Consider the following 72,089-nt stretch of genomic DNA (forward strand, 5'->3'; position numbering starts at 1 on the left):
TCTACTCACCAGATCGGATTACTCACTGAAATCATGTTTGCCAAGACCTGTCGCGGTTAAGGGGGAATAACCTCTACTCCAAACTAGAAAAATGTGTATTCGATAGGAAATCCTTGCCCTTTCTGGGCTATATAGTTTCCGATCATGGACCCCAGATGGATCCGGAAAAGGTGAAATCCGTGCTAGAGTGGCCACGACCTAAAGGTCTCTGTGCCATACAAAGATTTCTAGGCTTCACAAATTTCTATCGCCAGTTAATCCCAAACTTTTCTTCGCTTACTGCCCCTATCTCTGCTCTCATCAGTAAGGGCGTGAACGCTAAAGTCTGGACTCTTGAAGCAGAGTCGGCATTTACTAATCTTGAGGGCCTTCACTTCTGCCTCCATTCTTCACCATCCTGATGTTTCTCGGCAGTTCTCGTTGGAGGTCGGCGCTTCTTCCATTGGATCTGGAGCACTTCTCTTTCACAGAAACTCCAAAGGTCAGACGGTCTACTGTGGCTTCTTCTCTAAACTCTTCTTAGCAACAGAAAGGAACTACTCCATTGGGAACCGTGAGCTACTCGCCATCAAGTTAGCCTTAGAAGAGTGGAGGCATTTGCTAGAGGGGTCTGCTCATCCAATTATTATCTACACTGATCACAAGAATCTCACTTACATACAGTTTGCAGCCAGACATAGACAGAAAAGGGCCCCCGTGCAAGAACAGTATGTGGGCCACTTACTCTCCATTAGCTCATGTCTTTCCAGCAATTCATCAGTAATTCTGAGCTACTGTCAATAGTTCAGTCCATACATGTGATCTAATAGACAGTAAAAAGCAGCTTTTAAGGTTGCAGGGGGCCCCTCTACCTACTGGGCCCCTGTGCAGCTGCACAGGTTGCACGAATGGTATGTCCGCCCCTGGTCTGCACAACGCCTGAACCCTCGTGAAGCCAGATGGTCACGTTTCTTTGCCAGATTCAAATTCCTACTCCATTTCTGTCCTGCTGATAAAAATCTGCACTGTCTCGTTCGTTTGAGACAGATGACGCTGAAGAGGATCCTCAGCATATTATTGACCCTTCCAGTATTATTTCTGTTAATCCTCTGCAGATTAAATACATTCCTCCTGAGAAAACTTTTGTTTGTATTATTGACAGGAAGAAAATTCTCATCTGGGGTCATAATTCCAAGGTGGCTGGTCATTCAGGTATTCTAAAGACTCGGGACTTTATCTCTCGCCACTACTGGTGGCCCACATTGCCTAAAGATGTTGGGGACTATGTCTCCTCATGTACCAACTGTGCCCAAAACAAAGTTACTTGCTCAACATATTGGCATGGATTTTTATTAAAGATCTTCCCCCTTGTACCACTGTCTGGGTCGTGGTGGATCCTTTCCCCAAGATGGCACATTTTGTTCCCCTGTCTGGCCTTCCCTCAGCTCCTCGCCTGGCAAATTTATTTGTTTTGCATGCTTTTCGTTTGCATGGATTGCCCCTCCATATCGTTTCTGATCATGGCGTGCAATTCACGTCTAAGTTCTAGGGAGCCCTGTATAAGCTTCTAGATGTGAAATTGGACTTTTCATATGTGTCACGGCACGGGGTGTGGACCCACTGGGCCGTACCGCGTAGCGGGCTAGCAGCTGGCCAACAAGGTACAAAACAATGTCTATTGTTCAGAAAAGGTACCTGAGGCAATGTAGACAGTAGCGGAAGCTAGATTTGACTTTCACAGCGGGTGGCACCGTGGATGCAGCGGAAGACACAACTTGACTTTATCAGCAGGTACGATAGCACGGGATACAGGGTACAGGCGGCAGGAACGGGTAACACTAGGAACTAGGAAACACTGGGAGGCCATTTGCAAGACAAACTTAGGTAAACAACAATGCTCAGGCGAGGAACAAGTGGGCAGAGCCCCTTATTATAGTCCAGCAGCCATTTGGGCTAATTATTGATGGGTGACAGCTGGACGCGTACTGGCCCTTTAAAGTCGTGCACGTGTAGGCGCGTGCGCCCTGCGGGAAACAGTCCGAGGACCCGGAAGTGAGTGCCGGTGTCTCCCTGGAGGGAGCTGACGCCGCGAAGATAGATGTCCATGGCCGGGGCCGTCAGAGGGTAAGTCTGAACGACGGCCCCCGGCCATAGACGTTACAATATGCATACCACCTCTAATCAAACGGCCAAGTTGAAAGGATTAACTAAGTGCTTGAAAATTATCTTCACCATTTTGTATCTGCTCAACATGACAACTGAGTGCATATGCTTCCATGGGCCGAATTCTCTTACAATAATCACACGAGTGAGTCTACTTCTACATCTCCATTATTCATTATTTACAGCCAACATCCACATGTCCCTCTTCCTGTACCGGATACATCTCAAGTGCCTTTCAGGAGTTTTCTTCAGTTCTGGCAGCAAATCAAGTCTACGATCCTGCAGGTGGTCAATCACATGTAGAAGTATGCTGATAAGAAGAGAAGGCCTCCTCCCCAGTTTCTTCCTGGAGTTAAGGTCTGGTTATCTTCAAAAAATAGTCATCTGAAAATTCCCTCCTACAAATTTAGTCCTAGATTTCTTGGTCCTTTTGAAGTCCTGCAACAGATCAATCCTGTGTCATACAATCTACGTCTACCTCCTACTCTCAAGGTTCCCAATTCCTTCCATGTGTCCCTCCTGAAGCCTGTGGTCCTCAACCGGTAGAGTAAGTCTCCTGGCTATGCAATTGCTCCCAGAAGTTCTTCATATGTCTTCGAGGTCAATGAGATTCTGGACTACAAGAAAGTAGGAGGGAAGACCTTTTATCTAGTTGATTGGAAGGGTTTTGGTAATGAGGAGAGGTCTTGGGAGCCTGAAGAAAATGTTGAAGCCCCAGCTCTCATCAAGAAGTTCCTTCTACGCTCTGGACCTAAGAAGAGGGGGCGTAAGGGGGGGGGGGGTACTGTAATGGCTGCGGTCGCTGACCGCCGGCATTCAACGCTTACTGGCAGCCGCAGGACTCTGCATCCCCGCCGGCGTCTCCTTCCCCAGGGACGCCGGCACGTTCTGCTTTCTCCTCCAGCCTGCATCCGTAGTCTGTGTGTGCGCTCATCCCTGGTCTTAAAGGGCCAGCACGCTCACCAGGAATTACGATCTAACTATTGCTGGTTCAAGTCCTCTAGGGCAGTGTTCCCCAACCACCGGGCCGTGGACCAATACCGGGCCGCGGATCATTTGGTACCGGGCTGTGGTATCTGGTATCCGCACGGAATTGTGGTGCAGTTTTTCGGCCGGAATGTCCGCTGCTGAAAACTTCTGAGCGTTTAGCCGGCCTGCTGGGATGACGTTTGATCCAAGAAGACCACTGCAGCCTGTCGTTGGCTGCAGCGGCGGTCACATTGGATAAAATGTCATCCTAGGAGGCCAGCCCTCTAACGTCATCCAGGCCGGCCTCCTGGGAAGAGGTTTCAATGTGACCGTCGCTGAAAATATAAAAGTTATGGCTCTCAGAATTTGTAAAGTAGTAAAACATGAAATATTTTCTTGCTTTTTTCTAAAACCTGGCTATGTCTTATAGTCAGGTGCATCTTATAGTCTGAAAAATATGTTATATAGATATATATAGACTGTTTCGGCTCTGTAACAATTAGTCTTCTTCTCCCTCCGTCAGCCTGGATCACTGTGAGGGGAGGGTGAAGAAGGCTAAGGGTATGTTCACACGACCTATTTTCAACCATTTTTCAGGGTGTAAACGCAGAATGCCTCCAATCATCTGCCCATTGATGTCAACGGGAAAAACTGCGTTCTGTTCCGATGGGCCATTTTTTTACTCGGCCGATTTGAAAAATGGCCACGTAAAAAAACGGCCGCAAAAAGAAGTGCAGATCAGTTCTTGGGACGTTTTTTGGAGCCGTTTTTATAGACTTTATTAAAAAAAAGCTCCAAAAACGGCTGTAAAAAACACAGCGAAAAACACTGCCAAAAATGCGAGTGGCTTAAAAAACATCTGAAAATCAGGAGCTGTTTTCCCTTGAAAACAGCTCTGTATTTTCAGACGTTTTTGACTCAGCGTGTGAACATACCCTCAGAGTTCAGAGCTGCTTGAAAAGCTCTTTAGCATACAAACTTTTCTATGATCACTATCATTGAACAATCATGGTGATCATCAGCTCATCATCTACCCAGACATCGAGCTTATTGGCTCAGCGATCTCTGGGCAGAAGCCAGAGACCGAGGGAGAAGGAGGGGGAGGTGCCAGGGTGAGAGCCGGGAGACAGAAAAGTACAGCGGTCTCCTTGGATGAAACGTCATCCCAGCAGGCCAGCTAAATGCTCAGCAGTTTTCTGCAGCGGACATTCCAGGGCGGATACCGCTTCTGTATGTGCAGCGCTGTACTTCTAAGCCCCTGGTGGATACTTGGTGGATTGATCAAACCAAGGGTGCAGGGGTGCTGGGGAGTGCCAGCAGACAAGGAAGTACACACATTAAACCCAGTTCCACGCTGACATGTATATATGTGATAACTACACGGGGCATCAGCAGTTAGAATGTATATAGCTGTATGGCTGATCACCCTGGATCACCCTGGACTATAAAAAGGGCTCTGCCCTTTCATTCATAGCCGGAGCGTTGTTGTGGTTACCCATGTTATTCTTAGCAAATAGTCCCTTAGTGTTATCCTGTTCCCGTGCACTGCTACCTGTATCCTATATCCCGTGCAATATCTGTTAGTCGTGTTGTGCCACCGGTCACGCCTACTGATATACACCACGTCTGGTTTTAACAAGTTCATCTGTGCCGAGCCTCCATTAATGTCTGGACTATTAAAGGTACTCTTGTACTAGGACTGTTATTTGGCCAGCTGCTACTCTGCTACGGTGGTGTGGCCTAGTGAGTCCACATACCCACGGATCATGACAGCTAGTAGCGCCCATCTCCAAAGAACAATTAATGGTATCCCAAAGGGAGAATACCTACGCCTGAGAAGGAATAGTTTAACCTTTGGCCCCGTTCACACTTTGACGCGGAAAATTTAGTTTTTTTACGCGGAAACTGCGTCGGAAAACGCGCCAAAAAACGTCCCAAAATGCCTCGGGGGAAAAAGAAGCGACATGCCCTATCTTCGGGCGTTTATGTCTCTGACCTCTCATTGACATCAATGGGAGGCAGAGAAAACGTATTTCGCTGCGTTTTTGCCCGTGGGGCTCAATGGGCGCGAGCGAAAAACACAGCGAAAAAACGCGGCAAACGGCGTGCAGGCAGATCAAAATCTGCCTCAAAATTCCAAACGGAATTTTGAGCCAGAATTTTCTGCCTGCAAAAAACTTTGAGAGTTTTAAAGCTGGTGCAAAAAAACTAAAACAGTGCCTGCTAGACCGCAACTACACAGGGCGTATAATAAAAAGGGCGTACAACCATGCGTTACGTACAGATCGAACAAAACTCTTGTTAGTAAAATTAAAAACACGGGATAGGGCCCCATGCACACGACCGTAAAAAACCTCAAAGACCGCAAAAATGGGCCCATTCACTTTCATTGAACGCGGACACCTTTCCGTAGCGCTACGGGTGGGTGTCCGTGCCATAGAAATGTTCCGAAAATTATGGAACATGTCCGTTCTTTTGCATTTTGCAGGCCGTGGTCCCATACTTTGTATGGGAGCACGGCCCGAAAATGCGGGTGGCAGTCGGCGGCCGGCCGTGTCCACAATCGCGGGCCGTGATTGTGCATGGGGCCTAACTATGTGTTATCAACTCAATTTATTACCACCTATCATGCCCAACGGAATGAGATGAATCAAATCATAAATCGCCATTGGGGTATTCTACTAACAGATAAAGACCTAAAAAAGCATCTGAATGAGAGAGTGTCATCCAGTTACAGAAAAGGTACTACTATTGGCAGTCATATTGTAAGGCGGGATTCACACGACCGGGTCCAGCCCGAGCCCGAGTATCGGCCGGTAAATCAGTGACATCAGCGACAACTCCTGAAGGGGAATCCCCATGTGTTCGGGGATTCCGCTTCAGGAGTTTCCCCTGATGTCACTGCCCAGATATGGACAGAGACATCAAGCGCTCTGTCCAGGAGCGGAATCCCCGAACACACGAGGTTTCCGCTCCTTCAGGGGGCTAAAATGGAGCTAGCACATAGCAGAGCGGGGAGATACCTCCCTGCTCTGCTATAGTAGCGTCGCTACAGTAGTAGCAGCCGCAGCAGCAGCAGCTGCTAGCGGCGCCATGGAAGGTGTCGCCGGGCCAGGGCGCTTTTAAAACAAGCAGGGTAAGGGAGCCAGCGCAGTGCTCCCTCCACCTGCTGTACACCCCGGCCCTGCCACACAGTGTACAGCGTAGCCATTCGTCCGAATGGCATCAACTCCTCCTCCTCACATGCACTCTGCTCTGTGAGGAGGAGATAGAGCGCAAGCGACGGAAAACCCGGCCATCACTCGGGACACATCCCGGTGATGGCCGAGTATTACCCGGCCCCATAGACTTCTATGGGAGCCGGGCAGCCGGGTACCCAGCCGAAAATAGAGCATGTCCAATTTTTTGACGGCCGGTTTTCACGGCCGTCAAAAAAATCGGTCGTGAATAGCCCCATTAGGGGTCTATTATTCCTAATGCAGCCGGGTGCCGGCCGATTTATGAACGGCCGGGAAACCCTGTCGTGTGAATGAGGCCTAAGGAGTCACTTCTCTGGAGATGACAATAAGAGGAGGAACAATTATGTAGGGTTTTTTCCATGTGGTCTTTGCACCACCTGCAAAGTATTGATAAAGAAGAAATCTTTTGAGGAGAGCTCGGGAAATATTTTTCATATAAAAGAACATATCATCTGCACTACAACACGAGTTGTCTACTTGTTACAATGTTTATGTGGAATGTATTACATTGGCAAGACGAGCCGGGAACTGAGAGTCAGAATACGAGAACATATGAACAACATTCAAAATTATGACAAAATGTTAATGGAATCAAAACGAAGTGGTAAAATATTCCGACCATCCCCTGTTGCCAACCACTTTAAAGTGAAACATAACTCTAATCTGAAAGATCACAAGGTTTGGGCGATTTGCCATCTGAGTCTGGGCATACGAAGAGGAGATCTGGGCAATGCACTTCTGAGGACAGAAAGTAACTGGATTTTTCAAATGAATAGCCTGAATCCAAGGGGTTTAAATGAAACTTTCAACTTTGGATGCTTTTTGTAATACCCCCAAGTAATTCAACATTAATACAGAATAACATTATACTTAAAGAGACTCTGTCACCACATTAGAAGTGCCCTATCTCCTACATAAGGAGATGGGCGCTGCAATGTAGGTGACAGTAATGCTTTTTATTTAAAAAAACGATCTTTTTTCACAAAGTTAGGAGCGATTTAAGTTTATGCTAATGAGCTTTCTTAATGCCCAAGTGGGCGTACTTTTACTTTCGACCAAGTGGGCGTTGTACAGAGGAGTGTATGACGCTGACCAATCAGCATCATGCACTCCTCTCCATTCATTTACACTGCACTAGCGATATAGTTATATCACTATGTGCAGCTACATACACAAGCCCTAACATTACTACAGTGTCCTGATAATGAATACACATGAGCATCCAGCCTGGACGTCATGTGTACTCAGAATCCTGACACTTCTGACTCTTTTTTGTGAGATTCCAGCAACGGATACGAAATCTCGCGAGATCACAGAGCTAAACGAGATTTGGTTTCACTTGCCGGAATCTCACAAAAAAAGATTCAGAAGTGTCAGGATTCTGAGTACACATCACGTCCAGGCTGGATGGTCATGTGTATTCATTATCAGGACACTGTAGTAATGTTAGGGCTTGTGTATGAGGCTGCACATAGTGATATAACTATATCGCTAGTGCAGTGTAAATGAATGGAGAGGAGTGCATGATGCCCACTTGGTCGAAAGTAAAAATACGCCCACTTGGGCATTAAGAAAGCTCATTAGCATAAACCAAAATCGCTCCTAACGTTGTAAAAATAGATCGTTTTTTTAAATAAAAAGCATTACTGTCACCTACATTACAGCGCCCATCTCCTTATGTAGGAGATAGGGCACTTATAATGTGGTGACAGAGTCTCTTTAAGACAAAAAAGACCCCTTAAATACTAGAACCCTATTTATACGAATCACTTATCACATTCTCCTTTGGCCTATGCGACTCTATATCTGATGCTACTGTGGCTCATATACATATAAAAATGCTCTCATACATGTCTTTTAAAAAAGATCAAAAAGATTGAAAATCATTAAAAAGTATCTATTAAAGTACAATAAAATTATACAAAAATCAACAAACAGGATAATTTACCTGATTGACTATAAGTATTTGATAAGAAAATAACTAGTGAATATTAATATTTCATAGGATATGTAACGATATTCTATGTCCGCAAACAACTCATGTTCAGCTTGCATTAGAACTAAGAGTTAAATATATGCCCTTACTCAGACTGTAAATAATAATATAGGCACTTTATGAATGAATATTCATAATAAAAACTAATATGGAATATATTATGAAAATTCACTGAAGTGATAAATGAGTAAAATGTATAATTTTTATTTCATAGCTATCTAAAAACAGGGGTACAATCACCACTGTGAAAAGCCCAACCGTGTAATTAAAAACGTATTAAACAGAATACTCCCAGTCCTAGTTCGTTTGCGAACCCTTAATGACTGGGTATGTAAACAGAGATATCAAAATATGGAATCAGCGTATAACATTGGTAAAGCAGTGGTTTGGACCCTCGTTCACACAGGAGCCTGCGTTAACCACACCAGATTCTCCCAATGTACAGATGCACAACAATGCCACTGCCCCCTACGCAAAATTCCCTCACTTCACCCGACCCTACGCGTTTCTATACTTACACCATTCTAAAAGATAACCCCACAGCAGTGTTCAAGAAGGAGCTTTTAGGTATACTGCGGGATGCAAAGAGCAGGTCTTTGATCAGTGCTAGCGAATTCAACTTTCTATTTCCTCAATTTCCTATTATGGCATGCTTTTATAGCCTGCCAAAAATCCACAAGGGCTATCCTCCCCTACGTGGTAGACCCATTGTATCAGGTATTAATAATCTAACCCAGAATGTGAGTACATATATAGACCAGGTGCTGCGTCCGTTTGTGCTAGGTCTCACATCATATGTACGTGATACCATGGATGTTTTAAAACAAATTGAGGGTATCACTTTGGAACAAAATACATTTCTGGCGAGTTTGGATGTGGAGGCTTTGTATTCCTCCATTCCACATAGACTTGGCTGTGAAGCAGTGGAATACTTTCTAAAATCTAGGGGCACTCAATATGTGGCTCATAACCAGCTTGTTTTGCAATTATTACACTTTGTGTTAGAAAGGAATGTTTTTATCTTTGAAGACCGTATTTTTCATCAGCAACGTGGTACAGCAATGGGGAGTCCCACTGCTCCACGTATGCAAACTTGTTTCTTGGTTGGTGGGAAGAGACAGTGGTCTTTGGGGATAAATTTGTCAAGTGGACTTCATCAATAGGTATCTGGATTAGATATATTGATGACGTGTTGTTGCTCTGGAATTCCACAGTGGAGGAATTCAATAATTTTGTGGCAGCCCTTAATACAAACGATTTAGGGCTCAGGTTCACATGTGAAATCAGTGATCAGGAATTATCTTTTTTAGATCTTAAGATAATTAAAACTAAGGAAGGCACAATACGTACTAAAGTACACCGAAAGGATGATACTTCTCATCAGAAAGCCCAGCTAGTAAAAGTAGTAAACACGCCCCGATGTACGCACATAACACACGCCCAGTTGTACTTTTACTTTTCAACATGCCCAGTTGTACTTTAGAAAGCCTCATTTGCATAAATACAAAAATGGTCATAACTTGGCCAAAAATGCTCGTTTTTTAAAAATAAAAACGTTACTGTAATCTACATTGCAGCGCCTCTCTGCTGCAATAGCAGATAGGGGTTGCAAAATTTGGTGACAGAGCCTCTTTAAGGGGTTAAATTTAGTGTTATACCAGCTTGCCCCTTTCTCCTTTATAAAAAAAATACTTTTGACATGTTATAGTGATCAGGGGGGGTCCAGGTGCTAAAACCCCCACCGATTGCCAAAACAAAGCAGCAGAAGCGCTTGGGTAAGCGCTGAGCCGCTTTGTTTCTGATCGGCTTTTCTCGGGAAGCCAAGCAAGCGGTGTACGGGCTCATAGACTTTCTATTGAGCCCGTACACCACTCCGAGGACACCTGATCAGAAATGAAGTGGCACAGCACTCACCTGCTGCTTCGTTTTAGGGAACTGTGGGGGTCTTAATCCTTGGATGACCCCCGATCAGAACTTCTGACATGTCACTATGACATATCAAAAGTTTGTAAAAAGTTTAGTTACACTTTAAGGTCAATTCCATCCGTCTAATACACAGGGATGTCAGTGCAACACGTGTATGGGGTTCCTCATGTAGCAGCATATCAATTATGTTGCAGATTTTCACCTCCAATGTATGCAAAATCTGCATGTAGCACAGCTAAATTTTGACGTACCCTAATGGAACCCAAGATTAAAGTGTGCCTACCCCCCCTCCGATTAACCCCTTCGCTTTGCACCCGTCCTATCATTAAATAATGTTCCCAGCCTAGGGCCATGTGTATACAGTCAGGATTTGCAACAGTCAAGACCATTGTGGATGTTCAATGAAGTCGGTTTTCTGCAGTGGATTTGCATAAGGATTAGCTTCATTGAAGATTAAGGCTGAGTTCCCACAGTGCAGATTTTGCATGTATTTTTTTTAAAACCAAAGCCAGGAACAGAACCTAAACAGAAGAAATATATAAAGGAAGACCTTATAGGTCTGCTCTCCTGGATCCAATTATGGTTTTGGCTTAAAAAAAAACTTCATGCAAAATCTGCAGCAAATCTGCACTGTGTGAACCCAGTTTTTTAGAGCTAATCCGCAGATTTTCAGCATGGAATTTGCATAGATAATGAACGTGCTGCGGATTATAGTCATTAGGCTGAGTTCACACGTGGCGGATACACGGCATAATAGCACGCAGCGCATCTGCCGCAGGGAATTCCGGGCTGAAAATGCGCACCTAAACGGTTTCATCCCAGGAGACCGCTGTAGCCTGTGATTGGCTGCAGGGGCGGTCACATGAGATGAAACATCATCCCAGGAGGATGAAACACACTCCTAGGTAAGTTTATTTTAGTTCTGTTTTTTGTGGCGGGATCGATGTGAATCCGCAGCAAAAAACGTAACTGTTATTTGATACGGGATTTACATCCCCATTGAATTCAATAAGGAAATCCCACAACATATGAGCAGCGTTTACATAAAGAGAATTGACATGCTGCGAATTGTATTTCCGCACCACAGGTCACTTTCTGAGCGGTATTTCCGCTCAGTATTTCCTCAGTGTGTGGATGAGATTTGTTCAATCTCATCCACTTTGCTGCTACTGTATTTGCTGCAGATTTTCCGCAACTAATTCAATTGTGGAAAATCTGCAGTATTTACGCAACGTGTGAACTGGCCCTTATTCTGCAGATTTTTTTTTCAGGAACATGTGAATGGGGTCATTAAAAACCACATTCAGAGGCATTGCCGGCAGAATTGCAGCAGATTTTGTCGGGATTTAGACACAGAATCAATGCAGACAGAATCCACAACAGGCTCCTAAGAGACTGGACTCCAGTTGGAGAACCACAGCCCTAATATCGTCATGTAGGATGGACCCGGCACCTCGCACACAACAACCTCTGCAGCCCTTCCGGCTATCAGCTACGCCCCTGCTTTTCGATGACTTGACAACTTCTGTCACTCCGCAATAGTGAGGCGGTAATATACGATGGAGCAGGTGCGCAGCGCAGCGTATAGCCAATGAGAACGTTCTACAAGGCTCGCTGTCTACAGAGACACATACTCGTCACGTCACAGGCTCCGCCCATACACCAGGGTCTCGGCCCCGCCTACATGTGAACCGTGCGCATGCGTCGTGGGGCCCGCGCGCCTGGCAGTGAGCGAAGTCATGATGGCGGCGGACAGGCCGTGCTGATGAGACAGCGAAACCGTCATCTAGAGGAGCGCATATCCGGGCATCTACGTACCGCCCGACTCTAAGACCACACCGTTAGGGAGCGGCCTTCGCTGCAGTACAAACAGGGAGACAGAGATCGGAAGCCTAGCATCCAGGAGACACCGCCTCGCCTCTGCTGAGCTCTACTAGGCCGGAACACAGTATACAGCGCGACCGGGAGGGTCATACAGCGCAGCCACCATGCAGATTACTATGAAAACACTGCAGCAACAGACCTTCAAGATAGATATCGACAGTGAAGAGACGGTAAGGCTGCGGGTCTGGAGAAAGCACACGGCGCACTCCCTTATCTCTATGGAGGCCTCGGCACGTTCAGTGTTAAGCTTTTCACAACTGGTAGTGGCGCTAACTGGCTTGCCGACCGGCCCCCGGGGCCTTTTTTAGTGCGGTGGAAATGACAGGGTTAATGGCGAGGTGGGGGTTGGGAGGAGGATTGCGCGTTCTCGGCTCCTGTTTGCTTTTTGGATGGTAAGCATGTGACTAGGGGGCGTGGACGTGACTGCGACCACGTGGTCAGCGCGGCAGTATATATGCGTGATGTGGCGCGCGTAGCTATAGAGGATATTGGTATTATGGAAAAGTGGTTGAACTACAGGACCCAGCATGCACTGCTAGCTGTTCCGTCTACATCAATACTCGTATAGAGCAAAGTTATTGATTCCGCTGTGTTCTGGCCTGGGAGAAAGTGGCATTGCTGACTATAAGAACCAATCAGAGTTCAGCTTTCATTTTCCAACATGCACTAGACAGATGGAAGCTGATCCCTGTCTTTCTGTTTTCTCCGAGTCCCATAAGGCTCTGATTAGTTGTGTCGGATTTGCCTATGGCAAGTTTTACATGCATGTAGTGGAGGATCCGCGGCAGAAATCCTAGGCTGACACTTGGGTTTCTGCCACGGATCTGCAGCGAGATTCCGTAGTAACCAGTATAGCTAAAAATCTGATCCTCTCTGTTCAAATGGAGTACCATAGAGAGCAGCATGTTCCTGCAGGGACAAACATGGAAACGGCTGCCACGATCAAAGGAAATGGACTTGAGACTATCGGCATGACTTCCAGATTGACCCCAGAAAGCCAAGCCACTGCATAGTTTGACATTGTTTTAATTTATTTCACAAGTCAGGAAATATTATAAATTATACTAATTTATATCATTTCCATGTGCTGGGCACTAGAGGGAGCAGTTCCCAAAATTGCAGCATTGGCATGTGGTAAAGCAACCTCATTGCTATATGCTGCAAACTTGGGGTAGACACACTCGCTCTAGTGTCCTCACACAATTAACCCCTCCCTTATTCTGGCTAGTGCCAGGAGAAGGAGGGGGTTGAATCTGCAAACCTCCTACACTGTGTGCCGCCATTTTCAGAGCGAATGCACAGTGTAGGAGGATTCGATACAGGGCTCAGCAGAGAGTATAACACGAACATAATACACACATCACATACACAAACATAACTTACCTGCTCCTGCCGCATCCGCTCCTATGCCTTGCGCCTTCGCTTCCTTGAACATATGGCCGGAAGCTGCAAACTTACTGTCCACATGAAAATGGCGCCAGATTTCGCTCTGCCAAAGACCTTCCATTTGGTCTGTGTGGGAGCGGCACATGCGCCGTTCCCACGCGGACGGCGTACGCTGCAGTGAATGGAACGGCTCCCGTTCGTATTCTCTATGGGGTTGTATGTGCCGCATTCCATCTCTGTATGTGTCGTCAATCGACACATACAGACAGGAAAAAAAAATGGCAGCCCCCATAGTGAAGTAAAAAGTAGAACACGAGAATATAAATAAATACAATTTATATTATATTAAAAGCAATATGATAAAAAAAAAAATTCATGACACCTTCCATTTAAAGGGGGTTTTCTGGTCATGTGGTGGTTTTTCATGCTGATGACCTGTCCATAGGATAGGTCATCAGCACATGATCGGTGGGGGTGCGACACCCAGGCTTCACACCGATCAGCTGTTTGAGCTGGCACCGGAAGCTAGGCGCAGGGTCAGTGCTCCACACGCTTTTTGTAGCATGACGGCTGCAGTCCATAGGAATAACATTGTGTTGCAAGTACCTGCAGATTACATTTAAAAATATTTGGGAACAGACTTTGGGTATAAAAAAAATAAGGTGCCGCAATGTTTCAATGACAGTTACTAAAGTTGTCTTGTGTAAGTCTTGCAACAGGTTTGGGTGACGTCCCTGTCTAAGGCCTGGGCTACATTGTGACTAGTTTCTGGGACTGCATTGGGTTGGCCAGACTGGCGACATGAGAGGGTTATTTAGTTGGCCAGTTGATCTGACAAGCCTCATGTCGCCAGTCTGGCTATTTACGTCACTGCAGCATAGACTTCATGCTGCGACAACGTAAATGATCTATGATCTGCGTACAGAAGAATGCTGGGATATCACAGATTGCTATCCACGCTAACTCCAGACAAGAAAACCACAAAGAAAAAAATGGAGTTAAAATTTAGAAAAATGGCAAGTCTTTCAAATAAAAATTCTGGCTTCTCCCTCAAGCCATCTGCACCATCAGGGACTATCTTCTGTGATGTGGACACGTTTTACATGGACCTATGTAATAATGCGCCCATATCACAGAATCTGTGGTAATCATTTGTGTGGATTCCAGATCAGTCACTGGTTTTAATCTCTCTAGCTATGCCCCTATCTGCACGGGTGCGTATCCCACATACCACCTAATGGCAGCAAGGGTGCTAGAAAAAAATGGTGAGTTACAGATGATATCGGTGGGGCAAAGCACACGTATTTGGTATGGTTATACACGGGAGAGAGCAAAGACTATTTGTGACATAAGGAAATATGCCATTTTTTTTCTCCCATTTTTATACATAAAACTTTGCGGTAATCGTGTCAATAACACAATATCTGATATGTCAGTACATTAAAGTTTAAAAACAAAGTATTGTTAAATTTTAAAAAAAATACACATTCACCTTTTTTACAATAAACATTAAAATAAGTCTCAATACATAAAATATACACATTCAGTAATGGTGCGGCCGTAATAACCTGCACAACAATTTTTTTGCATCATTTGTGATGTGTACGCTGTAAAAAAATGAAATAAACACGGCTTTCATTCACTTATTAATGTGAGGCGCGAGGTGCGATGAATTTACCCTCCATGTTCCTCACATTAATAGTAATTAACCCCATCATGTACCTCACACATTAACCCATTATGACTGAGAAACATGATGGGATTAATTACTATTAATGTGAGGCTCATTCAAAATTCATCACACGTCGCGCCTCACATCAGAAAACGGAAGAACTTTTTTTTTTTTTATTACTGTTGGCAAAGTATCAAAATTGGTATCGAAATCGCAATACTAAACGAAGTATCGGTATCGAAGTCCAAATTCTGGTATCGTGACATCCTTAGTTTCACGCTAAATAACCCATTAGATTAATTCTTCAGGTTATTACGGTCGTGTACATACCTAATATGTGTAGGTTTTTTTTGTTTTTATTTAGTGTAGGGGCAATAAAATGTATTTTATGCAAAATAATGACCTTTTTTTTTTGGAACTTTTTTTATTTTGTTTTGCTTTTTAATCCCATTAAGGGATAACCTTTACTTTATAACTTTATTTTTTACTTATAATGTATTAGCATACTCCTGTACGTTAATACATTACACTGTCACTATGACACAGGCTGCTGATCGGGCAGCACATAGTGTGCCCGAACAGCAGGCAAACGGAACAGACAGCCCTGGGGTCCTTTGTAGGTTCCCAGGGCTGACTGCAGAGGGATTCCCCGGTGTTTGATCGCCACGCCGGGGATGCGGTCAAAGAGGGGCATTCCCTTTGATCATGCCGTGGTCACGGACCGCACCAATCAAAGGGTTAAACAGCTGGGGTCCGAATGTAAAAAATAACGACGCAAGGTCCGTACGGAACCCGGAAAATGACGCAGCCTTCGTTCTCATGCACACATCCTGGTCACGTGTGCATGAGAGGCTTTATAGGATCAGTAAGACTCTGTATCTAGGGATGTTTTCCTGCACCTCCATACATACGGAGTCCGCTCGAACATGCTAACGTTTCTACATATTCGTTTGTGTAGCGTCCAACAGGAAAAATTATGAAGTTGGAGGTATGATTTACATGGGGATTTGGATGCGGAATTGCTGCCAATTACACCCTTTGTATTTCCACGTCATGTAAAAATACTCCACTTGTGATACCACGCTTGCGGCTCTGTAGGAAACTGAGCCATAATAATGCTGTGTACATACAGAGGGTTGTACATAAGTATTCGCCTTTTGTAAATATATAGGGAAATGGCATTCACACAAATTCACATTTATTGTTTTAAAGCCTTTATCCAGAAGATCAATTCCTGAATATCATACAAGATGGATGCTGGCAAGATGTCTGACAGGAAAATTGAGTTCTCTGCCGCCACTTTATTTGATCATTCTTAACCCATTAAAGAGACTCTGTCACCACATTATAAGTGCCCTATCTCCTACACAAGGAGATCGGCGCTATAATGTAGGTGACAGCAGTGCTTTTTATTTAGAAAAACTATTTTTACGACGTTAGGAGCGATTTTAGCTTTATGCTAATTAGTTTCTTCATGCCCAAGTGGGCGTGTTTTACTTAGACCGAGTGCGCGTTGTACAGAGGAGTGTATGACGCTGACCAATCAGCATCATGCACTTCTCTCCATTCATTTAGACAGCGCATAGTGACACTGGGTTGTTCACTATGTGCTCTCTTATACTGACATATTAACGTTACTGAAGTGTTTAGACAGTGAATAGACATTCCTGCCAGCCAGGACGGGATAGCTATTCACAATCCTGACACTTCACTAACGTTTGTTTGGTATTTACAGCAGAGCAAAGCGTAATCTCGCGAGATCTCGCTGTAAATGACAGGTTACAGGGAGATTACGCTTTGCTCTGCTATAAGTACCAAACAAACGTTAACGAAGTATCGGGATTGTGAATAGACATCCCGTCCTGGCTGGAAGGAATGTCTATTCACTGTCTAAACACTTCAGTATTGTTAATGTGTTAGTATAAGACAGCGCATAAGAATCTAACAGGATCCCTATGCCCTGAGTAAATGAATGGAGAGTAGTGCATGATGCTGATTGGTCACTGATTGGTCAGCGTCATACATTCTGTACAACACCCACTTGGTCTAAAGTAAAAACACGCCCACGTGGGCATTAAGAAAGCTCATTAGCATAAAGCTAAAATTGCTCCTAACGTGGTGAAAATAGATCGTTTTTCTAAATAAAAAGCATTACTGTCACCTACATTACAGCGCCGATCTCCTTATGTAGGAGACAGGGCACTTATAATGTGGTGACAGAAGCTCTTCAAGGACACGGCCAGAACGTTTTTTCATTTTCGCTTTTTCCTATCCACCTTCCAAAAGCCATAATTTTTTAGTCTACATAGAGGCTTGGTTTTTGTGGGACAAGTTGTAGTTTTACATGGCACCGTTTATTGTACAGCATAATGTACTGGGAAACTGAAAAAAAATATGTATTTGTGGTGTGAAATGGGCAAAAAACACATACAATTTTTTGGGGGGATTTGTTTTCATGGCATCAATCAGGCGGTACATGTTCACCTTTATTCTACCGGTTGATGCAATTACGGCGATACCAATTTTTTTTCTCTCTTTATACTATATATATATATAAATTATTTGCTAAATAAAAAATGTTGTGTAGCCGTATTCTGAGAGCTGTAACTTTTACATTTTTCCATCAATTGAGCAATGTGAGGACTTAATTTTTATGGGGCGATCTTCAAAGAAGTACAAATATGACAGACCTGGGTGCCTTCGTTAGGCCCCCAGACTGCCATGATAACCAACGGCACTCTACGGTCTAGGGTTGTCACGATACCAGAATTTGGACTTCGTTACCGATCTTCGATACCAAAACGTAGGTTCTCCCATTTTCTGATGTGAGGCACGTAGTGATGAATTTTGAACCTCCATGTGCCTCACATTAATAGTAATAACCCCATCATGTACCTCAGTCATAATGGACAACATTGGGTTAGTGTGTGAGGTACATGATGGGGTTAATCACTATGTGAGGCACATGGAGGTTCAAAATTCTTAATACCACGTGCCTCACATTAATAAGTGAAAGAAAGCAGTTTTATAACAGCGTAAACCTAAATGACGCTATAAATGTTTTATTGCGGTCGCGACGATACCGAATGTGTATTGTATTGACTTATTCTAATGTTTGTTGTAAAAAAATGTTTTCTTTAACATTACTTTTATTTTTATTTTTTTAAAACTTTAATGTACTGGCATATATCTATATGTCAGTACATTAGCCTGTGTACTGATAGTACACAGGCAGTTGTTAGGACATAACTAAGTATTCCCTAACGGGAAATATGGCCAGACAGCCCTGGGTCCATTGAAGGACCCCAGTGCTGTCTGCCCATATATGGTATGTCCCTCGATCACGTCACAGCAATGTGATCTATAGGGCATCCCCCTTCTCATTCACCCTTTGAATGCTGCCTGCAGTCAGCTTTGATCGCAGCATTCAGTGGAATAGTGGTCGGAGATGAGCTGTCTCTGATCTCCACCGTTAGAGCTGGGCTATACAGCCATTGCCCGCTTCTGACAAGTGAGCGCGCGGTCAGCATGAAGTGATGCGGTCGGCGCTGCACTAATGAGCGGCTGTGCGGGCACTGAACACGGAACATGGTTGTTTTGTAGTGCACCCGCCATGTTCTGTCTTCAGTGCCGGCACTCATTTGTGCAGTGCTGGTCGCATCGCCTCCTGCTGACCCCGTGCACTTGTCAGGACTCAGGAGCGAGGAAATGGCTGTATCACATAGCCGCAGCCCCGCTCTAACAACATTCATGTGTTACTATAATGAGCTGTGAGGCCGCACAGCTTAGTATCAAAATACATGAAATAACAGTATTGAATAGTTTGAGGGTGCACAGTATCGAAACCGTATCAAAGTTTCGATGCAATGTGCAACCCTACTGCCGTCGCCCATTAGAATCAGCAGGGCGGCACCATGTCGGAGGGGGCCACCCTGCTGATTCTAACTATTAAAATGTAGGTGTCACAGTAGACCCCCGCACTTAAGGGGTTAAACGGGTGGAATTAAAGTGATCTTGGATTCCGCCCGTTGCAGTGAGGTGTCGGCTGTATTACACAGCCGTCGCCCGCTAAATATGGAGCGAGTTCAGCCTGCTCCATACTTCCTGTTAACGACTGTCACATACAGGTACGTGGCGTATCGTTAAGGGGTTTAATGGCGTAATGACAAATCCTGGGAACAAAGTAGCCACTAAGGCGAATGTATCAAAAAATGATGGCAGTTTTCTGGTGTAAAAATAAGTGCCAATTTTGGTGCACACCATAGTGGCTTTAAAATGTGAGATGTTTTTTTTTGGTGGTGTTACAAAGGGCACAGAGAGGGTCCCCTAAATAGATATGGGGCAACCAAAAGCTGCTATGAGGTGAGTTTGTCGGATACGTTTTACTCGGTCTAGATAAGACTGTCATGAGGAAATATATGTAAATCCCCATATACATTAACATGAGGGAAGAGCTACGGCCCTTCGTGGATGATACAAGGTCACCTTTTGCTGTTTGAAGGAAGAGATTACCAGAGATCAGAGTACACACTGTGGCATAAATAATCCCCACCCTTCCTGCAAACCATGGGCCCTGGCGTCCTCAAAATAACGTATGAGAAGATGGAACACGTTGTTAAGACTAGAAAGAATACACCACAGTCTGTAAATATAACCTCCAGCACACACAGGTCCACTCGATCAGGGGGTGTTGACTGGCTTTGAACACTTCGTATATGTTTTAAGTTATGGAAGTAAAAACCGTTATGGCAGACATCTGTTGTATAGCGACAGTCCATACGTGCATTGGGTGCCATTAGATCTACATCCTCCTGTATTGTCTGAGAGATCTATGGCCTATCTTTTGCCGTACAGTCCTCTATTCCCCTCCTCTTTGCTCCAGCAAGGGGTGATGTGTAGAGTGTTACTTTGTCTGGAATTAAAGCATATAAAATAAATGATTTGCTTGTTATGATCTTTATACCATGCTGCTTTATAGTGAAGAATAGGAAAATTGTATTGTACCATTCTGTTATACGGGTGAACTTAAAGAGGTTCTGTCACCAGATTCTCAAATCCCTATCTCCTATTGCATGTGATCGGCGCTGCAATGTAGAGAACAGTAAAGTTTTTGTTTTTTTAAAAAAACGTTCACTTTTGGCCAAGTTACGAGCTATTTTATATATATGCAAATGAGCTTTGAAATGGACAACTGGGCGTTTTTATTTCGTTATGTCCAACTGGGCGTGTATTGTGTTTTTAACTGGGCGTGTTTACGTGTATGATGCTGACCAATCAGTGACCAGTCAGCGTCATACACTCATCTCCATTCATTTACAAGCAGCACAGCGTTCTTACTAGAACGATGTGCAGCCAGATACACAAGTGTCCTGATAATAAATACACATGACCTCCAGCCTGGACGTCATGTGTATTCAGAATCCTGACACTTCTGAATCTTTTCTGTGAGATTCCAGCAAGCCACGCGTAATCTCGCGTGATTACGAGGTAAATGAGATTTCGTTTCCCTTGCTGGAAATCTCACAGAAAAGATTCAGAAGTGTCAGGATTCTGAAATACACATGACGTCCAGGCTGGAGGTCATGTGTATTCATTATCAGGACACTTGTGTATGTGGCTGCACATCGTTCTAGTAAGAACACTATGTGCTGTGTAAATGAATGGAGATGAGTGCATGATGCTGATTGGTCACTGATTGGTCAGCATCGTACATGTAAACACGCCCAGTTGGACATACGGAAAAAAACACGCCCAGTTGTCCATTTCAAACCTCATTTGCATATATATAAAATAGCTCATAACTTGGCCAAAAACAAAAAAGTTACTGTTATCTACATTGCAGCGCCGATCACATGCAATAGGAGATAGGGATTTGAGAATCTGATGACAGAGCCTCTTTAAAGGATATGTACACATCTGGTAGGTTTTTTTTATTTTTTATTCTCATTAATAAATGAATGGGTTTTGTGTTTTTAAGCAACATTAAAATTGACTTTTATTACATTATCTTTTTTTTTCTTTCTGTATAGTTTATGTATCCTGTATACGTACAATGTGTATTCTCTCTCAGCCGGGTCCGCCAGTTCAGCTGAACTGACAGCTCGGCTGAGAGTGGGTCTGACACTCCGGATCCAGCTAATATCGATCACATTTAGGTTCTGAACTTAAATTAATAAAAAAAAAAATATATATATATATATATTTCCTTCTGAATGTGTACATAGCCTTTAATGGTATTGTGTAAATATGTTCTAACAATCTCCTCCTTTTAATAGGTTAAAGCTTTGAAAGAGAAGATTGAACAAGAGAAGGGAAAGGATGCATTTCCAGTTGCTGGCCAAAAATTAATTTATGCAGGTAAGTTTAAGCATTGCAGAGGCTCCCATGGCTTTCATTTATGATGGCTATGCTGGGTCCAATTGCGAAAGGATGCCGATGAATCCTGACTGACCCTAATGAGTTATAATGTAGTCCATGACGTTTCCACAAGGGTTGTGGTATTTTTGATTCCAAGAAAATGGCGGCTGACTATGCTATTCTTGCTGTTAAACATACCGGGAGCAGTGGCAGACTGACAAATGCTAATGTGAGCGGTGACTTATATACACTATATGGCCAAAAGTAACTAGTGGACACTAATAATTATGGAATTCAGATGTTTCAGCTCAGTGACTAGTTTAGTGGCTTAAACCTGAAACACTGTCATGGACGCCACCTTTGAGACAAGTCCGTGTGACCTTTCTCATCGCTAGATCTGGTCAACTGTAAGGGCTATTATTGTGAAGTGGAAGCTTCTAGGAGTAACAGCTCAGCCATGAAGCCGTAGAACACGTAAACTTACAGCGAGCCGGGACGCCGAGTACTGAAGTAGCTCAAGTGGCCTATACAGAGCCCTGACCTCCACCCCGTCGAACGCAGATTGCGAGTTTGACTGTCTCGTTCCAACATCAGGGCCTGAGCTCACAAATGCGCTTTTGGCTGAATGGGCATACATTCCCACAGACATGCTCTACAAATCTTTGTGGAAAGTCTTCCCAGAAGAGTGCAGTCTGTCTATAGCCGTAATAGGGGAACCAACACCGTTTTAACACACACAGCATATATAAGTGATGGTCAGGTGTCCACATACTTTTGGCCAGGTAGTATACTTTCATGGAACCTACTGGCAACCGCTGCTCCACTGTAAGTAAATATGTGATGTCAGATGACCATGTTGGCCAAAAGCTGCTGGCCGCATTTCCGACTTCATCCGCTGTGATTATAGTCCATTGACATTACTTAAAAAAATTGCAGCGGAATAATGATTTTATTTAATATGGCAAGTTGACATTTAATAACTTGTCTGCTTCTTCATTCTAGGTAAAATCCTTAATGATGACACAGCTCTTAAAGAATACAAAATTGACGAGAAAAACTTTGTAGTGGTTATGGTGACAAAAGTAAGTTTATATCTGCACCTTGTTAACCCTTTCTTGACCAAGGGTCACTGATTCCCCTGTGTCCAGGTCAAATTTTCCACTTTTGATCTGCACTTCTTTAAACAATAATATCTTTGGAACCGCTTTGAATGAGAACTATTTTTACTTTATTTTTTTTTTTGTTTTACAAGACTTATGAGGCTTTCATTTTCTAGATGACATCTGACAATGAATTCAGTGTTTTAAATTTTATTATAAGCAGACAAATCACCAAAAATTCAAGAAAACACTTTTTTCAAATAAATAAATATATATGTGTGTGTGTATGTATATATATATATATATATATGTGTGTGTGTCCAAATACAATGTCAGCCGCACAGCCTTGTAAATCGTAGGTGGGTGCCGACCTGCCCAGGTCAGGGCTAACAGACCTGCTGTAGTAGAATCCAAAAATCAGGCAGCACTCCAAGGTAGAAAAAGGTGCTTTATATACACACGACGTTTCAACTCAACACAGGAGCCTTTCTCAAGTGATTTACAGCCTAGCAGGCGTAGTCTCGCGAGATTACGCTCTAAACTGTCATTTACAGCGAGATCTCGCTGTGCTGTGCTGTAAATCAGAGCAGTGGTCAGGATTGTGAATAGACCTCACGTCCTGGTTGGAGGTAATGTATATGCATTGTCATGACACTGCAGTAATGTTATAGTGTATGTATGTGGCTGCACATAGTGATATAGCTATGTCGCTAGTGCTGAGTAAATGAATGGAGAGAAGTGTATGATGCTGATTGGTCAGCGTCATACACTCCTCTGTACAACGCCCACTTGGTCATATAGTAAAACTTACCCAGTTGTCCATTGAGAAATGCATTAGCATAAAGCTAATATAGGTCATAACTCCGTTAAAAATGATAGTTTTTCTAAATAAAAAACACTGCTGTAATCTACATTACAGCGCCGATCACATCATGTACAATATAGGCCACTTATGTGGTGACAGAGCCTCTTTAAGGACATACCCTAGTTTTTGGGCTTTAAGGCTCAGAGCCCATTTTTTTAAATCTGACCTTTCAGTTTATGTGGTAATAACTTCGGAATGCTTAAACCTATCCAAGCGATTCTGAGATTTTCTCGTGAGACATTGGGCTTTATGTTAGTGGTAAAATTTGGACGATATATTCAGTGTTTATTTGTGAAAAATTGCAAAATTTTGAAAAAATAGTTTTCAGAATTTAAATGCATCTGCTTGTAAAACACATGGTTATACCACCAAAAATAGTTACTAGTTCACATTTCCCATATGTCTACTTTAGATTGGCATCGTTTTTTGAACATTCTTTTATTTTTCTTGGACGTTACAAGGCTTAGAACATAAACAGCAATTTCTCATATTTTTAAGAAAATTTAAAAAGCCTTTTTTTTAAGGTACCGGTTCAGTTCTGAAGTGGCTTTGAGGGGCCTATGTATTAGAAACGCCCATAAAACACCATTTTAAAAACTAGACCCCTCAGCATGTTTTTTTTAAAAAACTTTAGGCATTTCACAGGAATTAAAGCAAAGTGGAGGTGAAATTTGCAAATTTAATTTTTCTTGCTGAACTTCAATTTATTTCTGTAACCCAGAAGGTTTTACCAGAGAAACACTACTAAGTATGTATTGTCCAGATTCTGCAGTTTTTAGAAATGTCCTACATGTGGCTCTAGTGCGCTCGTGGACTAAAACACAAGCCCTAGAAGCAAAGAAGCACCTAGTGCATTTTGGGGCCTCTTTTTTTTTTTTTTTTTTTTTATTAGAATATATTTTAGGCAGCATGCCAGGTTTGAAGAGGTGTTGAGGTGCCAAAACAGTAGGAATCCCCCAAAGGTGACCCCATTTTGAAAATTACGCCCCTCAAGGAATTCATGTATGGTTGTTGTTACCATTTAGACCCCATAGTTTTTTCACAGCACGTATTTGAATTGGGCTGTGAAATTTAAAAAAGGACTTTTTTTTTTTTTTTTCCAATAAGATGTCATTTTTGAACAAAATTTCTTATTTTCACAAGAAATAAAATACCCCATTTTGTTGCCCAATTTGTCCTGAGTGCGGCAATACCCTATTTGTGGTGATAAACTGCCATTTGGGCCCATGGGAGGGCTCAGAAGGGAAGGACCACCATTTAGCCTACTGTGGATTTTCTGGTGTGAAGTCATGTATGCAGAAGCCCCTGAGGTACCAGTACAGTTGAAACCCGCAAGAAGTGACCCCATTTTAAAAACGACACCCTTAAGGCATTCATCTAGAGGTGTAGTGAGCATTTTGACCGGAGACATACACCCCATAAACTGTAATGTGTGTTCTCCTGGGTACGGCAATACCCTACATGTGGCTGTTATCAGCTGCCTGGACACACAGCAGGGCTCAGAAGGGAAAGATGATGGGGATAAGATGTGCGGAGTGCATTGGGGTAAATTATAAATCAAGGGATGTATGATAAATTTTAAAACCCTTTCATACAGAGCTCTGGTTTTTCGGGACACGTGTCACATTGATATATATTGTGTCCTCCCTTATCGCCCTCTTTTAGCAGATTTTGCACCTCTTTTGACTTTTTCCCTTCTTGCCAGTTTGGGGAACTTCTCCTGGAAAGTGTTGCCCTGGTACGATGCGTGTGGCCTCTCTTCCAGATGTACTTGGTGCCCCCCCTTCTTGGTCCCTAAAGATTAGGTTCTTGATAATCACCTCTTGAAATTCCAGGCAAGTTCCCGTCCGGCCTGCACATCGACGTAGCACGTACGCATTGTACAAAGCCATCTGTATGATGTGCCCGGCCAGCTTCTTATACCACACCGCATGGCGCTGTAGGGCTTCAGGACTTGATCTGACAAGTCCACCCCTCCCATGTAGTCCAGGATGCAGTCTGGTTTGGCGGTCCCTGTACTGGTACCTCGTACTGGTACATGGGTACTGGTGTGGCCATGTATTGTCAATACGACATCTCTCTTGTACTTGACATACAATATGTTGCTGCTAGAATGTGCCCTGCTCTCACCCCTTCTGAGCGTTTGCCCTGCAGAGTCTTAGGGAGGCCTCTCAGATTTCTTCTAGCAGTGCCGCATGCCGCAATACTTCTGGAAGCGAGGCAGTTGAAGAGTGGGACGTTGGTATAAAAATTATCCAGGTAGAGGTGGTAACCCTGGTCCAGCAGTGGGTGCACGAAACCCCACACAAGTTTTGCATTACCTCCCAGTAAGGGGTGGGTGGCATTCTGGGGGCTGAATATTGGTGTCCTTCCCTTCATATATCCTAAATTTGTAGGTGTACCCTGATGCACTCTCGCACAGCTTATACATCACACCATACCTTGCCCTCTTACTCGGCAGGTACTGGCGGAATTGAAGCCTCCCTTTAAAATGTACCAAGGACTCCTCAATAGAAGTACACTTCTCGGGGGTGTATGCTTGGGAAAACCGGGCACTGAATTGGTCTAATAGGGGTCTCCGTTTATACAAACGGTCAAAACTGGGGTCATCTCAAGGTGGGCACTGCTCATTATCAGTATAATGTAAGAAGCGAAGTATTGCCTCATAACGCATCCTGGACACGGCCATACGGTACATTGGGGTGTGGTATAAGAAAAAGCATTTTTTTTTTTTTTTTCTTAGGTACCAGTTCAGTTCTGAAGTGGCTTTGAGGGGCCCATATATTAAAAACCCCTATGAAACACCCCATTTTAGAAACTAGACCCCTCAAAGTATTCACAACAGCATTTAGAAAGTTTATGAGCCCTTTAGGTGTTTCACGGGAATTTAAAGCAAAGTAGAGGTGAAATTTACAGGCTTCATTTTTTTGTCAGAAAATCCTTTTTATACTATTTTTTTTTTTTTTTATAACACAAAAGGATTTATCAGAGAAACGCAACTTAATATTTATTGCCCAGATTCTTCAGTTTTGAGAAATATCCCACATATGGCGCTAGTGCGATAATGGACTGAAACACCGGCCTCCGAAGGAAAGGAGCACCTAGAGGATTTTGAGGCCTCTTTTTTTATTAGGTACCATGTCCGGTTTGAAGAGGTCTTGTGGTGCCAAAACAGTGGAAACCCCCCAAAAGTGACCCCAATTTGGAAACTAGACCCCTTGAGGAATCCATTGTAGTTTTCTTGGGGTGCATGCGGCTTTTTGGTCAGTTCTTCTTTTTTTAAGTGGCGTGGTGACTAAAAAACAGCAATTCTACTATTGTTTTTTTATTCTTTTTTTTACAGCGTTCACCGTGCGCTATAAATGACATATTCACTTTATTCTGCGGGGCGATACGATTACGGCGATACCAGATGTTTATAGTTTTTTTATGTCTTATGGCGTTTGCACAATAAAATACATTTTGTAAAAAATCATTTACTTTTTGTGTTACTTTATTCTAAGAGCCAGAACTTTTTTATTTTTCCATCAACAAAGCCGTGCGAGGACTGTTCGTTTTTTGAGTAACGAACTGTAGTTTCGATCATTACCATTTTTAGGTACATGCGACTTTTTGATCTCTTTTTATTCCATTTTTTGGGAGGTGAAGTGACCAAAGAATTGTGATTCTGGTACGGTTTATTATTATTTTCTTTTATGGCGTTCACCGCGCGGGATAAATGATTACATAGTTTTGTAGTTCAGGCTGTTAGTGGGAGTTGACGCGGAAACTGCGTCGCAAAACGCGCCAAAAAACAGCTGAAAATGCCTCCCATTGATTTCAATGGGAGGCGGAGGTGTTTTTTTTGTTTTTTTTCCGCGAGCGCAAAAAGTATCGCGGGAAAAAGAAGGGACATGCCCTATCTCCGGGCGTTTATGCCTCTGACCGCCCATTGACGTCAATGGGAGGCAGAGAAAGCGTTTTTCGCGGCGTCTTATTGCCGTGGGCGAAAAACGCTGCGTAAATCTGCGTGCAGGCAGAGGAAAATCTGCCTCAAAATTCCAAACAGAATTTTGAGGCAGATTTTCCTCCTGCAAAAAACTGCGTGAACCCAGCCTTACGGACGCGGCGATACCAATTATGTATAGTTTATTTGTTTATTTATTTTTATTAATAAAGGACTGATAAGGGGGATTTTTATTTTTATCACTTTTAAAACTTTTTTTATTTTCTTATTTTTACACAACTTTTTTACACTTTTTTATTTTAATCCACTAGGGGACTTGAGGGCAGGAGGCCCTGATCGCTATTCTAATACACTGCACTACATGCGTAGTGCAGTGTATTAGAGCTGTCAGATACTCGCTGACAGCAAGCATAGTGGGTCCTGACTTTGTCAGGGCCCACTAAGCTTCCGTAGATTGCATTGCCGGACGCCATTGTTAGGCCTGCGGTTGCCATAGCCACCATCGCCGCCCGCTATCATGTATCGGGCAGGCGATGGTGGTTTAACCCCTAAGAAGCTGCGATATCTTTTGAACGCGGCTTCTAAGGCGTTAATTGGCGGGGACCACCGCGATCGGTCCCTGCACACTGAGCTGTGATAGCCTACTGTCGGAAACAGCAGGTATCACAGCTCAAACACGTGCCGGGAAAAGATGGCGCCGTGTTAACTCAGGTCAGTACTATTACTGAGCTGAGCGCGGGTTTAGTTACCAAAATGGAGTTACTTCTCAGGGGTTTCTTTTATTCACATCTGAGCCTCTGCAATTGTGAATCAATACTCCGTAAGTAGCCAAATTAGGCCTCAATTTCGCATGGTACTCTTTCACTCCTGAGCCTAGTTGAATGTCCAGGCAAAAGATTAGGGCCACGTGTAGGGTGATTCTAAAACCAGGAAACAAAGCATAATAATTAGAGAGCTGTCTTGCTATGGTGGCACAAGTTGGGCACCACATATTGGCATATCTATGGGAAAAAAATATCTAATTTTCAATCTGCAACATTGAGTGCAGACTAATTTCTGCAAGACACCTGCGGGGTTAACATGCTCACTACACCCCTAGGTAAATACCTTGAGGGGTGTAGTTTCCAAAATGTCACTTCTGGGGGGTTTCTACTGTTTTGTCCCATAGGGGCTTTGCGAATGCGACATAGCGACCAGAAACCAATCCAGCAAAATCTGTACTCCAAGAAGCCAAATGGCGCTCCCTCCCTTCTGAGCCCTACCATGTGCCCACACAGCAGTTTATGACCACATATGGGGTATTGCTTTACTCTCGAGAAATTGCTTTACAAATGCTGGTTTGTTTGTTTTTTTTTTTTTTCTTTGTTGAGAAAACGAAAAGTTTTGAGTTAAAGCTGCGTCTTAATGAAGAAAAAGGAATTTATTTATTTTTCACTGCTCAACTCTAATAAAATCTATGAAACACCTGTGTGGTCAAAATGCTCACTACACCCTTAGATGAATTCCTCAAGGGGTGTAGTTTCCTAAATAGTCACTTTTTTGGCGTCTTCACGGTTTTAGTTCTTTGCAAATGCGACATGGCCTCCGCATACCATTCCTGCTAAATTTGAGCTCCAAAAGCTAAGTGGCGCTCCTTCCGTTCTAAGCCCTGCCGTCTGTCCAAACAGCCGTTTATGACCACATGTTGGATATTGTTTTACTGAGGAGAAATTGCTTTACAAATTTTGTGGTGCTTTTTCTCCTTTAGTCCTTGTGGAAATGAGAAAAAATTAGCTAAACCTACATTTTCTTTGAAAAAAAATGTAGATTTTCAGTTTCACGGCCCACTTTCAATAATTTCTGCAAAAAACTTGTGGGGTCAAAATGCTCACTATACCCGTAGATAATTTCCTTGAGGTGTGTCGTTTCCCAGATGGGGTCACTTTTGGGGGGTTTTGCCACCGCAAGAGCCCTTCAAACCTGACATGGTGTCTAAAATATATTCCTAATAAAAAGGAGGCGCCAAAATCCTCTAGGTGCTCCTTTTCCTTCTGAAGCCGGTGCTTCAGTCCATTTCTCAGGTAAAACTTTGTGTTACAAAAAAAATGGATTAAAAATGAATTTCTGCAAAAAAAAAAAGACATTTGTAAATTTTCACTTCTACTTTGCTTTAGTTCCTGTGAAACGTCTAAAGGGTTAAACTTTCTAAATGCTGTTTTGAATACTTTGAGGGGTGCAGTTTTTAAAATGGGGTGACTTCTTTGGGGTTTCTAATATATAGGGCCCTCAAAGCCACTTCAGATCTGAACTGGTCCCTGTAAAAATAGCCTCTTGAAAAATGTGATAAATTGCTGCTAAAGTTCTAGGCCTTGTAACGTCATAGAAAAATAAAATGTTCTAAAAATGATGCCAATCTAAAGTAAACATATGGGAAATGTTAATTAGTAACTACTGTATTTTTTTGACTATAAGACATTAGTTTTTAGCTGGAATAAATCTTGCTAAAAAGTCCCTGCGTTATCTAGTCGGCAGTCAAGGGACCTGGCAGCGCCAGGTCGCCTGACCGCTGCTTGCTTAAAGAGGCTCTGTCACCAGATTATCAAATCCCTATCTCCTATTGCATGTGATCGGCGCTGCAATGTAGATAACGGCCAAAAATGATCGTTTTTCAAAAAAAAAAAAAAAAAAATTTTACCAAGTTATGAGCAATTTTATATTTATGCAAATGAGCCTGTCTAATGGACAACTGGGCGTGTTTTCTCTTATTTCCAACTGGGCGTGTATTGTGTTTGTAACATCTGGGCGTGTTTACTTGTTTTACTAGCTGGGCGTTGTGAATAGAAGTGTTTGTCAGCATCACATGTCAGCATCATCCACTTCTCTTCACAACGCCCAGCTAGTAAAACAAGTAAACACGCCCAGATGTTACAAACACAATACACGCCCAGTTGGCCATTAGACAGGCTCATTTGCATAAATATAAAATTGCTCATAACCTGGCCAAAAATGATCGTTTTAAAAAAAAAAAAAAAAAATAACGTTACTGTTATCTACATTGCAGCGCCGATCACATGCAATAGGAGATAGGGGTTTGATAATCTGGTGACAGAGCCTCTTTAACCCCTTCCCGACCCGCCGGCACATCATGGAGTGGGGATGATGTATGGAACGAGCTCACGCGCTGAGCATGCGCCATACACTACAGGTGTCCGCTTCTGACACGCTGCTCTAACGGCCAGGAACAGCGATGGCGCTATTCCTGGTCGTTTAGTTAAATGCTGCGGTCAATAGAGAGCGTGGCTTTCCCATGAAGGACATTTTGACATATCCACAGGATAAGAAAAAGTTAGATTAATTTTCAGGAGTGTAAAAAACAAAACCCGTTTCCCCAAGCACAATGTAAAAATAATAAAAAAATTGGTATCGCTATGTCCATAAAAGTCAGAAACTATTACAATATAGCATTATTAGACTCACACAGTGCACTCCAGAATCGTTGTCTTTTGGTCACCATAGCGCTAAAAAGAATGAAGTATAAAGTGATAAAAAAAACATATGTACCATAAAAATGGTACTAATAAAAACTACAGCTCGTCCTGCAAAAACTAAGCCCTCATACCGCTCGAACGATGGAAAAATATACGTTATGGCTCTCAATGTGGTGAAACTGAACAAATAATTTTTTTAACCAATAGTTTTTACTTAGGAAAAAAATGTCATCTTTTACTACTTTTACAATTTTCTGTTGTCTAAAACCTGGGTGTGTCTTAGGCTATGTTCACATGGAGTTTTTTTGACATGGAAATCGGCCCGAAATTGCCTCCCGTTGATTTCAATGAGAGACGGAGGCGTCTTTCCCGCGAGCGGTAAAACCGCCTCGTGGGAAAAAGTGACTTGCCCTATCTTCGGGCGTTTACGCCCCTGACCCCCCATTGATTTCAATGGGAGGCAGAGAAAGCGTATTTCGCAGCGGTTTATGCCCGCGGTGCTCAATGGCCGCGGGTGAAATACGCCACGGAGATCGGCGTGCAGGGAGAGGAAAATCTGCCTCAAACTTCCAAACGGAATTTTGAGGCAGAAATTCCGCCTGCAATAAACTCTGTGTGAACATAGCCTTATAGTCAGGTGCGTCTTATAGTCCGAAAAATACGGCATTTTGTGTGGGATAACTGCCTGTCTTACAAGCAGATACATTTAAATTTAGAAAAAAATATATTTTGATGTTTTTCATAAATACTGAACGTATTGAGCAAATTTTGGCAGTAACATAAAGTCCAATGTGTCACAAGAAAACAATCTCTGAATCGCTTGGATAGGTGAAAGCATTCCGAAGTTATTATCACATAAAGTGACACATGTCAGATTTGAAAAATGAGGCTGTCAGGAAGGTCAAGAGTGGCTAAAGAATGAAGGGGTTAATGTGAGACAAATGGAAGTACTAAATTCATAACCCCTCGTGCCTCACATTAATAAGTGAAAGAAAGCATTGTTTTAAAAAAAAATGTCATCATAAATGACACCTAAAAATCTGTTGTGCATGTTCTTAAGGTCGTACGATACCGAATGTGTATTTTATGCATTGATACTTTTATTTGAATGTTTATTGTAAATATTGTTTGTTTTTGTTTTTTTACTTTTTATTTAGCATAATTTTTTTTTTTTAACTTTAATGTACATTAGCCCGTGTACTCATAGCACACAGGTAGTTGTTAGGACATACCGAAGTATGCCCTAACAGGAAATATGGTTCTTCAATGGACCGTGGGCCGTCTACCCATATATGTTATGTCCCTCGATCAAGCCACAAGCATTCCCTGTGACGCGATCCAAAGGCATCCCCACCCTTCTTATTTTCCCCTGAATGCTGCAGTCCGCTTTGATCGCAACATTTGGCGGAATAGTTGTGGAGATGAGAGGTTTCTCTGATCTCTGCCATTAGAACTGATCTGCGGCTGTGTAGAGCCGGCATTGCCTTGCTGCCGACAACAAGTGCGCGGTCAGCATGAAGACAGAACATGGTGTTTTGCAGTGCGCCCGCCATGTTCTGTCTTCAACGCTGGCGCTTATTGGTGCAGCGCTGGTCGGATCACAACATGCTGACCGCGCACGCACACTTGTCAGGAGCGGAACGATGGCTGTGTTACACAGCCGCTGCCCCGCTCTGACTAATTTTATGTGCTGCAATACTAAGCTGTGCGACCGCACAGCTTAGTATCGAAATTCATGAATTAACAGTATTGATCTGTTTGAGGGTGCATGGCATCTAAATAGTATTGATATTTTGATGCAAACCTACCTGAGCAGTGTCTCCAGGCAGCTCCAGTGACCTAACTGTCCGTATATAGACATTGACTCTTCAGATGTGGGCTCCTCCTGTAATCTGTTCACCTGCCAGGGACTGTGGGGCCCACCTTGATAGCCGTGCGCCCTGCAGGCGGCCAGGAGCCCAGAGGTGACGGAGTACCCTGTGGGATTGTCGGGGCTCAGGATAGTGGCTGGCTGCAGATGATCTGTGTCGAAGTTGTCTGTTGTGTCCTAGCCTAGGCAGGTATTGGCGGGTGACGTATCTCGCTGTATGTCAATACCGTGGGATATGTTTGTCTTTCGTCTGAGGCAAATGTCAGGAGTTCTCCCGACATATGTATTATCAACGGAAGTCTCAAAACGTGATGTGTAGGGGCTTAACTGGGAAAAATGTGTTCTATACATCTTGAATATGGGATAGATGGATAGATATGTATCCACGATATGTATGATGAACTGGGTGCCTATGAATATATATGTACTATATAAATCAATTTCATCATCCATTTCTGTTGTCTTTGTGGGTGATCATACAACATGTTTTTATTTGAAAATTTGATTGGCTTGAGTCATTCTAAATATCAAAAATAGCTTTTGCTAGAGGTGTTTTTTTTTTTTGGTTAAGGTGTTAAACGTTTTGTTTGTTTCTTTTATAGCCAAAGGCTGCAACTGGTTCTTCTGTACCAGCTCCAGCACCATCCCAGCCTGCCAGCACTGCTACTGCTGCCCCTCCATCACCACCCTTGTCATACGCACCTGTTGATCGAACCAATTCCTCAATATCTCTTCCTTACCCTCTGCCTAACGTCCCTGTACCTAGTCCGCTCACTAGAGAGCCCACCGCCACCTCTGTTCCAAAGGAACTTAAACCTAAAGCAAAAGCAGAAAGCCCTGAGGAAACCATGAGCCCGTCTTCAACTGAGTGCAGGTACGTGTGCGTGCTTATCTATATTTTTTACCTAGTCAGTCCCACCTGTCAATTGTGTTTTTATCATTATTTGGTAGTAAAATGTGTGTTTTAAGCCTGATGCACACAAGCGTATTAGAGCTCTGTACAGCGTCCAACTTCAATTAAGGCCTTCAGTACCTCCATGTGCCTAAGATTTCATACAGAGGCATTAGCTTTGTCAAAACTAGTATAGAAAAGTGGACTGCCTATAGCGATCAATTGGCTTTCAGCTCTGATCTTCTAGAAGCCCTTTGGAAAATAAGACCGCAACCGATCAGCCGCTATTGGTGACTCTTTGGCCTAGTGTTTTTTTTATGTATAATAATAAAGTATAAGCATTGACCTAAGTATTCAGACCCTTTACTCAGGACTTAGTTGAAGCCCCTTTGGCAGCGATAACAGCCACCAGTCGTCTTGGGTATGATGCCACAAGGTTTGCTCACCTGGATTTGGGGATTTTCTGCCATTCTTCTCTGCAGATCCTCTCAAGCTGTGTCAGGTTGGATGCTGTTTCCAGGCTATGGCTGGGCCACTCAAGGACATTCCCAGAGTTGTTCCTATGCCACTCCTGTGTTGTCTTGGCTGTGTGCTTAGGGTCATCGTCTTGTTGGAAGGTGAACCTTCGGCCCAGTCTGAGGTCCAGAGCACTCTGGATCAGGTTTCATTAAGAATATCTCTGTACTTTGCTCCATTCTTCTTTCCCTCAACCCTGACCAATCTTCATGTCCCAGCCGCTGAAAAACACCCCCGCAGCATGATGCTGCCACCACCACCTTGCTTCACTGTAGGGAATGTATTGGGCAGGTGATCAGCAGTGCCTGGATTCCTCCAGACATGACGCTTAGGCTATGTTCACACGGTTTACAAAATACGGCTGAAAATGCAGAGCAGTTTTCAAGGGAAATCCGCTCCTGATTTTCAGCCGTTTTTTTTATTCAAACTCGCGTTTTTTATGGCCCTTTTTGGAGCTTTCTCTCTATTAAAGTTAATGAAAAACGGCTCCAAAAACCGTCCGCGTAAAAAAACGCCCCATTGGAACAGAACGCCGTATTTCCCATTGAAATCAATGGGCAGATGTTTGTAGGCGTTCTGTTTCCGAATTTCCAGCCTTTTTTCGGAACTTCTACGGCCCGAAAATAGCCCCATTGAACATACCCTTTGAGTTGAGGCCAAAAAGTTAAATCTTGTTTCTCACAGTCTGAGAGTACTTTAGGTGCTTTTTTGCAAACTCCAGGTAGGCTTTCATGTTTCTTTTAGAGGATTCTGTCCACTGCCATAATGCCTAGATCGGTGGAGTGCTGCAGTGATGGTTGACCTTCTGGAAGTTTTTCCCATGTGCGCACAGGATCTTTGGCTCTCAGCCAGAGTGACTATTGGGTTCTTGGTCACCTCTCTTACAAGGCCCTTTTCCACTGATTACTTAGTTTGGTGGGGCGGCCAGCTCTAAGAAGAGTCCTGGTTGTTCCCAACTAACATTTAAGAATTATGGAGGCCACTGTGAAGGAGAATTTTTTTTTTTGTTGCACCCTTTTCAGGTACTTTCCTCCTCATAGCTTGGTTTTTGCTCTGATATGCATTGTCAGCTGTGAAACCTTATATAGACAGGGGTGTGTCTTTCCAAATCATGTCCAATCAAATGAATTTACCACTGGTGGACTCCAATCAAGGTGTAGAACCATTTTAGAGATGATCTAGAGAAATGGGAGGCCACCCGAGCTAAATTTCAAGTGTCCTAGTGAAGGGTCTGAATACTTCTGTCTTGAGTTTTTAATCAATTAGAATTGTAGAAATTTTTTCAGTTTTCACTTTGTCATCGTGGGCTGTTGAGTGCAGAATGATGGGGGACAACTTGCCTATTTTATTTTAGTACAAGGACTCAACATAACAAAGTGAAAGGGTCGGAAGACTTTCCGAATGCATTGTATGTAGCTGTAATCTTTCTTTAGTATTTTCATTTTTGACTTGGTGAGAATTTGAGTATGCTTTTTAGTTTGCTGTAAATATAAGGCTGTATTCACATGTGCTATTTTGTTATGGTTTTTGCAAAGATTTTAACAAAACTGGCGCGGTTTTGCAAATGTCATGCAAAGAAAACAAGTGACAAACGACTTGTGTGAATTCAATCTTGCCCAGCAGCGCTGTTTCTATTAGTGCCTGTAATTTTAGGTTTACTCTTTTACTGTATTTGGGAGGTTTCAGAAGCCGAACCGCTGAAGAACCACCACAGCCAGCTCCGTTTTAGGAACGGTTTCAATTTTACTTTCATGTTTTTATTTTGCTTTAGCATACCCAGTGATTCTTCTCGACCTACTATTTTTGAAGATGCCACAAGCGCACTGGGTAAGTTCAGTTTTGTTTTTTGTCTTTTTTTAGGTTTTAGTTTAAAAGAAAGTAAATAACTTAGAATTGTGATTTATTGGAATACAATATGTAATGAAAAAGGCTGCTTATGTAAAGAATGAGCATTAGAGTGCAGTATAAGGGCTCATCCACACGCTTCAGAATTAACTTGTTTTTTCCGGCCGCCAAAAACGCAGCAGAATACAGTAGCAGTATAGTGGATAAGACAGATCTCATCCACACGCTGCATAAGATTTCCGAGCCAAAATTGACCTGTGGTGCGTATTTTTCGGACTGCAGCCTGTCAATTCCTGCTACGGAAAGTGTCCAGAATTGCTGCGTTTTTCAAAGGAGATGCCTCCATCTCCTAACATTGGGAGAAACACAGCAATTTTCGCACCATTTTCTGCTGTAAAAACCGCAGGAAATGGTGCGGTTTTTTTCCGCAGCTGAAAGCCTTTTCCGTTGTGTGTGGACAAGCCCTAAGGCCTCATTCACACTTTGCATTTTGCAACTGCAAAATTGCTAATCTTTTCCATTGACCCCTTGCTGCACCTTGGCGTAAATGCACATCCAAGTGAGCAGTAGCATCGCGCACCTGGGCTTACAGTTACATCCGCGCTTTAACCGTTAACCGCCGCGCAGCGATGAACTGTGCAAGGTGTCTGCCCTGTTCTAACTGTTGCCAATCAGTGGCCCATCACCACTGATTTTGTCAATTAACCCCTTACATGCGGTGGTAGATTGCCGCATTTATGGGGTTTAGAGCAGATCGGCAGCCCCCACATGCAATTGCGGGGGGCTGCTGATGGATGTCATGGCAGCTCGGAGGTCAGACAATGGCCAACGGGGCTGCCATGTACGGAAGCCTATAATAGACTTCCTGCCAATGACTGTCACGTCACAATAACAGTTGGAATACATTACACTACGTAGGTAGTGTAATGAAGACATGCAGCGCTGATCGCTGCTAAAATGCAAGTCCCTAGTGGGAGAAAAAAAAAGTATAAAATGTTTTAGAAGTGTAAAAATTTATTAATAGAAAAAATGAACATGTTAAAAAAAAGTACACCTTTTATTATCTCTGCGTTCATAACGACCCAAGCTATAAAACTGTTATTTTTTCCTGCACGGTGAACGCCGCAAAAAAAATAAGTAAACAAAAAACAGAATCACTATTTTTGGGTCATCACCCTTCCCAAAATATAGAATAAAAAGTGATCAAAAAGTCAAATGTACCCCAAAATTATACCAAAAAAAACAAGCCCTTGCACAGCTTTTTGTACTGAAAAATAAAGCTTCTTGCTCTCAGAATGTGGCAATGCAAAATGTGCAGTGTTCCAAAAGCGGATACGATTGGGCACCATTTATCAGTGCGACACCGGTCACATATCTGTGAAATGTTATTTATTTACTCCGTTATTATACCCTCATGTACTCTGCCCAGCTTACATATGCCCCCACATTATAAAAATAAAAGGGCGTTAAAAAAACCGATGCAAACCTAATGTAAACATATGGGAAATGTTAACTAGTAACTATTTTGTGTGGTATTAATATCTGTTTTACCAGCAGATACATTTAGAAAAATTTCTACATTTTTGTCTTTTTCACAAATATTGAATTAATCGACCAAATTTTTTCACTAATAAAGTACAATATGTCACGAGAAAACCATCTGCGAATCGCTTGGATAGGTAAAAGCATTCCGGAGTTATTACCACATAAGATGTCCGATTTGAACAAATCTGCTTCATCCTCCAGGCCAAAACTGGCTCAGTCCTAAAGGGGTTAATCAATAAGTCCCATGTACCGCAAAATGGTAGCAATGAAGTCCCGCAAGAAACCAGCCCAATTTTTAATTGTTGGAATAAAGATCTTCCAGCCAACAAGTATGGTATGACTATCATAACAACCCCATCACCTTCAATGGTCTGCACAAGATGGGAGACCGAGCTGGTGTGGTCACATATACAGTTCCTTGCAGGTTTATAAGCACAACGCAGCAAAGTATATAGTGAAAAGGCAGTCTAGAACAGGGTATAGGGGAACTCCATTGTAAACCATAGTTCAAAATGTGAATTCTCACCTTCGATAATCATGTCTAACATCACTGCTGCCTCTTGTAGGTTTCTGAGAAATAAAATATCTGGCAGAATGTACCTGGGTCATTGAATAGCAACAATCCAGGATTTCACGGAGTCACTTGAAATATTATTAGCCCTGTGTATTCTGTCTATCCCTGAATTTCCTTAAAGCAATGGGGATTGTATGAGATCACTGGTGTCCAACATCGTTGGAGTGCCATGACGTGGCATGTAAAATGTCAGTAGAGTTCTGGCCTAAGGAACATGAATATTTTGTAAGACCTTTCTCAATCTAGTCTATCAAATGTTGCACGTATCCAGCCCGTGTTCCCCACTCACTCCTGTTGAACAGCAATATGCAGCTATAAATGTATTGTATGCCCTAGCAGTGGGTGGCGACTCTTACATTTTAACCACTTAGGCCTAATGCACACGACCCTGGTTTTTCTTCCATATACTATCCACTATTTTGAGGATAGCACACGGACCTATTCATTTATATGGCCCCATGCACATGACCGTGATGTTCACAGATCCGAGTGAGGGCCGTGAGCCCAGGCTGCAAAAACTCAGGACATGTCCTTTTTCTGTCCGCATTTGTGGATCACGGGACAAACTGGTGATATCCATTCCAGCCTCCTTCTTTTTTAATTTTTTAATTTTTTTGCGCATCCGTGAATACTGATAACACACTGATGCACTACGGCAGGTTTTTTGTGGACAAATGGCCTGCAAATACATACAATGTATCTGTGGTTTTGCAGACAGCAAAAACACAATGGTCGTGTGCATTAGGCCTTGGGGTCTGAGGCAACAGGGATTCTAGAGCGCTGTAACAAACAAGTTGAACTTTGATCCCTGGCGACATATGAAGCCTTTAAATATAGTAAAATAGTCATTAGAAAATTCATTATGCTATTTTAGGTGTATTTTCTTTGATTTTTAACTCAACGACCCATGACGAAAATACATGGGGGGGTGATGTTTGGAGCGCGGGCTCATGTGCTTTGCCTACTCCATACACCGCAGGTGTCCGCTTTGTTTTACAGCTGACACGCTTCTCTAACAATTAGGAACAGAGATCGTGCTGTTCCCGGCTGTTTAACTAGTTAAATGCCGTGGCATTTAACCCCTTCCCGCTCCTTGACGTACTATTACGTCATGGCAGCTGTATCGTTCGCGCTCCATGCCGTAATAGTACGTCACGGGAGTAACGGCCGTTTCGGCCGTCCTCCCGACACATACAGGAGCTGTGACGCTGCTGTCTTGTTCAGCAGCTGTCACAGCTCCTACAGCGGGGACCGATCGCTGTGTCCCCGCTGATTAACCCCTTAAAAGCCGCGTTCTATAGAGATCGCGGCTTTTTAGGGGTTAAGCTGCCATCGCCGGCCTGCTACGCGACAGCGGCCGGCGATGGTGACTATGGCAACCGGACACCAAACAATGGCGTCCGGCTATGCCATAGACGGAAGCCTAGTGGGTCCTGACAACGTCAGGACCCACTATGCTTGCTGTCAGTGAGTAGCTGACAGTTCTAATACACTGCACTACGCATGTAGTGCAGTGTATTAGAATAGCGATCAGGGCCTCCTGCCCTCATGTCCCCTAGTGGGACAAAGTAATAAAGTAAAAAAAAAGTTAAAAAAAGATGTGTAAAAATAAGAAAATAAAAGATTTAAAAGTATTAAAAGTAAAAATCCCCCCTTTTCCCTTATCAGTCCTTTATTATTAATAAAAATATATAAACAAACAAATAAACTATACATAATTGGTATCGCCGCGTCCGTAACGGCCTGAACTACAAAATTATTTTGTTATTTATCCCGCACGGTGAATGCCGTAAAATAAAATAATAATAAACCGAACCACAATCACAATTCTTTGGTCACTTCACCTCCCAAAAAATGGAATAAAAAGAGATCAAAAAGTCGCATGTACCTAAAAATGGTACTGATCGAAACTACAGTTCGTTACGCAAAAAATAAGTCCTCGCACGGCTTTATTGATGGAAAAATAAAAGCGTTCTGGCGCTTAGAATAAGGTAACACAAAAAGTGAATGATTGTTTACAAAACGTATTTTATTGTGCAAACGCCATAAGACATAAAAAAAACTATAAACATCTGGTATCGACGTAATCGTATCGCCCCGCAGAATAAAGTGAATATGTCATTTATAGCGCACGGTGAACGCTGTAAAAAAAAAAAAGAAAAAAAAACAATCGTACAATTGCTGTTTTTTAGTCACCACGCCACCTAAAAATAGAATAAAAACTGATCAAAAAGCCGCATGCACCCCAAGAAAACTACAATGGATTCCTCAAGGGGTCTAGTTTCCAAATTGGGGTCACTTTTGGGGGGTTCCCAATGTTTTGGCACCACAAGACCTCTTCAAACCGGACATGGTGCCTAATAAAAAAGAGGCTTCAAAATCCGCTAGGTCCTCCTTTGCTTCGGAGGCCGGTGCTTCAGTCCATTACCGCACGAGGGCCACATGTGGGATATTTCTCAAAATTGCAGAATCTGGGCAATACGTATTAAGTTGCGTTTCTCTGATAAATCCTTTTGTGTTATAAAAAAAATGGTATAAAGAGGATTTTCTGACAAAAAAAAAATGTAAATTTCACCTCTACTTTGCTCTAAATTTTTGTGAAACACCTAAAGGGTTCATAAACTTTCTAAATGCTGTTGTGAATACTTTGAGGGGTCTAGTTTCTAAAATGGGGTATTTGATAGGGGTTTCTAATATATGGGCCCCTCAAAGCAACTTCAGACCTGAACTGGAACCTAAAAAAATAAATAAATGAGGCAATACTTCATTTCTTACATTATACTGATAATGAGCCGTGCCCACCCCGAGATGACCCCAGTTTTGACCGTTTGGATAAACGGAGACCCCTATTAGACCGTTCCAGTGCCCGGTTTTCCCAAGCATTCACCCCCGAGACGTGTATTTCTATTGATGAGTCCCTGGTACATTTTAAAGGGAGGGTTCAATTCCGCGAGTACCTGCCGGGTAAGAGGGCAAGGTATGGCGTGAAGATGTATAAGCTGCGAGAGTGCATCTGGGTATACCTACAGGTTTAGGATATATGAAGGAAAGGCCACCCCCAAAGCAGACTGCATCCTGGACTACAATAGGTACATGGGAGGGATGGACTTGTAAGATCAAGCCCTGAAGCCCTACAGCGCCATGCAGTGTGGTATAAGAAGCTAGCCGGGCACATCATACAGATGGCTTTGTACAATGCGTACGTGCTACATCGATGTACAGGCCAGACGGGAACTTTCCTGGAATTTCAAGAGGTGATTATCAAGAACCTAATCTTTAGGGACCAAGAAGGGGGGGCACCCAGTACTTCTGGAAGCGAGCCCACACGCATCGTACCAGGGCGGCAACACTTTCCAGGAGAAGTTCCCCAAACTGGCAAGAAGGGAAAAAGTCAAAAGAGGTGCAAAGTCTACTATAAGAGGGCGATAAGGGATGACACAATATATCAATGTGACACGTGTCCCGAATAACCAGAGCTCTGTATGAAAGTGTTTTAAAATTTATCATACATCCCTTGATTTATAATTTACCCCAATTCTACTTACCCTGATGTACTCCGCACAGCTTATCCCCCATTATGTTTCCCTTCTGAGCCCTGCTGTGTGCCCAAACAGCTGATAACAGCCACATTGAGGGTATAGCCATACCCGGGAGAACCCACATTACAGTTTATGGGTTGTATGTCTCCGGTCAAAATGCTCACTACACCTCTAGATGAATGCCTTAAGGGTGTAGTTTTTAAAACGGGGTCACTTCTTGCGGGTTTCAACTGTACTGGTACCTCAGGGTCTTCTGCATACATGACTTCGCACTAGAAAATCCCCAGTAGGCCAAATGGTGGTCCTTTCCTTCTGAGCCCTCCCATGGGCCCAAACGGCAGTTTATCACAACAAATGGGGTATTGCGGCACTCAGAACAAATTGCGCAACAGAATGGGGTATTTTGTTTCTTGTGAAAATAAGAAATTTTCAGCCAAAACTACATATTATTTGAAAAAAATTATTTTGTTTTCATTCCCAGCCCAATTCAAATAAGTTCTGTGAAAGAACTATGGTGTCTAAATGGTCACAACACCCATAAATGAATTCCTTGAGGGGTGTAGTTTCCAAAATGGGGTCATTTGTGGTTGGTTTCTATTGCTTTGATACCTCTGGGGCTCTGCAAATGCGACATGGAACCCGAAAACCAAACCAGCAAAATCTGTACTCCAAAGAACACACAGCGCTCCTTTCCTTCTGAGCCCTCCCATGGGCCCAAACGGCAGTTTATCACCACAAATGGGGTATTGCCGCACTCAGGACAAATTGGGCAACAAAATGGAGTATTTTATTTCTTGTGAAAATAAGAATTTTTGAGCTAAAATGACATATTATTGGAAAAAATATATATTTTTTTAATTCCCAGCCCAATTCAAATAAGTTCTGTGAAGAAACTATGGAGTCTAAATGGTCACATTACCCATAAATGAATTCCTTGAGGGGTGTAGTTTCCAAAATGGGGTCACTTCTGGTGGGTTTCCATTGCTTTGATACCTCTGAGGCTCTGCAAATGCGACATGGCACCCGAAAACCAATCCAACAAAATCTGGACTCCAACAAACATATAGCGCTCCTTTCCTTCTGAGGCCTCCCATGGGCCCAAACGGCAGTTTATCACCACAAATGGGGTACTGCCACACTAAGGACAAATTGGGCAACAAAATGGGTTATTTTGTTCCCTGTGAAAATAAGAAATTTTGATCACAAATGACATTTTATTGGAAAAAATGACATTTTTTTCATTTCAGAGCCCAATTCAAATACGTGCTGTGAAAAAAATGTGCGGTCAAAATGGTAACAACAACCCTAAATGAATTCCTTGAGGGGTGTAGTTTCCAAAATGGGGTCACTATTGGGGGATTCCTACTGTTTTGACACCTCAACACCTCTTCAAACCTGGCATGCTGCCTAAAATATATTCTAATAAAAAAGAGGACTCAAAATGCACTAGGTGCTTCTTTGCTTCTAGGGCTTGTCTTTTAGTCCACGAGCGCAGTAGGGCCACATGTGTGACATTTCTAAAAACTGCAGAATCTGGACAATACATATTTAGTAGTGTTTCTCTGGTAAAACCTTCTGTGTTACAGAAAAAAAAAAGAATAAAATTGAAATTCAGCAAGAAAAATGAAATTTGCAAATTTCACCTCCACTTTGCTTTAATTCCTGTGAAATGCCTGAAGGGTTAAAAAACTTTATAACTGCTGTTTTGAATACTTTGAGGGGTCTAGTTTTTAAAATGGGGTGTTTTATCAGGGTTTCTAATACATAGGCCCCACAAAGCGACTTCAGAACTCAAGAGGTACCTTAAAAAAAAGGCTTTTGAAATTTTCTTAAAAATATGAGAAATTGCTGTTTATGTTCTAAGCCTTGTAACGTCCAAGAAAAATAAAAGAATGTTCTAAAAACGATGCCAATCTAAAGTAGACATATGGGAAATGTGAACTAGTAACTATTTTGGGTGGTATAACCGTCTGTTTTACAAGCAGATGCATTTAAATTCTGAAAAATGCAATTTTTTTCAAAATTTTCTCTAAATTTTGCAATTTTTCACCAATAAACACTGAATATATCGACCAAATTTTACCACGAACATGAAGCCCAATGTGTCACGAGAAAACAATCTCAGAATCGCTTGGGTAGGTTTAAGCATTCCGACGTTATTACCACATAAAGTGAAATATGTCAGATTTGAAAAATGGGCTCTGAGCCTTAAGGCCCAAACTAGGCTGCGTCCTTAAGGGGTTAAAGAGGCCCTGTCACCACATAAGTGTCCTATTGCCTATATAAGGAGATCGGCGCTATAATGTAGGTGACAGCAGTGCTTTTTATTTAGAAAAACTAGATTTTAAACCACTTTATGAGCGATTTTTGGATTTATGCTAATGAGTTTCTACATTCCCAAGTGGGCGTGTTTTTACTTTAGACCAAGTGGGCGTTGTACAGAGGAGTGAACATAACGATATAGCTATATCGCTATCTGCTGTGTAAATTAATGGAGAGAAGTGCATGACGCTGATTGGTCACTGATTGGTCAGCGTCACACACTCCTCTGTACAACGCCCACTTGGTCTAATGTAAAAACACGCCCAGTTGGGCATTAAGAAACTCATTAGCATAAAGCGAATAATCGCTCAAATTGGTAAAAATTGATTGTTTTTCTAAATAAAAAGCATTACTGTCACCTACATTACAGTGCCGATCTCCTTATATAGGCAATAGGACACTTATAATGTGGTGACAGAGCCTCTTTAAGCAGTTAGGAGGGTTGGGGGTGCCAATGGTTGTCATGGCAGCCCGGGGGCCTAAGGAAGGCCCCCAGGTTTGCCTCTGTTAAAAGGCTTGCCTGTGGCAGGGCTTAGCAGAAGCCTGCAAAAATGAAGATATACTGCAATACATTAGTATTGCAGTGTATTGTACCAGCGATATGACGAGGGGGGGGGGGACGACTAATAAAGTGTACAGGAGTGTAAAAAATAAATGCTAAAAGCTAAAAAAAACACTTTTGCCATTTTTCCCCAAGCACAATGTAAAAAAAAAAAAGTTGAACTTGGTATCGCCGCATCCGTAAAAGTCCGAACTATTACAATATACCATTTATTTAACTGTAACGGTGCACGGTGTAAGAAATAAAAATTTTAAAACCTCAGAAAGTTTGTTTTTTGGGCATCTTAGCTCTGATAAAATATGTAATAAAAAAAATGTATGTACCAGTAAAAACAGCTCGTCCCGCAAAAAATAAGCCCTCGCACCGCTCAATCGACGGAAAAAATAGTTATGGCTCTCAGAATGTGGTGAAACAGAACAAATTTTTTTTGAACAAAGTTGTTTCTTTGTAAAAGTAGTAAAATAAATAAAATAAAATCCTGTAGAAAATTTGCTATCACCGTAATCGTATTAAGCCGCAGAGTAAAGTTACTTTGTCGTTTTTACTGCACGGCGAAAGCCATCAAAACAAAACCCAAAAAAAACAAGGAAGAATTTAGTTAGGTTTTTTCCAAATGCTCCCCACAAAGATTTTTTTTTTTCTCCATTTCCCAGTTTATCGTAAAAATAAAAACGTTCTTGCTCTTGGAAGGCGGGGAGTGAAAAACGAAACTGTAAAAACAAAAAATGGCTGGGTCCTTGAGGGGTTAAAATATTGGATTTCACAAATTTATAGTGAAATGCAAATATCCACTAATAAAACCATAAATTGCCGATGCTTGGAGATTTCTATCTAATCTTAAAGGGGTTGTCCACTATGGGACAACCGATGTCCTATCCACCGGATAGGTAATCCGTATGCGATCAGTGAGGTACGACACCGGAACGTCCAAGCCGGAAGCAGTTGGCTCCGGTAACGGAATACTGAATAGGAGCAGTTCTGCAACACGGCTTCTATGCAATGTGTACAACTGCTTCTGGCTCTGTACATTGCATACATCCGGTGCCCGCATTCAGGCGAAGCAGCTGATCGACGCGGGGTCCGGGTGTTGTACCGCACCAAACGTATACCGATGACTGACCTATTCTGTGGATAGGTGATCGGTTGTCCGGTAGTGGACAACCCCTTTAAGTGACCTGCTGGGGCGATTCTGCAGATAACCGGAACCCCTTTGCTTTTTGGAAATCGCTGAGTCCCCCCAGAAGTTTGACACCCATTATGTTTATCGTGTTACATTTGTACACAACGTGTCAGAAGATTATTTGAGATTGAGTTCTCCTGTAGATGTTCAGCAGATTGACAAATCGTGTAGACATAAGCTGACAACCACCGCTGACGACGCCGGCTCAGCTCCTGAGCCGGCGCCATCTTGCCGGCGTCTACGCAAGCCGTCCAGGCTCCGCCGCCGGGTGGATCCTGACCGGATTCCGTGCTAGGCAAATCGGGAGGCCAGTATTAGGCCTCCGGTTGCCATTTCAGCCACCGGAACCCCGGCAATTTAATTGCCGAGTTTCCGATGAGCTGCAAACACCTTAAATGCAGTGATCGCGTTTGACTGCTACATTTAAGGGGTTAATGGCATGGATCGAAGCTAATTTCGGTCCCCGCCATTAGTCGGATGTCAGCTATAATACACCACTGACATCTGACGATGATGGCACCAACTCAGCTTCTGAGATGGTGCCCAGCATTTGGCGTATGGATACGGCAAAATGCGGGAAGCACTAACTTTCCATGGTGTACCCATAGGTCAAATGTCGGGAAGGGGTTAAACTCTTTTTCATATGTACAGTAAAGGGTCCTGTAATTAATGGCGGTTTAAAATAATTCTCCCAAAAACAATGGAAACAATGCAAGTCAGCCGCACCAAGTGAGTCCACCCTTGGGGTCAGTGGGACAGCTGTCAAATGACGATGCGTAAATGGCAGGTCGTCTGCACAGTACGTCGGCAAACCCATTCAAATGAATGGGCAGATGTTTGCCGACGTATTGTAGCCCTATTTTCAGGCGTAAATCGAGGCATAATACGCCTCGTTTACGCCTGAAAATAGGTCGTGTGAACCCAGCCTTAACGTTGCTTTTTTTTTCAGCGCTGCTTTCCTCAGCGGAAATTCAGTTCGAAAAACCACACCACAATGTGGTACGGTTTTTCGGAACGGAAGGTGCTGCGGGTTCCAGGTCTGATATGCTGCGCAGTTTTTACGCAATGTATTCGACCTTGGGGTGTGTGGGAACCCGGCCTTAGAGTATGTTCCCACACAGGATATTTTTGTCGTCCAGTTCCCCCATCCTCCCTACATAAACAGTAGTCTCTTGGAGCTGATCACCGCTCTGTTGGGGGAATTGCTTGTTTTAGTTGTATACTGCAAGGCCATCTATTAGTCTGGCCAGAATCCATTTAGCTGTAAATGTGGAATTCCATAAATTGTAATATAAAATAGGGTTAAAACATAAAATAGTGGTCACATGTTGATGAATATGGTTTATTCCACTGGGATATGCTTTAACCCCCATCGCTCCATTTTACGGGGGATATTGTGTGCCAAACATATCAGGCCTTTGTTAAATGTATGCTTTTATAAAGGAACAATGCTGGGTTGAGTCCAAGCCTTTCATATGGCTTACTTATACTGTTCACATCAAGCTGTATCACTGTAAAGCGTTTCCTGGAATCGGTACAAAAGTAGAGTTTACTAAAGCCAAACATAAATATCTCAAACTAACTTCAACTTTTAATCAGTGCAACTTTAATACTGAAGCTATTAATCTATGCCAAAAAAGGTTTTATCAAAAGAACGTTAGTGATATTTAGGATTTACCAAAAATTGTGTAAGAGAGTTCCTGCAAATCCACAGTGTCATGTGATTTTCATTGTTTCAGTAACAGGTCAGTCATATGAGAATATGGTAACAGAGATCATGTCAATGGGCTATGAACGAGAGCAAGTTATTGCAGCCCTTAGAGCTAGCTTCAACAACCCTGATAGGGCTGTGGAGTACCTCCTCATGGTAAGCATGCACTCTACATTGTCACATATAGTATTTTTAGAATATTTGAGCTATATATGTGAATCGCTCTTTCTCGCTCTCTTTCTCGCTCTCTTTCTCGCTCTCTTTCTCGCTCTCTTTCTCGCTCTCTTTCTCGCTCTCTTTCTCGCTCTCTTTCTCGCTCTCTTTCTCGCTCTCTTTCTCGCTCTCTTTCTCGCTCTCTTTCTCGCTCTCTTTCTCGCTCTCTTTCTCGCTCTCTTTCTCGCTCTCTTTCTCGCTCTCTTTCTCGCTCTCTTTCTCGCTCTCTTTCTCGCTCTCTTTCTCGCTCTCTTTCTCGCTCTCTTTCTCGCTCTCTTTCTCGCTCTCTTTCTCGCTCTCTTTCTCGCTCTCTTTCTCGCTCTCTTTCTCGCTCTCTTTCTCGCTCTCTTTCTCGCTCTCTTTCTCGCTCTCTCTGCTACAGTACTTAGTAAAATAGTATTTTGACTGTCAAAAGGCTTAAAGTGGTATTCCGGTTTAATCTAATGCGTTTTTTTGTATAATGAAAATTTATATTTTCGAGTAAACTCTTTTCTGTAGCCGCTCCTTGCGGTTTTCAAAATCCCTGCTTGTAGTCATTCAAGAAGAACCTTGATTGTTTACTTCCAGTGAATTGGGTGCATGGCTCATTACAAGACCGCTCTGATAACGGTGCTGTAACGAGCCGTGCACCTGTGTGTCCAACATTTATTTGCTGAAACGGGAATACCTCTTTAACGACTTCCTTAATGGCCATTGAACCCTATAAGTAACTAGGAACTGAAATTGTGAAAGGTTGTCAAAGTTAAGTTCTTATCCATTGTTGAATTCTTTCCTTTGCCCCTTATTTTAGGGAATCCCAAGTGACCGAGAAGGTCAAGCAGTTGCTGATCCACCGCAGGCAGTCAGTAGTGTTCCTACTCCACCTCTCCCAGTGGTAGCTGGAGCAGGTGCAGGTGCTACTTCTACTACACCTTCTACACCTTCCACCGGAGGTAAGACTTGGCTATACACAGCATCATTTCACAGGAAAGAGTAAGTTGTGTTAGAAATGTGCACCATATAAACGCTACTTTCAACATTGATTTCTTCAGGATATAAAGTTGTGCATGTTATTTACTAAAGCAAGCACTACTAATTCTAAGTCTTTTGCCTAATTTTAATATACACTGAAGAATTATTTTTTCCATCATTTTTTTGCAATGTATGTACAATATTTATTTATTTTATTTCTAGGAAATCCCCTTGATTTCTTGCAGAATCAGCCTCAGTTTCAGCAGATGAGGCAAATTATTCAACAGAATCCCTCTTTATTACCGGCACTTCTCCAGCAGATCGGACGGGAAAATCCCTCATTACTGCAGGTAATTTCCATATTGGCAGTGAACATAGATGGCAGTTGGGAAGCAACACACTTTTTATTAGGAGCATTACAAATTCATACATTTTTGGAATGAGGTAGGAAAATGTACAGTTTTTTTTTAAGTTTTCAAAGATTGATAAACATTTAATTTTTATTTATCTTTTTCTATAATAGCAAATTAGTCAACATCAGGAACAATTCATTCAGATGTTAAATGATCCAGTTCCAGAATCAGGTGGGCAAGGCGGTGGAAGAGGAGGAGGGGGAGGGGGAGGAGGAGGAGGAGGCGGCGGCGGCAGCAGCGGAGGCGGAGTAACAGCTGAGGCTGGAAGTGGTCATATGAATTACATTCAAGTCACACCTCAGGAAAAAGAAGCTATAGAGAGGGTAAGTACAATGATTTATGGCTCCCAATAATAACAATTTAACCGTAATGCTGCTAGGATTCATATCTGCATCCTTAAAACAGTTGTAAGGCCGCATGCACACGACCGTATTTTCATCTATCTGTAAATACTGTCCTTAAATACGGATCCGTAACTTATCTGCATATACGGAACGGTATCCGCAAATACGGTTCGTAGTGCATCCGTATTTGATCCGTATATACGGATACGTAAAAAAAAGAGGGATGCTGCAGATGTCACCATGTTGCCTAGCAATGCTACCGTAAATACGGACGGCATACGGATGCACATCTGTAGACGGCCATATTTACGGAAGCTCCCATAGGCTTCTATGGGAGAGTCCGTGCCATAATTACGGACAAGAATAGGACCGGTTCTATAATTTTTTTTCAGCACGGACACCCATCAGTAAAAATACTGAAAGGTGTTTGTGGCCAATAGAAATGAATGGGTCTGTAATTACGGATGAAAAATACTGTCGTGTGCATGGGGCCTAAGAATGTAATCCCTTTATGCGTTCTGTAGTTCTTGTATAGCACTGGAATGAGGCTGTATCCTACGGCATAGACATCTTGTAGCCGTTTTATTTATTATACTTATTAAAAGTACTAATCTCTAAAAATTCTAGTTTCTCAAACCATGTCTGAATGTCATTTTTTTTTTTCTTTAACCCTTTTCCACTGCTCAACTTCTCATTCTTTTCTCTTTTTTTTTATATTCGGTTTTTCATTTTAGTTTTTTCCTCCCACGCTTCATAAAAGCCATAACTTTTTGTTTTATTTTAACATCGACCTTGCCGTATGAAGGTTTGTGTTTTGCCGTAAAAACGACATGTTAACTTTACTCCTCAGGTCAATAGAATATGCCAAATTGATATATTTTCTTTTATGATATACTGGTTTTACAAAGACAACCAAAACAATGTTTTTGTGTGCCGCCATTATCTGAGACGTGATTTTTCCGTCGAGGGCTTGCTTTTTTTTGCAGGGCGAGCTGTAGTATTTATTGGTACCATTTTTGGTACATACAACTTTTTTTTTATCACTTTATTCTATTTTCTTTGGGAGCTAAGGTGACCAAAAAACGATAAAATTATCAATTTAGGGTTTCTTTTATTGATTTAAGTCTTTAGAAATAGTTTGTAGTTTTGCAGACACCAAATGGTTTGTATATTTGGATTTTTTTGTACATTACGAAAAACTTTTCACTTTTTTCCATTTACCCGCACCTAGGGGACTGGTACAATTCACGGCCATAACTGTACAATGTATTGCAGTGTATTGTAATTTTTACCAGCTGAGCTTAATAGGAGCACAAAGATGGCAGACCTGGGGGTTTTCTTACAGTGGCATCTAAGTGGTCAAACGGCTGTTGCGGTGAAGTGTTGGCTCTAACGTACAGCCCGCTGAACCCACGGAGTGCTGTGCTCGACTGTTCCTGTCTGCCTCAGGGAGGAACGGAGAGTCCAATGGACAGTTGCAGTACATCAAGAAACAGTCAGTGTTCTACTAGTTTAGAGAGAAAACATGAGAAGTTACATTTACCTCTGCTGTGCTGGAGATGGCTGCTGACTGGTATACTTTCAGGTCCTAGGGTCACACTGGCTCAGTGCACCGACTTTCAGAAACCCCAGCAGTACTGGTGGTGCTTGTGGGAATAGGGCTTATGTCTGCTCTCCTTTCGTGATCCCAGGTGTAGCTTGAGATGACAGAGTTTTTCGGAGTCTTTTTGTAGCAAGGAGACTGAATCTGCACACACATGACAATACCAGAGGGTCTTTTGTGCTCTGAGGGGATGCTTATCGCTGTGAGGGTGCCATAAAGGAGCTTGTTGGAGGAAGATCTCATGTGGTCCTTGGTAGTCTGGGCTTTAGCGTGTGCAGTTTGCAGAGGAAACTTTACGTCATGTTGTTAGAATTTGTAGGTACGAGTACAGGGCTCTGAGGATGTTCATCTACACACGTGTATTCCAGCCATACCCCCAGAACAATTAATGTTCCTTTTACGTCATTTTTTTTTATTGGCACTATACAATCTCAAGTCTGACCAGGAAGAATACCTTAGGGTAAGTTCATACTACCGCAAGTTTACGCTTCTCTTCCGTCAGAAGAAGAGAGGAGCGAAACATTAAACGGAAAGCAACGGTTGATTTCAATGATCATTATTTTGTTTTAGTTGCATTTCATTTGTCTCCGTTTTTGTTTTTTTTGAACGAAAACAAAAGTGCAAACGGAAAGCAACTGAAACATAAAGTACCATGGAAATCAATGGTAATTCTAACAGAACCGTTTTTTCGATCCCCTCTTCCTCTGACAGAAGAGAGGTAAATGTATGCGCACGGTAGTGTGAACTTAGCCTAAATGTACAAATAAAATGAGCATGCAAAAATGTTTGTTTAGTCAAGATGGTTTGAAAGAGTTGTTGGTTTCGGACAGCCAGTTTTCATAAACTTTAAGATCTGGACCCCCTCGACAACACATTTAACGCAGCAGTAATTCGTCCATAGACAGACATACTTGTTTTTCTTAACTAAATTGGTATGCCATTTGTATCTGCAAAGTCTGCCATAGTTACCAGGATCTGCCAGAAAACCTCCAAAAAATGTCATGTCTTCAACTGGTTTAAGGTTCAGAATATTTCTGCTGTGGGTTTCGCAACAGATGAACAGGGAAAGCAGCAGGTGTTAGGCCTCATGCACACGACCGTAAAAACTCCCGTTATTACGGGTCGTAATTACGACCCGTAATAACGGGCTCATAGACTTCTATTGGCGACGGGTGCCTTCCCGTTTTCTCACGGGAAGGTGCCCGTGCCGTTGAAAAAGATAGAACATCTCCTATTTCAGGCCGTAATAACGGCACGGACAGTCCATAGAAGTCTATGCACCCGTCATTACGGCAGCGTTGCTAAGCGACGTCAGTAAATAGTCACTGTCCAGGGAGCTGAAAGAGTTAACTGATCGGCAGTAACTCTTTCAGCACCCTGGACAGTGACTACCGATCAGAATAAACCTGTAAAAAATAAGACGTTCATACTTACCGAGAACTTCCTGCTTCCTCCAGTCCGGTCTCCCGCCCGTTGCCTTGGTAACGCGTCCCTCTCGACATCCGGCCCGACGTCCTGGATGACGTTTCAGGGCATGTGACCGCTGCAGCCAATCACAGGCTGCAGCGGTCACATGGACTGCCGCGTCATCCAGGGATGTCGGGCTGGATGTGAAGAGAGGGACGCGTCACCAAGACAACGGCCGGGTAAGTATGAATTTCTTTAACTTTTATTACAGAAAGGGCTGTCCCTTCTCTCTATCCTGCACTGATAGAGAGAAGGGGCTGCCGATTAGTGCAGTGCTATTTTGCCGCCAAAAACGTGCCCGTAAATACGGGTGGAATACGGGTGACACCGGACCCATATTTACGGGCACGGGTTCGTAAATACTGGTGCAAAACGGGTGGAATACGTGTGACACCGGACCCGTATTTACGCCAGTATTTACGGGTGGGAAAAAATACGGTCGTGTGCATGAGGCCTTGCATGCAGATTTTGGTGCAGCTTTCAATTTCTACATTGCAAATGGTGAAAATCCACGATAGATTTGACATGCCGCGGATTAGAACATCCGGAGCAGGCCCTCAGTTCTGCACTGGTTTTTCTGCTACATGTAGATGTGGGTTCTAAAGCCCCGCCATATGTATTATACTGTAAATTGCTCTAAATTTTCAGTGTGGAGTCCGCAATTTGCTGTAATTCCGCAATTTGTCCTAAAGGGATTGAGAATAGAAACAGGAGCTGGGTGTTAACCCCTTCAGGACACAGCCTGTTTTGGCCTTGTGGACGCAGGCGATTTTTTTCAAATCTGACGTGTCACTTTATGTGGTAATAGCTTGGGAATGCTTTTACCTATCCAAGCGATTCTGAGATTGTTTTCTCGTGACATATTGTACTTTACGTCTGTGAAAAAATTTGGTCGATAAATTCAGTATTTATTTATAAAAAACACCTAAATTTTGAGAAAATTTGCAAAAAATTGCATTTTTCTAAATTTGAATGCATCTGCTTGTAAAACAGATATTAATACCACACACAATAGTTACTACTTAACATCCCCCATACGTCTACTTTATGTTTGCATCATTTTTTTTCACGTACTTTTATTTTTCTAGGACGTTACAAGGCTTAGATCTTTAGCAGCAATTTCTCACATTTTCAAGAAATTTCCAAAACCTATTTTTTCATGGACCAGTTCAGTTCTGAAGTGGCTTTGAGGGCCTTATATACTAGAAACTCCCCATAATTCACCCCATTTTAAAAACTTCACCCCTCAAAGTACTCAAAATAGCATTCAGAAAGTTTCTTAACCCTTTAGGCATTTCACAGGAATTAAAGCAATGTAGAGGTGTGATTTACAAATGTAATTTTTTTTGCAGAAATTCATTTGTAATAGAAACATTTCTGTAACACAGAAGGTTTTACCAGAGAAACGCAACGCAATACCTATTGCCCAGATTCTGCAGTTTTTAGAAATATCCCACATGTGGCCCTAGTGTCCTAATGGACTGAAACACCGGCCTCAGAAACAAAGGAGCACCCAGTGGATTTTGAAGCCCCCTTTTTGTTACAATATATTTTAGGCTCTAAGTCTGGTTTGAAGAGGTCTTGTGGTACCTAAACAGTGGAAACCCCCAAAAAGTGACCCCATTTTGGAAACTACACCCCTCAAGGAATTTATCTAGTTGTATAGTGAGCATTTTAACCCCACAGGTTTTTGGCTGAATTTATTGGCGTTAGTCTGTGAAAATGAAAATCTACATTTCTTCTGAAGAAACATAGACATTTTTAATTTTTGCAAGGAATAAAGGAGAAAAAGCACCCCAACATTTGTAAAGAAATTTATCCTGATTACGGCAATACCCCATATGTGGTCATAAACTTACATTTGAACACATTACAGCCCTCAGAAGGGAAGGAGCGCCATTTGGGTTTTGGAGCTCAAATTTTGCTATAATGGTTTTCGGTGCCATGTCCCATGTGCAACGCCCTGGAGGGACCAAAACAGCAGAAACCCCCCAAAAGTGACCCCATTCACTATCAGAATCCAAGAGAGCAAATGCCTCTTCAGTGGTATATAACTTGCATGACATTATTTTCGTATTTTTTTTTTTACTTATTTATTGTAACAGTTTTAATAAAAGTAACAAAGAAAAAGTCCACTAATCCATTGATCAATAAATTTATGAACAACCCTAAGGCCCTGTTCACACAGAGTTTTTTTACGAGTTTTTCGGCGCGGAAACCGCTCCGCAAAACTCGTCAAAAACCGCCCAAAAATGTCTCCCATTGATTTCAATGGGAGTTGGACGAGCTTTTTTACCGTGAGCAAAAAAAACGCATCGCGGTAAAAAGAAGCGACATGGCCTATCTTGAGGCGGTTTCCGCCTCCAAAACCCCATTTCAATCAGTCAGAAGGGTAAAAAATACACCTCGACGAGTGTTTTGGCGAGTTTTTGTCAAACCACTGTGCAAAAAACGTCTGGAGCAGTTTTTGCAAGAAGAATTTTCCTCCTGCAAAAAAACTCAGTGTGAACACAGCCTAACAATGAATCAATGTATTTAGAATTTACATACAATTAAATTTTTTGACGTGTAAAATATATGAAGAGATTTATATAAGTATATGTGTGTATACGTATATATTATATGTACGTATATATCTATATGATGTAATAGATATATAACATCCCTAATTATTAATTTTTAGTACAGTGTTTCTTCTCCCCCACTGTCTCAGAACGATCTGACAGGGAGGGAGGAGAAACATTGTAACAAACAGCACAGAATGTTTGTTGCTGCAACAAACTTTGCTGTGAACACCATGATAGGTTTATCATGGTGATCACGTCATCAGGACCGACACCAATTCGGTCCTGATGTCTTCTCTCAGCACTTAGGCTGCTAGTAGCAGCGTGTGCTGAGAGATTCAGAGCACAGGGAGAGCGCTGTGCACGCTGTTCTGGCACCACGTGAATTAATGGGCTGCAGGAGAAAAGCCCAGCACGGCAGCCCGTTAATCTACGTGGGCTGGTCGTGAAGGGGTTACAGGAACTCTAGATAAAACGGGTACTGTGTTCGGCCTGAGAGACCTGTACTAGGCATGGCACGGTGTATCTGGTTTACCTGGAGTGTTCCTTTTAATGTGAGAGGAGGGTCCATCAATGACCTTGTGATTATGTGCCTCGCTGGATTTTTATCATAGGCTTGAAACTGACTTTGTCCTGTTTTCCTCTCCAGCTAAAAGCGCTAGGATTCCCTGAAGGACTTGTGGTACAGGCTTATTTTGCATGCGAGAAGAATGAAAATCTGGCGGCCAACTTTCTCCTACAGCAGAACTTTGATGACGATTGAAAAGAAGAGACTATTTTTTATCTCACTTCACACCAGTGCATTACACTAACTTTGCTCACTGGATTTACTGGGATGATTTGGGCTCATATCCACAATATTTGGTGTATGGTAGTCATGGGTGGGGGTGGGTTAGGGAAATATCAGACAAGCTTAGGCGATAAAGCATCAATCTGCTATAGCATTAAGCAAGTATTATGGCAAAGCTAAAAGAAATCAAATTTACAACCAAAATACAGCTTCAGCGGGCATTTACTCCCTTCTGAAAACATCTACTAACTTCTCTAGATACCATTTCTTCACTAGTATGCTTACATCCAGAAATTTAGTGTAATGCCCTGCTTTCCATTTCCGTCTAACATAAACATCGTATATAGCCTGTGCTACCTGGAGATCTTGTGTTTATTTTTTTTTGGGTTTTTTTTTTCCCCCGCCCCGGTAACACCCGATCATGACATTGAGGAAACTTGTGAGATGTAAATGCCAAAATAAAAATAGGTGATATTTGCTGCTTCAATGAGTAATTATAAGGAAATTTAGTGCACGGGAACCTGGTAAATGCGGTGAACGTAAATTCTGAAGCTTTTCTTTTTTTTTTTTTTCTCCATGAAATCCTATTTAGTGATATTTAAGGAGACCCTGATCAATGAGTGTGAAGTGGGCACTTTCTGTTCTGACTTAGAAAACAGTATGCACACAGGAGGTTTTCTTGCCGTTTAGGGATTTGAGACCGACCGCTTTCTAATTGCTCATTTACTTCAATTTTACATTGCAGTAAAGGTTTTATAACAATTGCATGTTTTTTGGTTTTGATGAAACCCACTTGGTGTGTCAAGTAACCTATCCCCCCCCCCCCCCCCCTAGTTACTTGTTTTCCATGTCAGCCGAGAATGTGCAACCCTCCTCTACCTGTCTGGCAAATTTTAACCTATACTTATCCAAGACCTTTATAAGCCAGTCAACTATCAATACAAGCTGCAGATTGCAAGATTTTCTTTTCTTTCTTTATTTTTGCACTCTGTAAACTTTGTTTCATCCCCCATACCATAATATTCAATAAGCGAGTCCTTATGCTTGAAAGAAGCTGGCATGACAGGGCTTGAAGGGTCAACACATCCTCTGATATTTTCAGAGAAGGCATGACATATAATTGAATTGTTAGAATATCTGTGTATGTACTGCTAATACATTGGATAAATGGACAGACGAACAATGAGCGGAAACAAAAGTATAACCCCAAAAAAAAAAAAGAGTTATGCACAAAACATTAAAAATTCTCCTTGTATAGTGTTTTTCTGCTTACTCATTGATTGCGGTGTGTCTGTACGAATGCGTGGAGACTGCGAGCCACGGTTATACTGTTCACATTCACGGTTACAGTTTTAGTAGTATATTACTGTTGACATTTGGGTCATTAGTATAGGTGTACCCCCATTTTTCCAATACTGTTCTCTGTATGGTGCTGTCCATGTTTAGCCATTACCTCTATAAAGAAGGGGGGGGAGCTTACATGGTTAACTATAAATAATGCTTCATCTCTTAGGGCCTATTCACATCAACGTTGAGCTTCCGGCCATTGATTTTCCATTCGACCTTTCCGTCGGAGGTACCAATGAACGGAAAGCCAACTTTACTAGACGGAAAGCAACTGTAACAAGCATTACCATTGAAATTGACAGAACCCTTGAATGGAAGCCCAACGCTGTGTTGCTAAGGGTAACTCCTTTAAATGTTTTTGATAGGCACACTAGAGATTTTTATTTCGCAACACAGGAATTGGCAGAAGTCCATCAGTAAAGCCAAAAAGTCTAAATGGATTTTGTCATCTGCAAATTTATAATGGGAAACCACAATGCAGTTCCCAACCTAGTTACTACTGACAAACAATGGGGCACATTGACTTGGCTTATGGGTTTGGTCATGGTGGGAGTAGTCTTGACTAGAAGAATAGCCCTGCGTGCAAATTTGACATAATGTGAACAGAGCCTTAGGCTATGTCCTCACCTCCGTTTGGCATATACATCATACGTGTCCATAGACTAGAATTAGCCATATGTAGAGCAAGAGCGTCTCCTCTCAATCGTGAATGTAAAGATGTTTGTAATATGCTTAGTTTACAAATTGGCCCGTTTCCAGATGCTGCTGTGGGGCACATGACTGATGATGTCACCCTCTGGCCACTTTGTTTATCATCCATTTTCTTCCGGGTATGTGACATGTCACAAGTTACGTGCTGTGTATGCGCTGTTCTGTTATACAGGCAGTAATGCGCATGTGCAATCCCTGCTGTTCTCGAGAGAAACCTCTTTAACTTTAATGAGCAGTGTAGTCCACTACACTTCTCAACTGTATACAGAAGAAACATACCGTGTGGTAACCAGTTCTTTCAATGGCAGACGTGCAACTATAGGCATAGTCATACAGCTGAACTATTCAAACGGTCCCACTGAAGAGCATGCTCAAATGTGTGAATCATACCTTAAAGAGGCTCTGTCACCAGATTATAAGTGCCCTGTCTCCTATATAATGTGATCGGCGCTGGAATGTAGATAACAGCAGTTTTTTATTTAGGGAAAAAATTTTTGAACAAGTTATGAGCAGTTTTAGATTTATGCTAATAACTTTCTTAATAGACAACTGGGAATGTTTTACTTTTTACCAACTGGCCGTTGTGAAGAGCAGTGTATGACGCTGACCAATCAGTGACCAATCAGAGTCATACACTTCTCATTGTTCCAGCCCAGCTTCTTTCACTGCACAATCTCACTGTAACAATGAGAAGTGTATGACGCTGATTGGTCACTGATTGGTCAGCGTCATACACTCCTCTGTACAACGCCCAGTTGGTCATTAAGAAACAAATTAGCATAAATCTAAAATTGCTCATAACTTGCTAAAAAATTATCGTTTTTCAAAATAAAAACCACTTCTGTTATCTACATTACAGCGCCGATCAGATTTTGTAGGAGATAGGGCATTTATAATCAGGTGACCGTCTCTTTAAGGTCTTATCTACATGACTGTACAAAGCTGGCCTGTACTGTAATGGTTTCAGCACGAGGCAGGGACTCCTGGCATCGTACATAACTCTGATGCTAGTAGCGTTCTTCCCTGCACTGTTAAGTCTGGGAAATACTGCTGACATGCGGATCGTATATCACGGACTGAAAAGGGTCGTCTGAATTAGGCCTAAAGTTAAGCAAATCAGGTCACCTGATTCACACATTTGCCAGTCCATAGTATATGATGGTTGAATGGATATGGTTCTTTGAAATTTTATCAAAGGTTAATTTAAAAATTGTGTTTTGTTCAAGGCCTCTTTACGGCTGATAGATTTTGCACAAGTTTGCTTATCTTTACATTGCTGTTCAGATGGAATGTGAGAATCTGGTTTGCAATGTGAGTTGTCTGGAGATCGAAGGGTATATTCAGATTGGTTGTACATGCGGTTTTACACAAAATTGCCAGTTTTAATGAGCTTCACCTGTGCTAGCTGCAGAACCGTGGCAATTTGCGGTAAAACACCTGGTTTTTGCCGCGCTCTTGGCCGTGTGGCAAAAACGACAGTCCAGTTAGATGGCGCATCTAGATATACTTGGCCAATAGGTGTTTTGAGGGGAAGATCATGGGGACGCTCTACTTTTGTACCTCCTGCAGTTGGCTGGTTTAAATAGGATTGGATTGCGAAGTTACCAGACATCGGTATCGTTGGATCAAAATATTTCCAGTGTGTTCTACAAGTTACTGAATTTAAAGACCAGAAATATTCTAGATTATCCTTGGCTTATCATCGAGCTGCCCAGGACCCTCTTTAGTGTCCCAGAAATCTGTGCTTGGAACTGACTACAATATTGGAGTCTAGTTGGGTGGAAGATCTTCTCCAGGGAGGACTTGACCGATGTAGTTGCCATTTTGCACACCTATTCTAAAAAGGTGTCTTATCGGTGTGATGTTACGGAAACAAATTCTCCATATTGCTGGGGAGCTGTGAGAATTCTCATAAAAAGGTTCCAGATACATTTCAACACAGGCGATCTAATCTGGAGACCGTGGATTAAGCGGTCATGGTGTAAAGTGTCTACAATGGATGTTTCTTCAGATGTTTACTATACTTTGTGGATTACGAAACAAATACACAATGTGTGAACATAGACACGTGTGCATGAGGCGTTATACAGCCATGAGTCATACTTACGCACAAGGTCATTTTTGGACTAGCGGACAGTAGTTTTTTTTTTTCTTTTGATCTGTTGGATTTGCACGGAATCGAACCATAAAACTAAGATTGGGAGGTACAGCGAGGACCCATACACTTATATGGGTGTCCTATTACAGCGCCATTCAACTCGAAGGTTGTATGGAGATGTAATAAGGCCGTGTGCATGAGCTGTGCAGCGGGTTTTTTAGGCTAAAATGCTGCGATCACGTTTGCTAGGAGTCTAGGACACTGACCGTGTCTGACGGCGCTTGTGCCATTTTATGGTCTGTAAATTGACCAGGTTTTTTTTTTTTTTCCCCTAGACTTAAAGTTTCTGCAACTAAAAAATAGAATCCATATGTGTAAATAGGGTTGTTTCTGCAGTATGTGCGTGGATAAATAGGACAGTCGTAGAATTTTCAAATGAATAGAACAGTCAGAAATTTCTGCATCTGAATATACCCTTAAGCTGGGTTCCCATGTACGCTGTGGAAAGTAGTCTGTGCAGAAATTTTGCAGCATTTCCAGTAGCAGCAATGTAAATGAGATTTAGAAAATGTTATACCCACTCTACGGAAAAAAACACAGAAAAGCGACTTTCAATTCTGCGTGTTTAGCCCATAGACTTCAATGCGAAACGTAAATTCCGCAACAGATTCTTTTTGTTGCCGGTTTTACAGCAATTACGTAGCGGAGACGCATTAACAGCTGGAAGTCCGCAGGTGCACATACTTTTCTATAATCCATCTTTAACACTAAAACCGCAGCAATATGAGCAGGAAAACCCCATTATTTGGTGCAGGTTTTTTTGACACAGATTTACCATTGTTTTCTTGAGATTCTGCTGCAGATTTTCTGTTGCAGGAAATATGCAGCGTATTCTGTGTGAAATGTTTGCGTCTGTCCTATTTATCCAATCACATACTGCAGAAACAACGCCATTTACATGTATGGATTTGATTTTTTTAGTTGCAGAAATTTTTCAACAAATCTATCGCATGTGAATATACACTTTAAGGCTCCATGAACACGACCGTTAAATCGGCCGTAATTATGGACCGTGAAATCGCCCGTAATTACGAGCCCATTCATTTCTATGGCCGACTGACACCGACACCTTCCCATATGTCTAGGGGAGGGTGTCCGTGCCGTAGAAACCTGCCGAAAAAATAGGACTTGTCCTATTTTTTTTTATTTTACGGACCGTGCACCTATACTTTTATAATGGGAGCACGGCCTGTAAAAATGTCCGGCTGTCTGTGGTCGTGTGCATGGAGCCTCAGTCACTGTTGCCTACAAAGGGGATGCAGCTGCAGGATCAGTCTCCAAAGAGGTCTGGGAGGTATTTAGAACATTAAGGCCGGGTTTCCATGGGTTGGATACGTTGTGTAAAACTATGCCGCGTATCCGACCTGGAACCTGCATCCCATTCTGTTCGAAAAACTGCACCAAATTGTGCTTTGGTTTTTCGGGTGGAATTTCAAGCGGTTGAAAAAAAAACAAACAAACAAAACCTTTCGTAATTACCCCGGCCATTGTCATGGTGACACATCTCTCCTTTGCCAGATCCAGCCTCCCTGGATGACTCTACAGCCCATGTGACTGCTGCAGACTGTGATTGGCTGCAGCGGTCACATGGGATGAAACGTCATCCCAGGACGCCGAACTGGAGGAAGAAGCAGATCGTTCCGGATAAGTATACATTTTTTTTTTTATTCCAAGCTGTGATTTTGGCGACGGAATCGCTGCGATTCCGCCTCAAAAGTTGCAATACTTGGCTATTTGTTGCATGTTTTGCATCCCTATTGAGTTCAATGGGGAAACCCACAACAGAAAAGCAGCGAAAACACTGCATAAATTGACAAAATGCCAACCATAGAGCAAGCTCGTTGACCCCAAAAAGCAGTACACAAAAACAAAACACTGGGTATGTAGGCGGTCTGATATTTGACTATAGACTTTAAACTAACATTTGGCAGCAGAATTTTTGAAAGAAAAAAAACTGTTACAAACGGGATTAACGTTGCATCGAAACAATGTGTAAAACTGGCCTAAATCCGTTTCATTCACCTGAATGCTGTGGTTTCTGGAGAATGTGCAGGGATTTTCACAATTTCTACTGCAGAGTTTTGTTTTTTCTTCAAAGCAGATCTAATATACTCTTAGGCCTGAACGTTCTATACGTCCCTGTGCTGTGCGTGAAAACAACAGACAGCGCACGGACATCTGCAACTCAATGGGGCTATTCACACATGCGTGATTTTTCACTCAGCGTGTTTCTGTTGTGTCAAACTTACTGCATGTCCTATTTTGGTGCGTTTTTTTGCACATCGCACCCATTGACATCAATGGGTGTGTGTGAAAATCACGGACAGCACACGGACGTCTTCCGTGTGCTGTCCGTGATTCACGCACCACTTGCTAAAGAAATGCAGGGGAAAAAAAAAAGTGCTCCAACACGGAACACACACTGATTCCACACGGAACTGTAACAAGAAAAATGCGTCATTTACGCACGCAAAATGGACACGTTCGTGTGAACCAATCCTTAGAATATGTTCCCACATTGCGGCGTCTGCATGCAGCCGAAAGAGTACCGATGGGCGGTGTCCAATGGTTGTGCGATTTTGCAGGCAAAAGGGAGTGTGGTTTTGGCTGCATGCGGGCGCCCCTACGTGACACCGTACCCTTAGGTTTTTGTTTTTTTTAAACTAATTGCGTCCGCACATAGGTGCACAAATCTGATACACTTAAAAAGCCCTGCACTAGTGTCAGCAGGAGATCATCTGGACAAGTTTCAGCCCTTAAAAGCAAACAAGAATATTTCCATTCACTGACAACAAGCAGAGCTTGTAAAAACATTTTGCTATACATTTAATTTTAAATGGGGGGAGAACGATACTACTTCTCAATACAAACATAGCCTACTCCATTTGCTAGGATCTGTTCCCTTGTTTCTAAAAATATAAAATGCTGCATGAATATTTCATTATTTATGGGTTTAGAAGGTGAACATTTCCACCACTAACTTTTTCTATTTCTTCCCTCCACTGTCATATTCTGTAAACACTGTTACAGAATAATCTTATATAGAAGATCTTTCCGTTGTAATTTAGGACCAACGCCCCTGACGTATTGCAGGGTAGTTACCTTTGATGGTAAGGGTAAGGCCACACGGTGCAGTCACGCTGCGTTTATGTTGCGTTTTTAAACTGCAGCAAGTAATTTTTCAATAGACATCAATGGTGAAATGTTTGTTATGGACAGACTGCTGCTATTATATTACAATGTGTTTTTGTGCGGTTATCTGCATCTTCATAATGTCCGACCGCATGTAGTTAATGACCGCGCTGCCAAAGTTGTTGCTGAACTGCTTGTGTTAACCCCTTTCCGACATGCGACATACAGTTACGTCATAGCCGGGTAGGGGAAGTATTGAGCGGGCTCACGGAGTGAACTCTCCACACGATGCTGGTGTCTGCTGTTTGTTCCAGCCGACACTTCAGAGTAACTAGCGGCATCGCGCTCGAGCGCGATCCCGCTAGTTTAACTCGTTAACCCCTTAAGGACGCAGCCTGTTTTGGCCTTCAGGACACAGCCAATTTTTTTCAAATCTGACATGTTTCAATTTACGCGGTAATAACTTTGGAATGCTTTTACCTATCCAAGCGATTCTGAGATTGTTTTCTCGTGACACATTGGACTTAATGTATCGAGCAAATTTTGGCAGTAACAAAGTATTTAATTGTGGAAAAACACCAAAATTTAGCGAAAAATTAGCATTTTTCTAAATTTATATGTATCTTCTTGTAAGACAGATAGTAATACCACACAAAATTGTTGCTAATTAACATCACCCATATGTCTACTTTGGATTGGCATTGTTTTTTTAAAATCCTTTTATTTTTCTAGGATGTTACAAGGCTTAGAACTTTAGCAGCAATTTCTAACATTTTCAAGAAAATTTCAATAGGCCATTTTTACAGGGACCAGTTCAGTTGTGAAGCGGATTTTAGGGCCTTATATATTAGAAAGTCCCCATAAATCACCCCATTTTAAAAACTTTACCCCTCAAAGTATTCAAAACAGCATTTAGAAAGTTTCTTAACCCTTTAGACATTTCACAGGAATTAAGGCAAAGTAGATGTGAAATTTTCAAATTTCTTTTTTGCAGAAATTCATTTTTCATCTTTTTTTTGTAACAAAGTTTTACTAGAGAAATGCAACTCAATATCTATTGCCCAGATTCTGCAGTTTTTAGAAATACCCCACATGTGGCCCTAGTGCACTTATTGACTGCAGCACAGGTCTCAGAAGCAAAGGAGCACCTAGTGGATTTTGGGGCCTCCTGTTTATTAGAAAATATTTTAGGCACCATGTCAGGTTTGAAAGGCTCTTGCGGTGCCAAAACAGTGGAAATCCCCCAAAAGTGACCCCATTTTGGAAACTATACCCCTTGAGGAAATTATCTAGGGGTATAGTGAGCATTTTGACGCTGCAGGTTTTTTGCAGAAATTATTGGAAGTAGGCCGTGAAAATGAAAATCTACATTCTTTCAAAGAAAATGTAGGTTTAGCTGATTTTTTTCTAATTTCCACAAGGACTAAAGGAGAAAATGTACCACTACATTTGTAAAGAAATTTCTCCTGAGTAAAACAATATCCCACATGTGGTCATAAACGGCTGTTTGGACACATGGCAGGGCTTCGAAGGGAAAGAGCGCCATTTGGCTTTTGGAGCTCAAATTTAGCAGGAATGGTTTGCGGAGACCACGTCGCATTTGCAAAGCCCCTAACGGACCAAAACAGTGAAAACACCAAAAAAGTGACTCCATTTAGGAAACTATACCCCTTGAAGAATCCATCTAGGGGTGTAGTGAGCATTTTGACCCCACAGGGGTTTCATAGATTTTATTAGAATTGGCCAGCGAAGATAAAAAAAAATCCTTTTTTTCCAATAAGACGTATCTTTAGCTCAAAATTTTTCATTTTCTCAACAAATAAAGGAATAAAAGAACCCCAACATTTGTAAAGCAACTTCTCTGGAGTATGGCAATACCCGATTTATGGTAATAAATTGCTGTTTGGGCACACGGCAAGGATCAGAAGAGAAGGAGCGCCATTTGGCTTTTGGAGCACAGATTTTGCTGGATTGGTTTCTTGACACCATGTCACTTTTGCAAAGCCCCTAAGGTACCAGTACAGTGGAAACTCCTCAAATGTGACTCGATTCACGAAACTACACCCATTGAGGAAGTCATCTAGGGGTTTAGTGAGCATTTTGACCCCACAGGTGTTTCATAGATTTTATTAGAATTGGGCAGTGAAAATAAAAAAATCCTTTTACTTCAATAAGACGTAGTTTTAGCTGAAAATGTTTCATTTTCTCAACAAATAAATGAAAAAAAGCACCCCAACACTTGTATAGCAACTTCTCCTGTGTACGGCAATACCACATATGTGGTCATAAACCGCTGTTTGGGTACAGAGTAGGGTTCAGAAGGGAAGGAGCGCTATTTGGCTTTTGGAGTACAGATTTTGCTGGATTGGTTTCTGGGAGCTATGTCGCATTTTCAAAGTCCCTGTGGGACAAAAACAGTGGATCACCCCCAGATGTGACCCCATTTTGGAAACTACACCCCTCAAGGTATTCACCTAGGGGGTGTAGTGAGCATATTAACCCCCACAGGTGATTGGCAGAAATTGGTGTGCACTCGATGTTGCAGAGTGAAAATGGGATTTTTTTTTCCTTAGATATGCCAATATGTGGCGCCCAGCTTGTGCCACCATAACAAGACAGCTCTAATTATTATGCTGTGTTTCCCGGTTTTAGAAACACCCTACGTGTGGCTCTAATCTGTTGCCTGGACATTCAACCACGCTCAGGAGTGAAAGAGTAACATGTAAAATTAAGGGTATGTTCACACGCACTATTTACGGACGTAATTCAGGCGTTTTACGCCTGGAATTACAGCCGAAAATACTGCTTGAAAGCGTCGGCAAACATCTGCCCATTCATTTGAATGGGTTTTACGATGTACTGTGCAGACAGTCATTTTTTTTACGCGCCGCTATCAAAAGACGGCGCGTAAAAAAGATTCCCGCATCAAAGAAGTGCATGTCACTTCTTGTTACGTAATTGGAGCAGTTTTCCATTGACTCCATAGAAAAACAGCTCCAATTACGTCCATAATGGACGCTGCGAAAAACGCCTACACATGCCATTACGTCTGAAATTCAGGAGCTGTTTCCGCCTGAAAACCGCTCCGTAATTTCAGCCGTAACGGATGTGCACGTGTGAACATACCCTAAGGCCTAATTTGGCAATTTACAAAGTATTGGATCACAATTGCAGGGCTCTGATGTGAAATAATAAAAGAAACTGCTGAGAAGTGACCCCATTTTGGAACTGCACCCCTCAAGTCATTTATTAAGGGGTGTAGTGAGCATTTTCACCCCACAGGCCTTCTCCATGAATGATTACGCTGCGGAAGGTGCAAAGTAAAAATTTAAATTTTTCCCTAGATATGCTATATCAGTGGCAAATATGTCGTGCCCAGCTTGTGCCACTGGAGACACACACCCCAAAAATTGTTAAAAGGGTTCTCCCGGGTATGGCGATGCCTTTTATGTGGAAGTAAACTGCTGTTTGGGCACTCTGTAGGGTTCAGAAGGGAGGTAGCGCCATTTGGCTTTTGGAGCGTGGATTTTGCTTGGTAGTAGTTTTGTTTGGAGTCTTACTGGTGTTTCCGTTTATAATGTGGGGGTACATGTAAGCCGGGCGGAGTATATAAGGGGCATAGTCAGGTGGTATAATAATGGGGTAAAAAAAATAAAAATAATCCATAGAGATTTGTTACGCTGTGACACAATCCTTTCTGCACAGGCCGGTGTCGCACTAATAAATGGTCCTTACTTATTCCCCTTTTGGTCCACACTCGGCATCTTTGCAGTTTGAGGAATTTTCCTCGGAAGTGTTGTCCTGGTATAATACGGGCACCCTCACTTCCAGCAGATACAGTGAAGGAAATAAGTGGGAGTGGCTATTATTATTTAAAGCACCTGCTCGCCCTTTCATCAGCATTTCTGGCCTGACTGTGTCCATTTGTAAGTATGGCCTTTTTCGGTGTTTTTGTATATGTCCCTGTGTTTTTATCGGTTCTGAAGGAAATAAGTATTTGATCCCTTGCTGATTTTGTAAGTTTGCCCACTGTCGAAGTCATGAACAGTCTAGAATTTTTAGGCTAGGTTAATTTTACCAGTGAGAGATAGATTATATAAAAAAAATCACATAGTCAAAATTATATATATTTATTTGCATTGTGCACAGAGAAATAAGTATTTGATCCCCTACCAACCATTAAGAGTTCAGCCTCCTCCAGACCAGTTACACGCTCCAAATCAACTTGGTGCCTGCATTAAAGACAGCTGTCTTAAATGGTCACCTGTATAAAAGACTCCTGTCCACAGACTCAATTAATCAGTCTGACTCTAACCTCTACAACATGGGCAAGACCAAAGAGCTTTCTAAGGATGTCAGGGACAAGATCATAGACCTGCACAAGGCTGGAATGGGCTACAAAACCATAAGTAAGACGCTGGGTGAGAAGGAGACAACTGTTGGTGAAATAGTAAGAAAATGGAAGACATACAAAATGACTGTCAATCGACATCGATCTGGGGCTCCATGCAAAATCTCACCTCGTGGGGTATCCTTGATCCTGAGGAAGGTGAGAGCTCAGCCGAAAACTACACGGGGGGAACTTGTTAATGATCTCAAGGCAGCTGGGACCACAGTCACCAAGAAAACCATTGGTAACACATTACGCCGTAATGGATTAAAATCCTGCAGTGCCCGCAAGGTCCCACTGCTCAAGAAGGCACATGTACAGGCCCGTCTGAAGTTTGCAAATGCACATCTGGATGATTCTGAGAGTGATTTGGAGAAGGTGCTGTGGTCAGATGAGACTAAAATTGAGCTCTTTAGCATTAACTCAACTTGCCATGTTTGGAGGAAGAGAAATGCTGCCTATGACCCAAAGAACACCATCCCCACTGTCAAGCATGGAGGTGGAAACATTATGTTTTGGGGGTGTTTCTGTGCTAAGGGCACAGGACTACTTCACCGCATCAATGGGAGAATGGATGGAGCCATGTACCGTCAAATCCTGAGTGACAACCTCCTTCCCTCCACCAGGACATTAAAAATGGCTTGTGGCTGGGTCTTCCAGCACGACAATGACCCGAAACATACAGCCAAGGCAACAAAGGAGTGGCTCAAAAAGAAGCACATTAAGGTCATGGAGAGGCCTAGCCAGTCTCCAGAACTTAATCCCATCGAAAAGTTATGGAGGGAGCTGAAGATCCGAGTTGCCAAGCGACAGCCTCGAAATCTTAATGATTTACAGATGATCTGCAAAGAGGAGTGGTCCAAAATTCCATCTAACATGTGTGCAAACCTCATCATCAACTACAAAAACCGTCTGACTGTTGTGCTTGCCAACAAGGGTTTTGCCACCAAGTATTAAGTCTTGTTTGCCAAAGGGATCAAATACTTATTTCTCTGTGCACAATGCAAATAAATATATATAATTTTGACAATGTGATTTTCTGTTTTTTTTTATTTTATATAATCTATCGCTCACTGGTAAAATTGACCTAGCCTAAAAATTCTAGACTGTTCATGTCTTTGACAGTGGGCAAACTTACAAAATCAGCAAGGGATCAAATACTTATTTCCATCACTGTATGTTTGGGCCCTACCCTTCCTGGTTCCCTAATTTTAGGGACCTTAATAATTCGCCACTTGAAACAGAAGAAATGTTCCCCTCGGGTCGGCACAACTGCATATTTTTTCTTTCCTGACTTATTGGAGCCTTAACTAATTTTATTTTTTCATAGACGTAGTGGTATGAGGGCTGTTTTTTTTGCGGGATGAGCTGTAGTTTTTATTGGTACCATTTTGTGGTACATACGACTTTTTGATCACTTTTTTTGGGAGGCAAGGTGTCCAAAAAACAGCAATTCTGGCATATTTTTTTAGTTCTTTTTATACAGCGTTCACCACGCGTTATAAATTACATGTTACCTTTATTCTGTGGGTCAGTACGATTCCGGCGATACCTAATTTATAGCACTTTTTTATGTTTTACAACTTTTTGCACAATAAAATAACTTTTGTAAAGAGAATGGATTTTTTCTGTCGTCAAGTTGTGAGAGCCATAACCAGTGGCGTAACTACCGCCGTAGCAGCAGTAACGGCTGCTACGGGGCCCGCGGCATGAGGGGGCCCGTGTCGCTCGCCGGCACGGGCCCCCACCATGGCCGGAGGCTCCGCTAGCAGCCGCTATGGCGGCTACAGCGGGACGCCGCTGAACAGTATGGCAGAGCAGGGAGGTATCTCCCCGCTCTGCCATTAAACAAAAGACATGTATCCCCTATCCACAGGATAGGGGATACATGTGTGATCGCTGGCAGCGATAAGGAGAACGGGGGACTGAAAGTCCCCTGAAGTTCTCTATCACAAACCTCGGACTTCCGGGGTCTGTGTCGGCAGCTTGTGCGCATGCGTGACCAGCGCTCCTTTCATTTTTAGTGAGCTGCCGACACAGACGCCGGAAGTCAGAGGTTAGTCATGGAGAAGTTCAGGGGGACTTTCAGTCCCCCGCTCTCCCTATCGCTGACAGCGATCACACATGTATCCCCTATCCTGTGGATAGGGGATACATGTCTTTTATTTGGACACACTGTAGGTCGTATTTTTTTGGGAGGGGGGACGCTGTATGGCGTTCCCTACAGGGGGGGGGCTGTATGGCGCTCCCTACAGGGGGGACGATGCTGTACGGCGTTCCCTACAGGGGGGACGCTGTATGGCGTTCCCTACAGGGGGGGGACGCTGTATTGCGTTCCCTACAACGGGGTACGACGCTGTATGGCGTTCCCTACAGGGGGGGGACGCTGTATGGCGTTCCCTACAGGGGGGGGGGTGTATGGCGTTCCCTACAGACCCCCCCCCCTGTAGGGAATGCCATACACCCCCCCTGTAGGTAACGCCATACACCCCCCCTGTAGATAACGCCAGACAGTCCCCCCGTAGATAACGCCATACAGCCCCCCGTAGATAACGCCATACAGCCCCCCGTAGATAACGCCATACAGCCCCCCGTAGATAACGCCATACAGCCCCCCGTAGATAACGCCATACAGCCCCCCGTAGATAACGCCATACAGCCCCCCCGTAGATAACGCCATACAGCCCCCCCCGTAGATAACGCCATACAGCCCCCTCTGTAGATAGCGCCATACAGCCTCCTCTGTAGATATCTACAAAGGGGGCTGTATGGCATTATCAAAAGGGGGGGTTTGTAAAAAAGGCACTATCTACAAGTGGGGGGGGGTTGTGTGACACCCGGGGGAAGGGGGGCCCCAGTCAAAAGTTTGCTATGGGGCCCAGTCTTTCCTAGTTACGCCCCTGGCCATAACGGTTTTAATTCTTTCGTCGATGGAGCTGTATGAGGGCTTGTTTTTAGCGAGACGAGTTATAGTTTTTATAGGTGCCATTTTTGGGTACATGCGACTTTTTGATCACTTTTTATTTCAATTTTTGGAAGACAAAGTGACCAAAAAAAAATAGCAATTATGTCAGTATTTTTTAGTTTTTTTTTACGGCGTTCACTGTGCGGAATAAATAACATAATATTTTTATAGTTAAGGTCGTTACAGTCGCAGCGATACCAAATATGTATGGCTTTATTATTTTTTTCAATAATAAATTACTTGATAAGGGAAAAAGGGTGATTTGTGTTTTATTTTATTACTTTTCTTTTACACTATTATTTAGTCCCACTAGAGGACTTGAAGCTCCAACTGTTTGTTTGATGTTCTAATACATTGCACTACCTATGTAATGGCAGATAGGAAGCCATTGTTAGGCCTCCTGTTGCCATAGTAGCAGTCGCCAGCCTTGCCATCGCATGGCAGGCTGCCGATTTCATACAAACCACTTTGATGCAGCGATTGCATTGGATCGCTGCATTGAATGGGTTAATGGCAGGAATCGGAGCTAGCTCCGATTCCTGCCTTTACAGTGGGATGTCCGCTGTAACATACAGCGGACACCCACTGCTGATGACGCTGGCTCAGCTTCTGAGCCGGCGCCATCTTGCCGATGGTACCGGAAGCCTTTTGGGTCCCGCCGACCACGGGGCATAGGAGAATTCCATTACTGGCAGACCGGGAGGTAAGTATTAGGCCTCCTATCGCCTTTGCAGCCACCGGCAACCCAGCGATCACGTTGCTGGGGTGCCGGTGGCTATAAACTCCTCACATGCTGCGATCTCTATTGAACGCAGCATGTGTGGGGTTAATCGGTCGGATCGGAGGCTAGCTCCGGTCCTGGCCGATACCTCAGGGTGCCAGCTGTAACATACAGCTGGCACCCGGCGGCGATGTCGCTGGCTCAGCTCCTGAGCCAGCTCCATCTCTTTCACGTACAGTTACGTGGAATTGCGGGAAAACACCAGCTCCCATCACGTAACTACGTGAAACTGCGGGAAGAGGTTAAATGCCGCGGTCAATGCCGACCGCAGCATTTAAATCGTTAGAAAGATCTAACAGCTCATCGCGCCCCCCGCAACGCAATCGCGGGGGGATGGTTGCTATGGCTGCCTGGGGGCCTAATGAAGTCCGCAGTATATAACTATGATGCTAGGAGCCCGGCTCCCTGCAGTGTGTTCGGTCCAGGACTTGCGGCCGAAATACGTTCCGTCCATTACGGACGTAACATGCTCGTGTGAACCCAGCCTTACAATATATCACTATTTAACCCACACGGTGAGTGCCGTAAAAAAAAAAAAAATGGAAAGCATGTCTATTTTTTGGTCACCTAATCTCCCACAAAAAATTAAATAAAAAGTGATCAAACCGTCACATTTACACCAAAATGGTATTATTAAAAACTACAGCTTATCCCGCAAAAAATAAACCATCATACGACTTAATCGACGAAAAATAAAGAAGTTATGGCTCTCGGAATTTGGCGACACAAAATAAATTTTCTTTTTAACACTTAGG

The 72,089-nt window shown here is 42.7% G+C and overlaps 1 protein-coding gene across 2 annotated transcripts; it reads left to right on the forward strand.

Moving 5' to 3' along the window:
* Positions 1 to 11,955: 11,955 nt before the first annotated feature.
* On the forward strand, positions 11,956 to 56,323 carry RAD23B (RAD23 nucleotide excision repair protein B). Of its 2 annotated transcripts, none has more exons than XM_075826178.1 (10): positions 11,956 to 12,326; positions 21,490 to 21,571; positions 22,574 to 22,653; positions 33,422 to 33,693; positions 35,999 to 36,054; positions 47,534 to 47,661; positions 48,509 to 48,650; positions 48,892 to 49,019; positions 49,193 to 49,405; positions 55,710 to 56,323. In XM_075826178.1, the coding sequence occupies exons 1-10, from the start codon at positions 12,261 to 12,263 to the stop codon at positions 55,821 to 55,823; spliced, it is 1,281 nt and encodes a 426-aa protein (XP_075682293.1). In that variant the 5' UTR covers positions 11,956 to 12,260; the 3' UTR covers positions 55,824 to 56,323. The 2 variants fall into 2 exon arrangements, with proteins under 2 accessions (XP_075682293.1, XP_075682303.1); XM_075826188.1 differs by having other exon boundaries at positions 47,540 to 47,661.
* Positions 56,324 to 72,089: the final 15,766 nt, after the last annotated feature.

This window comes from Rhinoderma darwinii, chromosome 1 (assembly GCF_050947455.1).
Source record: "Rhinoderma darwinii isolate aRhiDar2 chromosome 1, aRhiDar2.hap1, whole genome shotgun sequence".
Classification (NCBI taxonomy): Eukaryota; Metazoa; Chordata; class Amphibia; order Anura; family Rhinodermatidae; genus Rhinoderma; species Rhinoderma darwinii.

Bases quoted from the DNA above. Each gene is read 5' to 3' on its own strand.
- RAD23B (XM_075826178.1), top strand. From the start codon at position 12,261: ATGCAGATTACTATGAAAACACTGCAGCAACAGACCTTCAAGATAGAT. The intron at 12,327-21,489 runs GTAAGGCTGCGG...TCCTTTTAATAG, and splicing joins ATATCGACAGTGAAGAGACG to GTTAAAGCTTTGAAAGAGAA. The intron at 36,055-47,533 runs GTAAGTTCAGTT...TCATTGTTTCAG, and splicing joins AGATGCCACAAGCGCACTGG to TAACAGGTCAGTCATATGAG.